At 41.1% G+C, this 72,089-nt stretch overlaps 1 protein-coding gene across 4 annotated transcripts; it reads right to left on the reverse strand.

Annotated features, from left to right (window-relative positions):
• Window positions 1–25,061: 25,061 nt before the first annotated feature.
• lyrm9 (LYR motif containing 9) lies at window positions 25,062–39,847 on the reverse strand. Of its 4 annotated transcripts, none has more exons than XM_060847975.1 (4): window positions 39,784–39,847; window positions 35,901–36,059; window positions 28,719–28,811; window positions 25,062–27,350 (listed from the first exon to the last, which is right to left on the reverse strand). In XM_060847975.1, the coding sequence occupies exons 2-4, from the start codon at window positions 36,024–36,026 to the stop codon at window positions 27,336–27,338; spliced, it is 234 nt and encodes a 77-aa protein (XP_060703958.1). In that variant the 5' UTR covers window positions 36,027–36,059; window positions 39,784–39,847; the 3' UTR covers window positions 25,062–27,335. The 4 variants fall into 4 exon arrangements, with proteins under 4 accessions (XP_060703958.1, XP_060703957.1, XP_060703959.1 ...); XM_060847974.1 differs by lacking the exon at window positions 39,784–39,847 and adding an exon at window positions 39,454–39,584; XM_060847976.1 differs by lacking the exon at window positions 39,784–39,847 and adding an exon at window positions 39,350–39,422.
• Between the last annotated feature and the right edge of the window lie 32,242 nt (window positions 39,848–72,089).

Here is a 72,089-nt window from a genome sequence, read left to right on the forward strand (position 1 = left end):
TTACTTAACTCCTGCACTTGTGCATAGTATGCATGAAGGATTCCGAGCAGTAATACCACGCCACTGAAATCATTACATAAAAGCAGACAATATGAGAGAAAGGGCAGGCAGCAGCTGGAGCAAACCAGTCAAAGACAGTTTCGGTTCAATGTTCTTTTGTTGGAACTGGATTAGCAGAAATTAACAGGAAAAACTTAAACCCAAAAATATTCTTTTCCCAGAAATGTTATTTTCACCTTGATGAACATTGTCCTAGAGGCACGCAATAATATTCTGCTTACTCACTGTTTGCTTTTATTGCCCAATATTAATAAGTAAAAATATTTGTTATGGTGTACAGAATTCAGTTGTTTTCACAGTTTCTTACATAAAAGTCCCTGAATCACACAGTGACAAGAAGCAAAATCATCTTTGTTAGGGTTTCTGGTTGAATAGCGTTGAATTATGTATATGACGTGTTTTTTCTAATTGCCATCCAATTATTAAGTATGACACCAAGTCACAATAAGAAGTATTGAGGCAGGAGCCCAAGTGTTTAAAGAAGTATCTCAAAGGAGGCAATTAAGTAAGAGGGGTGGAGAGGTGTAGGGGGGAGATTCCAGATTGGATATCAATAATGTAGCAATTATAATTGGGAATGCACCAATAGGACACAGTTAGAGATGCAGAGGTACAGTGGTGTTGGAGCAGGTTATAGAGACAAGGAGGCGCAAGGCCAAGATGATTGATCTGGTAGGTCAACAAACACAGTGGTGATGGGAAACAAGCTTTGGGGCAAGGTAAACCTGAAGCCGCAGGGCTTTGGATGGCCCCAGGTTGATGGAGGGTAGAATCTGGGAGACCAATCAGGAGTATGTTGGGATAGTTGAATTTAGATGCGACAAAAACATAGATGAGGGCTTCAGCAGTATATGAGCTGAGATGGCAACAAAGATGAGCCATATTAGAGAGCTGGAGTCTGAGAATGGCATGACTATGAGGTCAGAAGCATTCCAGAAAGAAGTTCTGGTACTGATGTTATGAAGGAAAATATAGCAGCCAATTTGCACAAAGCAAACTTCAACAAAAAGAAATGTGATAATGACCAGATACATAATGGCCAGAGCCCAATGGATAACTCCCTGCTCTTCCTTGCAGACGGCAGTGGGATCTTTTATATCTACCAAATCAAGCAGATACACCTTTAGCCACCTCTCCCTAGAAAGATGGCACTTCTGCATATTGCAGTACTCCCTATTTCTTAAAGTCTGTGTGCTTGCTTATGTTTTAAGACAACTTTTGCTTTGGGACCATGTAGAGGAGTATAAGCAAAGATCTTGAGACAGCGATCCCTTTTGATAAGACCACTTGAAAGTCAAGAATGTGCGGTAAGATATTGACGTATGAGCCTGTGTGTAGATATTGACCTTTATGTGTGAAGTAACAGAAATGTATTGTGAAATTCACTAAAAAACAGGTAAGTCTCAGACAGCCACAACTATTTAGAATCATAGAGTCGTAGAGGTGTACAGCATGGAACAGACCCTTCAGTCCAACTTGTCTACGCTGACCAGATATCTTAAATTAATCTAGTCCCATTTGCAAGCACTTGGCCCATATCTCTCCAAACCCTTCTACTCCTATACCTATCCAGATGCCTTTTAAATGTTGTAATTGTACTAGCTTCCACCACTCCCTCTGGCTGCTCATTCCATTATTGCACCACCTTCTGCATGAAAATGTTGCCCCTGAGGTCCCTTTTAAATCTTTCCCCTCTCACCCTAAACCTATGCCCTCTAGTTCTGGACTCCCCTGCCTCAGGGAAAATACGTTGTCTACTTATCCTATCCATACCCCTTATGATTTTATAAATCTCTATAAAGTCGGCCCTCAGTCTCTGATTCTCCAGGGAAAACAGCCCCAGCCTATTCAGCCTCTACCTATAGCTCAAACCCTCCAATCCCAGCAACATCCTTGTAAATCTTTTCTGAACCCTCTCAAATTTTACAAAATACTTCCTGTAGGAGGGAGACCAGAATTGCACACAATATTCCAAAAATGGCTGAACCAATGTCCTGTACAGCTGCGACATGACTTCCCAACTCCTCTATTCAATGCACTGTCCAATAAAGGCAACCATACCAAATGCCTTCTTCATTATCCAATCCACCTGAGAGTCCACTTACAAGGAACCATGAACTTGCCAAACAGCATGACAGGAAATTGTTAATATGGCTCACTAAGATGAGACATTTTTAAGTTATCAAGACATGGATGCGAACTCCACAGCGAAACTGATTTTAGTTCAATGAGGATATAATTAAACATGAATATATATTGAATGATAATGAAGAGAAGTGAAACTTTACCACAACACTCCTGTTTTATGTCCATAATTTCCATGTACTTGTATCTTTTAAAGAGATACAGATCCTTCTTAAATTCAATAAATTAAAATTCCACAAGAGTGCAGACTTTGTTATGAAAATTGACTTTAGTAGATCACATATTTAATGTTTGCAGGAAGTTATTGTTACAATGACTATTAGTTAATCATGGACATATATTCACATGAGGTTGCTAGTGATGCCCATATCCCATGAGAAAGAAAGTCTCAGTTCCCTCGTTTTTAACTTCATCTTTTGCCTAATCATCATCTGAGGATAAAGCGAATTGTTGGTAACCTCAGTATCCAATTTGACAATGAGTTGAGCTTCTGACCAAAATTCTACTCCTTTATCAAAGCTTCCGACGTCACCTGTCCCACCCTTGCCTCAGTTCATCTACTGCTGAAGCCATCATTCATGTTAACTCTATACTTAACTCCTGGCATACCTTCCCCCCTCCCCTCCCCTTATAAACTTGAACTCATCCAAGATTTTACCTGTTTTCTAACTCCTATCTTGGACGTATTCACCTATTGTCCCTGTGCTCATTGATTTAGATTGACTGATCGAGATCTCAGGTTCTGTTTCTCCAGTTTGACTGATCTTGGGCTAGAAATTCCCCCAAGACAGTGACAATAACACAGTAATGGTAGTCCAGTCCTTATCATGCACCAATCTAAATTTAGAAAACCACAAACAATAATGGCTTGGAATTTTGTTTTGATGTGTCATTTTCATGCCTCTTCTGATGCCATTAGAATTTTGTGCCAATTGTTGCAAAATTCTGGATAGCTGATATAATGTCTCACAAAACTCCTTAGATTTGCAACATCCAAATAAGGAAGAAACTCTAGACAAGGAAATGTGGCTGTTTTCAGCACATTGGGTGCTGTTTTGCCTCTGAAATGCTATCTATAAAACTGTATATATTTCTGGTGCTAACATCACTGGAATCCACCTTGGTGAAGACATTAGAATGCACATAGAGAATCTGCAGTAGTATATAGAGTGGATAGATCATACCAACAAGTCAACGCATGGCATGTTTTGAAGCCAGTGCTGTCATTTTCAATCCCGCCTGTTCAGCTTACTCTTAAATATGCAATCAGCAACTGTCAGTGCTCCTTTCAAACTAACTGCTACTTGATTTCTATTGACTCTTGCTATGATTAAACTGAAGTTTGTGGTTTCCAGAACTGCTGAGATCTGTTGAAATCTACAGTGAGTGGCAGCACACCGTGTGGGTGGGATGGTGGCACAGTGGTTAGCACTGCTGCCTCACAGCGCCTGAGACCCGGGTTCAATCCCTGACTCAGGCGACAGACTGTGTGGAGTTTGCACGTTCTCCCCGTGTCTGTGTGGGTTTCCTCCAGGTGCTCCGATTTCCTCTCACAGTCCAAAGATGTGCAGGTCAGGTGAATTGGCCATGCTAAATTGCCCATAGTGTTAGGTAAAGGGTAAATGTAGGGGTATGGGTGGGTTGCGCTTTGGCGGGTCGGTGTGGACTTGTTGGGCCGAAGGGCCTGTTTCCACACTGTAAGTAATCTAATTTATATTTGATTCATACAGTCATGGAGTCCTACAGCATGAAGACATCAGTGTTAGTATCACTATTAAAACAGTGTGGGAGTTCAGATTCCCTTTGTCATAGTGAATTGGCCTTGTTGCATATTCTAGAGTCATAGAGACCATAGAGTCCTGCAGCACGGAGACAGGCCCTTTGGCCCAAACTGGTACATGCCAATCAAAATGTCCATACATGGTAACTCCATTTCCATGCACTTGGCCCATATCCTTCTAAGTAAAAAATGAGGTCTGCAGATGCTGGAGATCACAGCTGAAAATGTGTTGCTGGTCAAAGCACAGCAGGCCAGGCAGCATCTCAGGAATAGAGAATTCGACGTTTCGAGCATGAGCCCTTCATTCCTGATGAAGGGCTCATGCTCGAAATGTCGAATTCTCTATTCCTGAGATGCTGCCTGGCCTGCTGTGCTTTGACCAGCAACACATTTTCAGCCATATCCTTCTAAACCTTTCATATCCATGTGTTTATCCAAATGCCTTTTAAGTGTTGTTAATATACCCACTTCAACTACTTCCACTGGTAGTTCATTCTATATGCGTACGACTCTCAGTGTAAAAAAAGTTGCCAGGCAAAAGTGAGGACTGCAGATGCTGGAAACCAGAGTTTAGATCAGAGTGGTGCTGGAAAAGCTCAGCAGGTCAGGCAGCATCCGAGGAGCAGGAAAATTGACGTTTCGGGCAAAAGCTCTTCATCAGGAAAAAGGTTGACCCTCAGGTTCCCTTTTATTGTTTCCCCTTTCACCTTAAACTGATGCTCTTCAGCCCTCGATTCCCCAACCCTGAGAAAAAGACTGAGTGCATTCACCCTATCCATGCCTCTCATGATCTTATACACTTCTATAAGATCCCTCCTCAGTCTCCTATGCTCTAAAAAAAAAGTCCTAGCTTGTATCCTCAAACCAGAAGGTTGCAACTAAATGGCCCAAACTGCTCAGTGTGCCTACACCTGCTGTTCAAACCACCATCTTGTCTACTGCTATTTGCCTGCCTTTTCCATGTAACTCTGTGAAATCTTCCTTTCGAAATCGCCATCACCCTCCAGCGGTACGTTCTAAACACTAATCACTCAGTGTATGAAAAAGCTTTTCCTCACATCACTATTGCTTCTTTTATTAATTATGCTAGAATGGCCACCATACGCAGCCGATCCCTGATTGCACATGAGAGCAATTAAGAATCAGCCACATTGCAAAGGAGCCATATGTAGGCTACAATAAGGTAAGGATGGTCAATTTAGAGCCCATAAAAGCATCAGTGAATCAGATAGGTTTTGTTCTGATCGTTTCATGGTTGTTCCTTATTTGGGACTCACTTTCAATTCCCAGATTTCGACAAAGCTAATACAGTAGAACCCCCGTATTCACGGATTCCATTTCCATGATTTCAGTTATCTGTGGCGCAGCCTGAAAATATTACATGGAACATTCCAGAAATAGTTCCAGGGGGCTGCCAGGGAGGGAAGTTTCCCATTTAAATGTTAGGGTTCACTACTATCCACGGTAAGTCTTGAAATGTCTCACCCTTGGATACAGGGGGACATCTGTACTTGCAGTGGTGGGCTTTGATCCCTGGTCATCAAAGCCTCCAAATTATTGATTTGGTGATGTTAACACTACACCATCACCTATCCCTAGAACTGTGGCTACATAATGGCTAGCACTAGGGAGAACAATATTACACTCCATCTTTGGATGTTCATGTGGAACACATTCATGTGCAGCGATATTGTGGCATCAAAAGCGAGACTGACCTATGTGTAAAAAAAAACCAAAAAAAATAACCTTCTCAAGTCGAACCAGAATTCAGACAACTGACCCAGTGATAAACGCTCAGTGAGTCACAGCATTCAAAAGGAAATCAATAATTTCATTTGCAGTGGATTTTTCTTTGAAAATGCCATTTTGATCATTAGCTTGATCAGGAAATGTTTCCAAATGTCCTAAGTGTGCCACCAGACAGCTTGTAAGGAAGCCAGATTGTACGATTGTTTATTTGATCAGATAGAGATACGGTTTTGGAAATTTCCTGGTCACTTGCATTGAGAAACATGTGAAATGTGGAAAGCAAATACAAAACCTAAAAGGGGATATTGACAGCAGGTGATTTGCATATCTTTTAATCCACTCCATTTCTTTGATTTCAAATGATAAATTTATCAAACTCTCCATCCTTTTATACTTGTTCCAAATAATGGCCCTGCCCCTGAGTTAAAGACCTAAGTATCCGTCTGTGTAAAACCTCTACAACAGGATCATTCCCAATGTAGCCCGATGAGTTCATGGTTATGGTTCTCCAAAACAACCTTTTGAAGGAGTCTGGAAAATATGATTAGTCAGTTATTATGCTGGCACTGGATGGACAGGCCTCCTCCTGTTTTGTAATCTTTTATGACACCGGTATCAACTTATGCATTCTCATCAGTTTAATAATGAAGGAAGACTACATTTCTGTAGTGCCTTTCCAATCTCAGAAGCTCCCAAATCACTCTTACTTTGAAGGTATGGATCACTGTTGTAGTTTAGGAAAAGAAAGTCAGTTTTCTCAAATAAGGATCCCACCAACAGCATTGAGAACGTGATCCAATTTTAGTGATGTTTGATCAGAGATAAATATTGAATAGTAAACCGGGAACTCTCCTAACCATTTTTTGAAATATTGGAATTGCATATTTGCTCTTCATCCAGGAGGGCAGACTGGGCCTAGCTAATGTTTAATAAAATAATCGGAGTTTCCCGACACTGCTCCACACCCTCAGTAATGGTGGGACTTAAACCAATAACTTTTTGAATTGAATGGGACCTTGACAGAACTGAGTCACAGTTGACACCTATTGTATTGTAGCAAATTAACTTATGGATCTTTTGGTATAACTTTACTCTCTACAATGAACTTGATTTTCAGCTTTTAGTCTTAACACTGAATTCTGTTTTCATGGCATTTTTTCTTGCTAATTTGGACAGATCAGTATCTTGCTCTGTATCTAATCCATATGTCAGTGCTTTTAATGGTTCATTGTTCCTCCCGGTTTCTTTGCACATAAAATGCAAGTGTAAACTCTTCCGTAGCTACTAACTTTCATAGGCAATTTGAAAACAAAATCCCCAGCTTGAGCTGCATTCTTTTCTGAATCCTTTACTTAGAGGAAGTGGAAAAGCATGAAGGGATTTGAAAACAAGGGTAAGAAGTTTAAAATCTGGACTTTGTTCAGCCGGGAGCCAATGTAGATTGTTGGGTCAATGTGGAATAGGGGTGATAGGTGTGAGTTATGACATGGGAGGCAAGATTTTGGATTGCCTCCAATATATAGAGGGTAGGAGGACTGCCAGAAGTGCATTGGTGCAGTCGAGCCAAGAGGTAATGAAAACATGAATATGGTTTTCAGTAACAGATAAGCTAAGGTGACAGCAAAGTCAGTTGCTCTTAGGGTCAAATATGATCAAATGTTGCGAACACTCTGGATTAAATTTTGGTAGTTGTCAGGGAAAGAGATGGAGTTATTCAAATGCTTTGAATGACATAAAATGTCTGTTGTGATATTGTGATATAAATTTGCCACAAAAGCTTGACATTATTCCAGTCCCAATGTCATTTTAACAACATGGTTAAGTCTTAATGACTGTCCAATAACCTCTCTGATACTGAAGGTAGTTTTAACCAGCATGGAATCTCTTTTCTTCAGATTTTAAATTATTGCTGGAGATTTGCAAAAAAAAAGGTCCTCCTTCATTTCTCCTTGTTTTCTGTACCCAATGACACATTAAATTCATTATTCCAATTCCGTTTTCTTAATTCAGACTCTATCCACTTCACTAAAATTACAGTCTGTGCTGCTATAATGTGTTTCTTCCATGCGAATTGGCTATAATGCAATTGAAAAATTTAGACTGTTAATTGTAGAACAGCCTTACCTGCATTGGCTATAATGTAATTCTGGCTCCATTGGGTTAACTGGCCCATCTATTGCGTGATTTTCTTATAACGCGAGATTGCATAAGAACAGAACTATCATGTTATATCAGAACTGGCTGTATTCATTATACTGGTTTAGTAGATACACAGTTCCTTGCCACATGCACACAGATCACTTGTAAAGGGTACCTGCTGTTTAGATGTTTCACTGAGAAAAGGCTGCCTTCTAAAACTCCTAATGAACATAAATGTCTAACAATGGTTGGTGCTGCTTACCACTCACCCAGAAAAAGTCTGACTCACCATGTCTTGTGAAATTCAACATTTAAAAATAACCTTTTTAAAGCTCTTATCCTGCCTGTGAAAAAAATGGTCATCAAATACTGGAACATGGCATCCTGCATTACATAAGTGTTGTCAGAAATGCAGGCGACGCAAATTCAAAAAAATAAATGTATACACTCATAGAATCTGGCATGAATTATTTGCATATGAAAACAGGTGCAAAGTGATCAAGCAACTTCTTACTCCAGCCCACAGCACTGCATACTTGTGGAAAGGATGTTTGGTTTTGAGTTGACATCAGCCATACAGTGCTCACATCTATATTACTTAAAGTAAAATAACATTCCCTTCACTTTGCCCCATAAAGACTGGTGAAGGAATTTTGAAGATTTCACCTGACAGATTTTATGGGTGCAAAATGATTTTAGGAATATATTGTTTCCAGTATTTTGTGAAGTAACTCTGATTTAATTGATTCATGAGCCTTCAAGAAAATGTTGTGCATATTTGTGCAAATGTTTACTGACAACCAATCAAAACGAATGATTGTTCAATGTACTATATATATATATGTTATCAATGATTGTTTCGCTTTGTCATTTGGGTTGAACATTTATGATACAAATATACTGATGTTGCTGATTATTTGCTTTTGTAAGAATAAGCAGCAAATAGTTATTAACATTTCAGCTGCTTGGGATATTATTCTGTATTATACTTTGGAACTTACGTAGAATGAGATTTCTATTAATGTCAGAAGAAAATCATGACTAGTGATTTTTAATCAACTCTTATGACCAGAGCCCACATATGGTTTTCCAGTTTGTTACAGTTCCAGACTGGATTCTTGATCCTGTAATGCACTTTGAAAATGTTGCAGAATATATTTCTATATGATTCAATGCTGACATCAATACACCGATTTCTTTTTGTGCAAGTATTTTATTTTCTTTTATTTTAAGCAAATCACTTCGCATCATACCATTTCGAACATTCTCATATATTTGATCAGTTAACTAACCATTGCAATGGAATATTGTCCTTCATCTTGTGATTTGAGAAGATTACACATGTGATCAATCATTAACGTAGTCTTAGAGTGCTGATACTTTAGTATATGGATAGCACATTTGAAGAAGTGATCACACCACAGCTGAAGGGACTGGAGGAAACAGTGGAATGGATGACCACCAGGCAGTCAAAGAGAATCAGGCAGGTAGTGCAGGATCCCTGGGGTGCTGCTCACAAATCAGTTTTCCACATTTGGAAACTGATGAGGACATTGATTCCTCAAGGAAGTGCAGAGAGAACCAATCTTCTGATATCACAAGTGGCCTGACTGTACAGGAGGGAAGGAAGAAGAAAGTAGAAGTGATGCTGATTGGAGATTCATTTGTTAGGAATCAGACATGCATTTTTGTGGCTGCAGATGTGACTGCAGAATGGTGTGTTGCCTCCCTGATGCCAGGGTCAGGGTCACTGAGCAGCTGCAAGGCATCCTAAAGGGGGAAGAGTGTCAACATCAATACTTTAGTCAACTTCTTTTATTCTCTGACTTTTACTTCTGGTGCTTCTTAGTTAATTCCTTAATAATTTTCCAGCTCTACTAATGGCATGCAAATGCATGTAAATAGGCTTCCTGGCACTCATTAATGCGATTCTTGTCTTACTGTTCAGAATGTGGCTGCAGAATCAGACCTTGTTTCTTCGACATTGAGAATCTAATTTCTGCTGATCCAATCATATTTTCTCAACTGACTCATCGTTGTCCACATCACTGTGTGGATGAGAAAATTCTGCCCTATGGATCACAAAAAATTTTCGGAGTGTAATGGAAACATATCAGATGATGCATTCTTATCTTTTATATTCATATATAATTGCATCCATTCAAATCGGGACATTGTTCCTAGATCCTAGAATTGAAACATCCTCTGGAAGGAACAAAAGGCATTGATGGCTTTGTGCAAGTTATCGAATAAAGACAATTTTATTCTGTATCAGAAATAGTCATAAATATAAGGATCAAAACTATCAATATCAACCTCTAATATGTTGCCATTAACTAGCCATTACCTTCTATACCAATAATCATGATGATTGTAAGATTTCTTGTGGCTGAGGATAACTAATATAGACATTCTTTCCTTTAAAAGTCAAAATAGAAATGTGTGGGTGGATTCCTGATAATCATGAGTTCTTGAATTCATAGGCTTTTTATTTTGATATGGACCACGTGAAATCTTCCAATCAATTTCCTCTTTCTCTGAATTTGCAGGCTCTGCCACTGTAAATGGAGAAGTTGTGCAATTAAAGCATTATTATAATTTTCTGCATTTTTGTGTAGTGTACTAACTGACATTAAATCTGCCCATTAAAAATCAATATACCTCTAGCCAGGAAGGACATTTTAGCATTCTTTTAAAATATCTTTGCAAACTGTAAGGACTGTGAAGTAACTTCACAGGGGCTGGTATCTCATCACCAAGTCACTCTTTATTTACATGTGGAGAGTCCTTGACACTGATCCAGCTCCCTCAGAGCCAGCTCTCAGAGTGAGCAGAATATCTGGCATGCCTATTTATATCTGCCAGCCAAGGCTCCCTGATTGGGGCTGTTAATCTGGTCCATTCAGGGAACTCAGATTCTATCATGCCTACCTTGTTGCAATCACTACAGATTTGTTTTTGAGTGTTTCATTGTAGATTTTTGTACAAGAGAAAACAGATCAAAGGAGACTAAACACCAATACATGCTTTTCTGCCATTTCTATAATTGCTTGTGTGAGTTCTGTATCACTAGCCCTGGAGTGGCAAACCACCATTGTTTGTTGCAATGAGGTTTGCAATTAGTACTAGTGACAGAGGGCTCTTGTGGAGCAGTGGTAGTGTCCCTAAATCTGAGCTGAAAGGCCCGAGTTCAAGTCCTACCTGCTCCAAAGATGCGTTATTCCATCCACAGACCAGTCAATTAAATATGCAATAGTACTAGTGGCAGTCAAAGTGATCTAACCTTTCAGGCTACTCATACAGATATGAATCCCTGTATTATCCTCATCTAATTTTCATTTTAAGTCAATGGAGACAGTGAGGACTGCAGATGCTAGAGAAGTCAGAGTCGATGAAGTGTGGTGCTAGAAAAAGCACAGCAGGTCAGGCAGCATCTAAACTATGAGTGTACTAGGTCCCTATCCTTTAAGTCAATGAGAAATTTGTAGAATTTCTGCTAAGAAGATGAATGATTACATTTAGTGTCTGTAATGGAGGGGATTTTTTGGAAGACCAGGCTTAGAGCTTGTCTCATCCTTGCTTTTGTTGTGTTCTTTTTCCAAATTTTCACCATCATCCTTTGAATTCAATTGGTAAAGAATCCATAGCTGGAGCCATACCTTGGTAATTCTTGATCACCTACCAAACAATATTACTGCATTTTTAAGTCAATTTGTTTGTGATTGATTTTGAAATATTTCAAAGGTATATGAGATCAAGTGCTATTGACACGGCAGTCTGTCTTTTCAACTGATTTCACTGTTGCCCTTGCCATCGTGTTGTAAGAGAGGTATAATGGAATGGTTTGCTATGAGCCATAACTCCTAATCAATGGTTTCTTAACTATGAGTGTACTAGGTCCCTAACCTTTAGGAGTATCTTCACTGAGCAGTGTTTGGTAGCACTTGCTAGGCCAGAGGAGCTATATTCCAACAAGAGAACATGTCCACCAAATATTTTAGCAGATTATTTCCAATGTGGTCAGTTAGGGAGAGCAGAAGATGGAAGTAGAAGGATATAAACAAAAAGGAAATACACAGACTCAGGTGTTTTCTGGTATTTTTACTTAGTGAGATCGAAACACATTCAAAGAACAGCCAAGGATATTTGAAGTCATCTGTGTCACCGAATAATATGTTAGTCATTCAACATAAGGTTAAACATGTGAAGAACATTTTAACTTCCATCACTTGCCTTTATGATTCTAAAACTTGAATCTTAATGTTTAAAACAAATGTCAGTATAACAACATGATTCACTCCCACAATAGTGTACTGAAAATGACAGAATACCTGTAGGACTCATGGAGGTTTTGATTGGCATTTTAAAACCCTTTCATGATCTACACTGATATCAGATTATTTCTTGAGGCATTGCACAGGAGGAGTCAAAACTTGTTTTTGAAACATTTATCTCTTGCATACTAGTCAACACACTCCCATTATGCCAGTGAAAAAACTATTGGTGAAAAGTAATTAGAAGTAAATGTCTATGTATAGGTGTTCTTATTTTTTTTAAAAAAGCCAGCTGTCAGGTTATGCAGCAATGAATTTCCACAGTTAAAAATCACACAACACCAGGTCATAGTCCAACAGGTTTAATTGGAAGCACACTAGCTTTCGGAGCGACGCTCCTTCATCAGGTGATGAAGGAGCGTCGCTCCGAAAGCTAGTGTGCTTCCAATTAAACCTGTTGGACTATAACCTGGTGTCGTGTGATTTTTAACTGTGGACACCCCAGTCCAACACCGGCATCTCCAAATTATGAATTTCCACGACTTTCATACTTCATTACTCAACTTGAGTTTGCCAATGGCAAAAATTTCCATTGGCAAATATTTTCCTCATCCATCACAAAGCAGTGTAAGTCATGGTGTTTAGGTAGTGTACTTTCAGAAAACATGGTGGGCATGGGAGATAATTATTAAGGAGTCTTGGATTAAAGAAAACAGCAAATAAATTTGCATGAAGTTAATGTTTGTAATTGTGATTTGCTTTTGATATTGATGAAGAAATGTGACTCGTTTTACCAGGTGCCCTTATTTTGTCGGCCTTCAGGCACTATAGCCCACAGTGGAAGTTAATTGAAAGAGGTTTAATTCTTGAACCAGCTGTGTCAAATTTCTCTCTATCAAACAATATTGCTTTAATCAGTGAAAAACATTTAGAGATAGTTATATAAAATATGAACATTTTGTTTTAGACTGAGCCAGACTAATCTTCCCCCAATTCACCCTTTACACAGACGCAGACACCCTTTACGCATTAGACTTTTCTTTCAATAAATATGTTCTGACATCAAAGTAACATACGTAATTTCTATACATTACTTCCGTGATTTTTTATTTAATTATGACTCTTAATTTCCCTTGCCCAAATTAACAACTGCTCATGACTTTGGTCCTGTATCTAATCATGTTTATATATGGCTTTTAAAAGAAAAATTTAAAGGTGCTTGAGGCACTGTTGTAGTGTCCCTACTTCTGAGCTCAGAGGTTTGGGTTCAAGTCTCGCCCATTGTAGAGGAATGCAATAACATTTCAAAACAGGTTGATAAAAGAATCTCTAATGTGACATTACGAGCTCTTGAGGTGCAATGGTTAAGTCCCACCTGCTCCCGCAGTGTGTCTGAAAGGGGGTCTTGTGGCACAGTGGTAATGTCCCTCCCTCTGAGCAAGAGACCCGGATTCAAGCCACATCTGCTCCAGAAGTGCGTTAAATGATTATGATTTTTCAACAATGTAAAAGTAAGGCTTTTTAAGCCAAACTTTGCTGGACAAAATAATGCTCTATAAACAACATACACCATTGTGAATGCCCAAATTGGTCAGCAAATTTAAGTAATTAGATACGTTGTTGTGAATTTTGGAGTCTGGTTATGCCATTTTGTTACTTGCTTAATATAAATAGCATACCCCTTAGCTTGACATTATTTTAAGGAAATGGCTTGTGCATATTAATTGCCTATTAAGTTCACAACGGAAAGCCAATTCTCATACTAACAGTGCTTATTCCTTTTTAATGACGTGATAACTGTTAAAGCAATGCCAATCAACTTAAAACTAATAACAGGAACAATGAAGTTTAATTTATTCGACTGGAAAAATACAAGATTTTTTAAAAAATTAAAATGTTTTATTGTTTTTCTTTTCATTCTGTCTCTTTTTCTCCCCCTTAATTCAATATTTCCTTCCCTTCTTAATTTCTCTCTGTGCATAATCTGATTACAACTTATTTTCCTTTTCAGTTGTCCTGTTTCTTTTCCCAGTCATAAATTCCATTGAGTAGTTGGTTCACTAATTACTGAGGTTTCAATTGCCCTCCCAATGTGTTGTCAACTTATACTTTCAGCAAGTTGCACCACAATAACATTTGTGTTGCAGGTACTAAACAAGTACTAACTGATGTCATATATCATGAGATGATTTGACCTCACACATGGGTCAATTAACTACTTTTGCTGCAGCTTTATTTCACAAAGTCCCATAATTTGTAAGAGAAAAAACCTCTAAGGCGCTTTCATCATTATTGCTTTGATTTAGATCCATTGTTTTCGAAAGCATTCACTCAACATAAAAATAAAATGAATAACTGTAGATACTGGAAATCTGAAACAAAAACAAACCCTGGCTGTGTCTGTGGAGCATCTCCATAGATCTTCCATACCGCTAAGTTTCTCCAGCAATTTTGAGTTTTGATTCACTAAACAAAGATAACATGGCTTCGATACAGTGAACACTCACCTTCACTGACCCATGATCTGCTGATTTCATATGGAGTTAGTTCCAGGCTTCCATTTGGATACATATTTAAATTTGCACAGGTGCAGCATAGTAGCAATAGTGGCCATTGGTCTTAGTGTATGGAACTGTTACTGGGTGGACGGGGCAACCTACACACACGTGCCTATTAACTTCAGATAGATCTAGAGGAGAACAGTAGCAAATTTAAAATAATACTTGGAGGAGGTTTGATTAGCATCACTTCCCCTGAAATCCTCAATGCAAATAAATATTTTCAAAAGTAGAATCCTTAAGACATGTTAATTTTATATTTGTACCTTCTAATTCTGCACATGTAAATGTAGTGTAAAAGTTTAGCATTGGCTACATTATTTATAACTCTGCATTTCCTTAACCTAAAGCAGATGGTTTCTTAATTCCTTTTTGTCAGAGAAAAAAATGTGTTGTGAAACAAAGGATACAGGGACAGTACAGGAATTAATAAATATGGCAGTAAGGCAGGAAAGTGGATTTAAGATTAAAGATCAGAAAATCTTAATGAGTTCATTTCATGTATTTTGTTGTGAGCTTGCTGTCCATTCTGCTGTTTCTTTCCAACTTTGCATGCTATATATATTATTCATGAATATTTCAACATTGACCTTTTAATAATCCAGATATATTCTATCTATTGCATTATTCTTGTCTAATGTTTCTGTTACTTCTTCACAGTATTCAACACGAATGATCAAGCACAACTTTCTCTTTGGAAATCTGGTAACTCCTATTATCTGTTTAGTTTCTAGATGTTTCTGAATTACAATTTTTTAAGTCGAGGTTTCATTATCTTTACTGCCACCATCAATATTCAGTTAATTAGTCGACAGTTCCATAGATTTGTTCCAATTCTCTTTCCAAATATAGGAATCACATTAACTGTCCATCTCATTTGCTCTGTGGCACTATTTATCTTCCTGATATATTTTGTGTCGAATGCAAAAATACTGCTGCTACTTTGTCACTCACTGCTTTTCTTATGAATAGATGCATATCAATAGAATTGCCCCAAACCAATGTTCCCACTAAGATGTGCGAACCACTCACCAGCTTGCAAGGCACTGTAGAAGTGCTGCACTCTTCTCCCCTAGCAAAGGTCAGTCAGATTCTGTTGACAGAAAGTACATGCAGATATATGATTTACAATATACATAAAGAATATAGATTTTTGAAAGGTTAATCCCAAATTGTAACCTTTAATGATGGGGGGAAATGTGAGGATCCCGAATACCTACCATTCAAAAGCCAATTCAAGGAAATCAATGTATTTAGAGAAAACAAAAATGAAACCAAATAGGAGTGTAGGTTACAACCTAAGATTGTTCAATTTAATATTGATACCAGAGGCCAGCTGGGAAGTGCTGTTTCTCCAGGAGACCATATTGTGAGCTGCAAACACAGTATACTAAACTTCAATAAAGTTAAAAATCAAACAACATCAGGCTTTAGCCCAACAGATTTATTTGGAAGCGCTAGCTTTCGGAGCACTGCTCTTTCATCAGGTGATTGTCCTCAGGTGGATGAAAGAGCAGCACTCTTCAAGGCAGAGATTGATAAATTCTTGATGTCACAAGGAATTAAGGGCTACAGGGAGAATGCTGGTAAGTGGAGTTGAAATGCCCATCAGCCATGATTGAATGGCAGAGTGGATTCGATGGGCTGAATGGCCTTACTTCCACTCCAATGTGTTATGGTCTTAAATAAACCTGTTGGACTATTACCAGGGGTCATGTGATTTTCAACTTTGTCCACCCATTCCAACACTGGCACCTCCAAGTCAAAACTTAAACAAATTCAAGTAAATAATTTTCAACTGGAACAAGTGTTTTGAATGCTGTGAAGGGCAGCACTGAAAGCATAGTTGTTATTTTTACTGTGATTTTATTGATAAGTACTGTGGGTTGGGTAGCCAGTGCTTGACATCCTTGAGGAATTGGCCAGGCTATTCTGAATAATTATGTAAGTAACAGACATGCTATGGACTAACAGTGTTTTCCTTGTAGCTTACGGGATAACTTGGTTTGTGTATGGAATGAGCTGCCAGAGGAAGTGGAGGAGACTAGTACAATTGCAACATTTAAGAGGCATTTGGATGGGTATATGAATAGGAAGGGTTTGGAAGGATATGGGTGGGGTGCTGGCAGGTGGGACTAGATTGGGTTGGGATGTCTGGTCGGCATGGACCGGTTAGACCGAAGGGTCTGTTTCCATGCTGTACATCTCTATGACTCTATAACTTCAAGTCTGACACACTATCTAGCAATCTAATTTGGTGTGTTTGAAGAGTTAGGTATCTCATGTCCAAGTCTCATGTGAGTCAACTACTTGAGGTAATCATTAAGTTTTTGTTTTTCTGCTCCTGTGTGTCTCTGAGTCGTAATTTAATAATACTTCTCTTTGTTTTTCTCTGACTACTGTTGGAGAGTTTGCTGGCAAACAAAGAAAAGTGAAAAAGTCAGTAGGTATTTAAATAGTTAAGTCCAGCATAGATCGGTGCTCCCACTGACTAGCCCATCAGTGAATACATTAACATATGTGGAAACAGTAGGTTTTCTCAACTTTTTCTTTTACTTATACTGTTGGACATTATTTTGGAGAAATGCTATCTTTGACAAAACAATTGTAGACAATAAATGACCCCGATCTTTCTTTCTTACCTCAGCTTGGAATTCTCCTCCAACACCTTGCCTTTGCTTAGAATGCTTCGAAACATCTTGAAGTTATGAAAGGAACTTTATAAATGCAAATCCTTTTAGCTTTAACTTACACATTTGTTCCATTTTTAGAGGTAATGTGCCCCCATTTAAGAAGATACAAAAATTAATTATCCAGATCGTGCTTCAACATGAAGCTCAAAGTTTACTATAATAAAATCTTCTCATTGGTTCTGCTACCTTTCTCAGCTACATGGATCTCTTAGCAGAGCAGAAACATTTCAGGTACATGATAAAGGCTGACATTTTGAAGAGGGCAAAATACATTCTGGAATTCTGTTTTTAAAAAATTAATTTAATCTAAATACTTTAATGAGACAATACATCTGGAAACTCCTATTTTGTGCATTAAAACATCCAACTGCTGAAAGTCCACTATGACTAGTCTACTGGGGACAAAAGATCACCATTTAGAAATTATTTTATTGACTGCTGTGGAATGTTTTCAGCAATACAAATAGAGTGTTTTACACTTCACCTGGACCTTCAGGTGGTGTTGTTAATCCATCTGAGCACATCACAAAAATCAACATGACAATAATTCAGCAAATCAGGTTACCATTCCACATTAGGAACACAGGAGTTACAAGACAAAGACAAATAAGATCTAACCAGTTCACCTTCTGTCATCCCAGTTATTACATGATACAGTACCACAGAGAGCTACTAATTATTGGAATCAATCTGCGTCAGTCACTCTATAGCACATCCAGACATGACTTGAGGAAAGCCCTGTGGCAGACAGGTTTAAGAACCATGGAGTGATTTTCATGTTTTTCAGCAAAGAAAACCAAATAAATTGAGTTGGAGGTTAGAATCTAAAAGTGTTGAAACTCTGCATTGAACTCTGTCTTGAGTCATAACTTAGGACAGTGACAAGATTTAAGAGAGTAGAAGGATTGAGGTCCTTATATTTTAAAAATCTGAAAATATTAAGGCAGGTAAAAGACTTCTGCTTCAGGTGATGGGAAAGTATAGGTTAAGTGGAAGTCCAAATACAGTTTGTTAGAATTGCAACTCATTACTATATGATGAACCTTGATTTCAGCAGGGAGTTTACAGGAAGAGGAATCATATAGGATTATTTATTTGCATCTTAGATACCTATTCAACATTGAAATAATGTGTCACAAATACTTTTCTTCAACTTGATTCTTTTTGTATCCCATTAAAATCTGACTTTAACATTATGAAGAGCATACTCCCTGACAATTATTATGATGACTAATGCAAATATTTCATTATGCAACTGCACCTTTCTGACAATCTTATCCTTGTAAAAGGATAAGATACTCAGTAATATCATTGATAATTATATATGTTCCTGTATTTCAGGATTGTGACTGCAAAGGAACAAGATCTGAAAAAGACTGGGAAAGTCCAAGAAAGAACGTAATGTGCAGCTAAAACTTAAAATTATTTATTACTCACAAGAACCTCCTTGTCTCCTTAATAGGTAAAGATACACAAAATATATTTAATGATATACAATCTCTTCTTAAGCAGAAATAAAACTCTATCACATTACTTAGAATCCCTACAGCATGGAAATAGGCCACTTGGCCCAAGGCTACACTGACTCTCCAAAAAACATTCCATCCAGACCCATCTTGCTCATCCTAAAATCCTGTATTTCCTATGGCTAAACTACCTAACCTGCACATCTGTGGGAGGAAATCAGAGCACCCGGAGGAAAACTACAGGGAGAATATGCAAACTTCACACCTGAGGCTGGTGTCCCTGGCACCGAGAGGCAGCAGTGCTAACAATTGTCCCGCCTCACATAGCTTTGCATTCACTTTTTTTAAGAGCTATATTTGTGAATCTCCTACAACATCACTACAGATGGAGGAAGTCCAATGGACAGACTGGCCGATTAGACATCATCACGAAGTGTGTAGTTCTGAGAACGACAAGAAATCCCTAAATGTACTTAGTCAAAACCCTTAATTGTTTGACAACCTCTTCAAACTGAAAAGTTCCAATTTGTCTACATTTTTTCACTTCAGTTCAGTCCTTGGTGTATAGGGACCAATCCTCTAGCTCTGTGCATCTTTTCTGCTGCTTGTCTATTTCTCCCAAAACAGATACAATTCATAATGCAGTCTGATCAGGTTCCTGTAAGAGTGGGTAGCAATACTTTATGACATGGATGCCAGCAACAAATATATCTTCCTCTCTGTTGTGAGGCATGATTTGTCACACACAAAGCCATATTGACCATCCCGAATCAGTCCTTTTCTTTCCAAATACATGTAAATCCTGTCCCTCAGGATTCCATCCAACAACCTGCCCACCACCACAGGCTTACTGGTATATAATTCCCTGGCTTTTCCTTTCCACCTTTCTTATATAGTGGTACCATGTTAGCCAACCTCCAGTCTTCTGGTACCTCATCTGTGACTATTGATGGTACAAATATCTTAGCAAGGGGCTCAGCAATCACCTCTCTAGCTTCCCACAGAGTTCTAGGATACACCTGATCAGGTCCTGGGGATTTATCCACCTTTATGCATTTTAAGACATCCACCACTTCCTCCTCTGTAATATGGACAATTTTCAAGATGTCACCATCATTTCCCAACATTCTATATCCTTCTCCACAGTAAACACTGATGCAAAATATTCATTTAGAATCTCCCCCATCTCCTGCGGTTCCATACATAGTCTGCATTACTGATCTTTGAGGGGTCCTATTCTCTCCCTAGTTATCCTTCTATCCTTAATGTATTTATAAAATCCCTTTGGATTCTCTGTAACCCTATTTACTAAAGCTAAGTCTTGTCCCCTTTTTGCCCTCCTGATTTCCCTCTTAAGTATACTCCTATTGCCTTTATACTCTTCTAAGGATTCACTTGATCATTGCTATTGATACCTGAGATATGCTTTCTTCTTTCTCTTAACCAAAACCTCAAATTTCTTTCATCATCTAGCATTCCCTACACCTACCAGCCTTGCCTTTCACATACTGTCGCTGGAATCTCATTATATCATTTTTGAAGGCTTCCCATTTTCCAGTTGTCACTTTTCCTGCGAATATCCGCATCCAATCAACTTTTGAAAGTTCTTGTCTAATACCATCAAAATTGGCCTTCCTTCAATTTGGTACTTTAATTTTTACATTCTGTTATCCTTTTCCATCACTATTTTAAAGCTAATAGAATTATGGTCGCTGGTCCCAAAATGCTCCCCCACTGACTCCTCAGTCACTTGCCCAGTGTTATTTCCCAAAACTAGGTCAAGTTTTACACATTTTCTAGTAGCACATCCACATACTGAATCAGAAAACTTTCTTGTACAACTTAACAAATTCCTCTCCACCTAAACCCTTAACGCTATGGAAGTCCCAGTCTATGTTTGAAAAGTTAAAAATCCCCTACTATTACCACGCTATTATTCTTAAATACAACTGAAATCTCCTTACAAATTTGTTTCTCAATTGCCCTCTTACTATGGGGGGGGGGGTGTCTGTAGTTCAATCCCAAGAAGGTAATTATCCTCTCTTGTTTCTCAGTTCCACCCTAAAAACTTCCCGGGATGTATTTCCGAGAATACCTTCCCTAAGTCCATCAGTAATGTTATCTCTTATCAAAACGCCACTCCCTGGCAAGACAAAACATGAGCAACAAGAGGTCTATTTATGTGAATTGCATACTATTATTATTTAATCTTGCCTCATTTGCATACTGCTTCCTCTCCTTACATGTGACAGCAAGAATTCCTGACATGGAGTGTGTATTTGGTGGCTGCAGCTCGCTACTTGCACCACTGAGTGTCCACCTTGGATAGCAGGCACTAATATCCATTGGCAGCAACTGCCTACAGCCCTCCACTTTGTCCATGAAGGTTGGCATCATATATATTGGACTTTTACCATATCATCAATGACACATCTCCAAGTAACTAAAAATAGTTTTCAACTTCAATTAGTTAAGGGGGTGGACATATTGCTGTATGGCACTGTGTTATTGCGCTTTTCCAGCAACACATTTTCAGCTCTGATCTTCAGCATCTGCAGACCTCACTTTCTCCTAATGCAGACAGAAAGTCAGGGAACTTGCCATGGTTGTCATGAGTGATTAGTTAAGGGGGTGGACATATTGCTGTATGGCACTGTGTTATTTCAATATCACACCTATAGCATGTGCCAGCGCCTTACACTGCAAACACACCAATGTTTCAACTAAATGGCTGTGTCTCCAAAACTGACAGATGTTGTTCTCAGAAATTTCAAGGGCGCCTCTCATCAGTCTAGGGATCAACCACAATCATTCAAGGCCAGCTTTCAGGTGCTTGGACACAGTCAGTTGGCCACTTTATGCAGTCAGACCAGGGGCTCTTACCACTGCAGTGCATAGAATGGGTCACAGTCAGTCCTGCAGGTCCAACGCAACCAGTTGGGAGATTTGCAGTAAGTCATTCAGGAGGTTGTACAGAAATCAGTCACTTATAGTTAAGACAATGATGTAGTGATATTATTATCGAATCATAGAGCTGTACAGCATGGAAACAGACCATTTGGTCCAACTGGTCTATGCCGACCAGATATCCTAAATAAATCTAGTCCCATTTGCCAACATTTGACCCATATCTCTTTAAACTTTTCCTATTCGAGTACCTATCCAAATGCCTTTTAAAAGCTGCAATTGTACCAGCCTCCACCATTTCCTTTGGCAGCTCATTCCATACACTCATCATCCTCTGCATGCTTATAAACCACCGCCAAACCCTAAATAGACCATTGTTTGCAGCAAACCACCCAGTCTTCAGGATAAATGGACCTCAACAATGTACAACTCTGTCATGGTAACCACTGCAAGATGTGTAAAGTGTTGACATGGATACCATATACACATGGGAACTTGACTCAGCCAAACGTCATCTACCTCATAATCTGCAGGCAAGGATGCCCCGAGGCGTGGTACATTGGTGAGACCAAGTAGATGCTATGACAACCGATGAATGGACACCACACAACTATCATCAGGCAAGGGTGTTCCCTCCCAGTCAGGGAATACTTCAGTGGTCAGGGGCATTCGGTCTCAGATCTTCAGGTGACCATCCTTCTAGGCCAACTTTGGGATATTCAACAACACAGAACAGTCAAGAAGAGGCTGACAGCCAAGTTCGGTGCCCATGGACTTGGCCTCAACTAAATATCCATTGTTGATTGTCAAAAAAACACATCTCCTTCATAATACCTTGAAGGAAAAATTGCCACCCTTACCTGTTCTGACTTGCATGTGACTCCAGACCCATAGCAATGTGGCTGACTCTTAAACTGCCCTGTGGGTAATTAGGGATGGGCAATAAATACTGGTCTAACTCATGGTAGCTTCATCCTGTGAATGAATAAAAAGAAAAAAAAATGGAAAAATGAAAGTCAACTGGTCAGGGTTGGGCCAAGATCAATTCTGGGGTGTCTGTCCAATGAATGCTGTAGTAGGTATTCTGGGAAAGACAACTGTGGGGATTTGATCCAGCATTCTGGGGTACAAGGAGGCAATAATTGTAAAGGGTAAAAATTCAACAGATAAGTGTTAGAAACAATAGTTTATTGGAGGATGTGGCTTACAGTGGAGGAAATAGGTGGTTCATTGACAATCACTTTCACCCTGACTTCAGCAGGGGACATGACTAAACTAGAAGGCAGGGACACATTATACAATGTTGGAAGATGAATATGCAAACAGTTGGATGAGAACATGAGTGGGCGGCACGGTGGCACAGTGGTTAGCACTGCTGCCTCACAGCACCTGAGACCTGGGTTCAATTCCCGACTCAGGTGACTGACTGTGTGGAGTTTGCACGTTCTCCCCGTGTCTGCGTGGGTTTCCTCCGGGTGCTCCGGTTTCCTCCCACAGTCCAAAGATGTGCAGGTCAGGTGAATTGGCTATGCTAAATTGCCTGTAGTGTTAGGTAAGGGGTAAATGTAGGGGTATGGGTGGGTTTCGCTTCGGCGGGTCGGTGTGGACTTGTTGGGCCGAAGGGCCTGTTTCCACACTGTAAGTCTAATCTAATCTGGGAGTCAACATTGTATGCAAGGAGGAAAGGGACATGGAGATTAGGACTCTATCGATTACCAGGCTAAGCCTGTGGTTCACTATATTAAGCGCGATCTGCATTGCCTGCCAACCAACCTTATTGGAATCATAAATGCACAATAGAAATGGAAAATTATTGCAAACAGTCCCAAGATTGGAAAGTAAGCTTTTTTCTTGTCTAGACATGCAGACATTAAGTGATGTAAAGCCTTCCAAAAGGCAACTGTATTAATCAGTAATTTAGAACAGTACAGGCTATAATGGACATGTATAATGATAGTAACCAGTGTGTGAAGTGTATGTTGTGTTGAATTGCGTGGGACTATATTATTGGTCATTACAGATTGACAGAGCAAGAGAGCAATTGCCATTTGCTTCAAATAGAATTTGCCATGTAATCCTAGCACTGAACATTCAAAAAGGGAACACATTCTTCCAAGAAGGGGAGATTCTTGAGCAGAGGGCATGTCATCTTCTGTATGGCAAGAGCACTGCAGCATCAGATACAACAACATTTAATTAAGACCTGGTTCCAATAGAAGGGTACTGTGTACAATGATCATTCATTGATTCTAAATTTGTTGCTGCTCAAAAGACAAGTAGTCCCTCTTTACTCCCAGATGCAAATACACCCTTTTCTTGTACTTTTCCCACATTTTAGTGTTGTTGAATAAAATTGAACATTTCCAGTCATTTGAAGATATCCAGTATGCAGTGCACCCACACTGAACAATGGGGTGATGTAATACTTCACTGGGTGCTACTGAAAGAGGACAGTACCCTTTGACAGCATTCTAGAAGGTATGACGATAAGGATGGTCAACCTTCGCAGAGCAATACTCTTATGCATATGAGTTTGTATTAGTGACATGTCACCCAAATCACATTGCACTCTTAGAAGAATTTTTTTTTGCCAATTCCTCTCATTATGTGTAGTGTAGCAGCTCCTAGCTGGCAGAGATTAACTTGGTGCACAGCTTAGCTTTAAAATGGCCCAGTTGCCAGGAACCCAATGAAATGTCGGAAGAGATGAGCACTTTTGCCATTGCTGAATGCATGATAACACAAGTGGAATGATACAGAGGCATGGTGCATGAACAATGAGTTGTATGGAATTGTATGAGAAAATGCCCTAAAGTGCTTGGAGAGAAACCCTCCACCAAACTCCCCAAAATAGACACTTAGTTGATTTATGGTAAAATTTAGCCCTACCTTTTTAAAAAGGACGCTGCTTAGAATAAATTACAACAGGTGTACAATGCATCGGCTTTAAACACTTGTGTGTACTCCAACATGCAGCTCAAAATCCAAGTTGGAAGTTCTGATGGTCCCCATCCCAGAAACTAAATAATTCTTTCTTGCAGACAGTCATCAATAAAGCCTTTCTAATGTTACAATGCAACCTGAGAGATTTACGATTTATTGTGTGGTGGGAAGGTAAGTTATGGAAGGTGGGAAATTGTTACCATTCTCTTCTTATCTTAGAGTTTTCAGCAACTTTGCAATGTTATGCTGTGTCACTGTGACACAATGAGATGAATGGCTGATCACACACACACACACAAAAAACATACATGAACACTTAAGTACCAGATAAACAATTTTATTTGGCAATAGATTGAACAATAAGTCTCATGACGTGTGGTACAAGCCGATCTAGTATATTTCAATATTTACTTTGGAACCTTCAATAAGATTTATTATACAGTTTCCAGCTAGTGCTCCAGAACCAAAATCATTTTACTGCTATTCAGCCAAGATCAATCGCCATTCAGCAATTAAGTTGGTGCTTAAAGACCTTGCTGTACACAAATCAGTTCTGATGAAAAGGCCATAGACTTAAAACAAAACTTTTTCTCTTTCTCCACAGATGATGTGAGACCTTGAGTATTTATTGAAAAAAAAACGACCACGTTGAAGTTTTGTTGTGTGTACTGGCAGAACTGCTCCACTGATAAAAGTGCATGGGACCATTTACATACACGAGGACTGGATCACAGTTAAATAATTTGTCCAAGTAACAACTCGTCATTCAAGATTGTACCCATTGATTGGAGCAGTCCTTGAACTCAAATCTTTAAGTTTCAGTGCTGAGAATATTATCAAACCAGCTAAAATAAACAAGACTGAAATATTAACATCTGACATGTATTCTGACGAGAAGTGTTAGATTCCAGTTAATAAACACAACCTTTCTCACAACACCATTTCTATAATGTCCCTCTTCTCCTTGATAATGGCTTCATACAAAATGGCACAAACATTAGCTTTTCCCCCCATTATCCCAACAAGGGGTAGAAGTGCTCTGAATTGCTTCTCCTTTAAACAAGGGCACTGCGACTCCCTATAATACATTTTCAACCAGGGAGAAAAAGAGGACTGCAGATGCTGGGGATATGTCATAAAGTGTGGTGCCGGGAAAAAAGCACAGGCAGCATCATACTGAGGAAGAACTAATGCTTGAAACATCGACCCTCCTGCTCCTCTGATGCTGCCTGACCGGCGGTGCTTTGCCAGCAGCACACTTTTTGACTCTGCGTTTTCAACCAGACTGATAGTACTCAGCATGGGCAACTGATGAGCTTGGCCCATTTACAATTCAACCATGCTGTGGAAAATCTACCACAGAGAATCCAGAAATCAAAAATTCACAATCTTGCATGACATTTTATTGCACTACTGAATGGTTGATTGGTTGGTTGGTTGTTATCTGGAATGTTGTCATTTGGACAAATAATTTAACGGTGATCCAGTCCTAATGTAAATGATCCCATTACATTTTTATCAGTGGAGCAGTTCTGCTAGTGCTGTATTCAGTCACACATCAAAATTCATCACAGCCATTCATTTAAGGGATTTACAGGAATTAGTAACAAAAGACTTAAATTGATTTACAATTTTGTTATCCTGTTTTGCAATCTACAATGTTATCGGAATTCATGCATGAGAAAAAAAGTCTATTGTAACCTAAACTGAAAACTCAATAAATAGATCCCCATCGTCATGTTCATACAGACTGGTCATTTTGCAGTTTTGCTTTACTTCTAAAGGAAGTCATATTAGGAATTATGGGATCGACTGCATTACTTCCAAGTGGAGATTACCAGACAAGGTTTCTTGAAAATGTGAGGTCTCAGGAACCTTGATAATATTTTCCCTAAGTCAGGAAACTTTTAAAAAAGATAAAATAAATAACTTTTATAAGTGCGATTATAATTAGGTTTGAAATGATACATAAATGCAGGCCTCTCACCACACTCTGGGAAAAAAAAATCAATGGAACAGAACTAACACACACATGACATGACATACCTATGCTCTGACCAACTCCAAAGATGGCTGCAAAACAATACTTAATATAAAACAAACGTTTACATTTATGGAACATTCAGGAGAATATACACATGGTCCAGTTATAATTGGACCATCAAGAATACTTTTAAAAAAAGTCAGTTGCTTAATCTGTGCTTGAAGGCAGCAAGATCTGAATGTGAATTGCATTATAGAGTGACAGTTCTCAAAACTCTGGCACGATAGCTTGTTAAGTGATCCATGACAAAACGTCTTAGAAACAGCTGAAAGTTCAAAGTCTCTAATGTCAATTAAAATTTATAAAACATGGTATTATCCACCTTCAGAAATAGATTACAACCCTGAACTGAAAGTATCTTTGTCTATTTCTATAATTTAAGTTTGCTCCCTGTGTAAACCTTCTTAATATATCTACAATGACCGTGTTCCTATTAATCTTTAGTATTCAGTGTTAAGTAAATGGCTGTCTATTTAGTCACGACTTACGAGTGACCCTGCATCTTTATAACAAAAATCTTGTATCTTTTGTTATTTTGTTTGCTTGGACTCTGGATCTTTTTCTAATTTCTTCAGCTTCATTTTTTTTTATACTGCAAAACAAAATTAAAAACAAACAAAACAGGTTAAATAGCAGATGTGAATAAAAAACGGACATGTAGCTGACTCAACCCCATTCCTTACAGGAAATGGTCAAAAATCATATAACACCGGGTTATAGTCCAACCTGAAGTACGAATCAAGCTCTGAAAGCTTGTGTTTTCAAATAAACCTGTTAAATTATAACCCAGTGTCCTGTAATTTTTGACTTTGTCCACCCCAGTCCAATACCAGCACCTTCACAATATAGGAAGTGAACACCGCAGTTTTGAGTTTGTGCTCATCTCTGATGTATCTAACAGCAGACCAAAAATCAGGAACGCTGTGCAGAGAAACTCATTCAACACACGACTATAAACTATTTGAAGAAAAGGAAACATGCGGATGTCAGCTCAGATTCTGCTGTCCTGTTCCTGAAATAATGTTGACCAACTTGTGTATTTTGCAACACTTTCTGTTTTTATTTCTGTCTCTCTCATGGTGCAACTTAAGCACCATGAATTCATTTGTAGCATGTAGAACCCCCAGCTGTTGGTCGCATATATGGAAGCTTTCATGCTTTTGACAGAGGCCACTTTTGGTTGTTCAGTCATATTCTTGTTAGTCCTAGTTGGCAAGTTCTTGATGAACTCGGACCTACACAGAGATGCCATGCACGTTTTTTTAAAATTAATTCATGGGATGTGGGTGTCACTGGCCAGATCAGCCATCACTGCCCAACCTTATTGCCCAGAAAGCAGGTAAGAGTCAACCACACTGCTGTACGTCTGGAGTCATATTTAGGCCAGACCAGGTAAGGACAACAGATTTCATTTCCTAAAGGGCATTAGTGAATCAGATGGGTTTTAATGACAACAAAAAACATTTTCATAGTCATCATTATATACTAATTTCTACATTATTGAACCCAAATTTCACCATCCACAATGCTAGTATTCAAACTCAGATCCCCAGATCATTAGCAGTATTACCATTAGGCCGTCCATTCTCCAACCTCCCAGGATATAACATTTGGAATTAAAAAGGTACCATTGAAATTGATAACAGTGAATCGGAGTCATGATTCTAATGCTCCCTTTATATTGACAATTAAAACGTTTAATCATAAATGTAGACAAAGTGTGACAACAAGAAGTGCATGTCCAATGTGACACAACAACTGAGGATAATAATTTGTTAAATGAGAAGAGTACACTGTGAGATAGAGGTAGATCTTTTCCCAACAATTCATTCTTTGTTATACAGTATGTCTTTGCTGGGTGCAGTACTGATCCTTGCTCTGGATGGCACATTATCAGTGCAAGAACACTTTGATACATTATCTAGAAATTCAATGGCAAAAATGGAGAAAGCATACTTACTTTAGACAAGATCCAGTCAGCATCTTCAATTGCTCTTTTGATAATCTGTTTGATTCTTTCTGGATCATCTTCATCTGCATGAACCTTAAAATTCTGCAAAGTGTAATGTTACTGAATTTACCTTTCATTAGGTTTTATTCATTGATTTCTCAAAAAAAATAGAAATGCAGCTGTTGGGTAACAAAACTAACATAATTATGACACTGGTGACATCATTGTATTTATGGAGTTGGACTATCCCTGATATTAGTTGTCTCCTTAGCTGTAAAAGGGGTTCAATGTCTTTCAAAACAACAGTGTTTTCCGTTATAAATAAAATCTCAGCAAATGTAATACTTAAAAGAAAAAAAAATGATTAGTGCATGTTTTAAAAACATAGTTTAAACTAAGGCATGCCAGATAATATGAAGCCAAACTATAAATTCACCCCATCACCTCTAGGCTTAAGTACAAGTGAGAAAAAAAGACAAAGAAGGCAAGATCATAAGAAACAGAAGTAGGGGAATGCCATTTGACCCATCAATCCCCCATTCAATAAGAACATGCTGATCTGGTTGTGACCTTAACTCCACTTCTTGCCTCCTGTACATGGTCTTTGATTCTTGGCAACTAAAAATCCTTCTGACTCAGCCTTGAATATATTCATTGACCCATCCTCCACTGCTCTCTTGGACAGAGACTACCGAACATTAACAACTCTCAGAAAAGTTCGCTCTCTTGAACTGTGTTCCTTGCTCTAGATTTTCCCCACTGCAGGGAACATCCTCCCAGCATTCACATTGTCAAAATAATAAGGAATCGTATTCAAATGTAGGTGATTGCCATGCAGTACTCTAAACTTCAATGGGTCTTGGCTCAATATTTTGTAGGTCACAATTGTTTCATTGCAGGGCACTATTTAGCTCATCATATTGGCACCAGCTTTTTAAATGAGTAGTGCCCTTAGTGCCATCCTCTTGCCTTCTCCCTAACAGTCTTCTTTTTCTGTTAACCCCCGATTCCATTTCGAATCCTTCAAAATGAATCTGCCCCAGCCACACTGTCAGACAGTTTATTCTAGACTTAATAATTTGCTGTGTGGTTGTTTTTTAAGTCATATTATTTAAGCTTTTTTGAGAAAAGTCTTAAATCTGGGCCCTCTCGCCCTTTCGCAAACCTTTCACAAATAAGAACAGTTTTTACTTACAGACTCATGAGAGAGGCCAAACATCTCTTAGTACTTAATTTCACCTAGTTTCTATGAAATTTCCTACCTTCCCACATTGAGGAGTAAAACTTGCCTGATAAATCCCGAAATGAAAGTAAGGACAGGTACCTAGCAGCTGCAGCTCAAAACTTGCTGCTGTGGGCATCTATTTGGACCGTAGTCCCAAACATCTCCAGGTAATCAAGGCCCACATTGAGCAGAAAACACATTTCCAGCAGATCGCACTGATTGTGCACCAACCTCACCACATGATCAATCCATTTTAAAATACAATTCTTTCCTTCAAAGAGGTATTGTGTAGTGCACCGGTACTGCTCATTGCAATGCTGATGCCAGGCCACTGTGTGCAAGGACAAGTACCTATCTCACACGATGGAACACAGTGAACCTCAATGCTCCTCACTCACTCTCTTAGCACCCACTTGGATGGTTACAGCCTTGTGTTGCCTTTTTTGTGCTTTACTCATTTAGAACTTACAGGTTCACAGTATTTATGTCGTGCACTGGCTTTTAGTTCAAACAAAGATTTAGGCAGTTTTGTCATTGTTGTCTGCATTGATCAGTCATGGAGGAAGACATGTTCTTGACCAGATCACACTGCATCAATGCCATGCCTATAGCACATGGCAGCAGCCTGCGAAACAAGCACACATTGTTTCAGAACAATGGCATCCTCTCCAAGTCTAAGGGGGTGCAGTCTTCTGTCAAAGGGAAAAATTCAGCCAGGAAGTAGATCAAGAGCAGCAATCAATTTCAGTTCAGGAATTTAGACACGGTTAGTTGGTCACTTGTAGCAGTCAGGGCCAGAGTTTCTGCATCACTGCAATCCAGGGAATGGGACACGCTCAATCCCCAGTCCAAACCAGTTGCTGAGCTGCACAGTGGTCATTCAGGGGTGTCAGTCAGGGAAGGGGATAGGGCCGCACACAATCCTACAGGTCTGCTCACTAAAAGTCGAGTTTTTAAAAAAACAAAAATCAGGGTCAGTGCTATGGTAGGCAAGTTGGAATTATCAATTTAGGGATTGCAGGCAGCATGCCGGGATTTAAAGAGGAACAATAATTGTGAAGGGAGGCAAATCAACATATGAAATTGTGGGAGATGCAGTGGTAGCGTCCCTACTAATTAGCTAGAAGTCCCTGTCCAAGTTCCACCTATTCTGGAAGTAGGTAATAACAACATCTAACAGGTTGATTTAATTTAAAAAAACTATAATTCATGAAGGACATGTTTTACTGTGGGTGGGGGTGTCATTAACAGTCACTACCAACCTGATTTTGGACTGGGGTAGGGAAGGATTAAAACAGTGCAGTGCATGGTTGGCATGGTCGAGCTGTAGGGCTGGACTCAGGGGATACATGTTTGGAGCTGCAAATATAAAAGAAAGGATAAGAATAACTCAACTGATGGGGTCAATGGAGATTGCAAGAAAGAAAGGAACAAGAAGGTCTTGGGGTAAGGGGGAAATCCCGCAACTCACTCTGCCAAAGATCACCTGTGCTGTCTTCCGTTCTCATCTGGGTCACATGTGAAATGGCAATGCAAAGTGGCTGCCAAAGTCAAAGTGGGTGACGTAAGCTTCTTTCCCTCTGCGCACACAGGCTCCAATTGTGAACAATACATAGTCCTTCATGTGGCAATTAAGGCACTTACACAGTATATATAGGTTAGAGACATTTGTAAATCATAGTGACCTATACACAGTGCCTACTTGTGAGGGCACAAATCCTAGTCACAAGCAATCTTGACTATGTCATGGCAGATTAATCATAGCCATTTCTGAAGCAGAAATAATCAGAATTGTGACTTTTAAAGATCACATATGAAAGACAATCAAGGTTCAAAAGGATGAACAAAAGCTTGGATCTGACTTCTGTTCTCTTGAGCTACAAGCATTGGAAATATGCTCTCTTTAATGCAATACTGTCTTCCATGGCTGATGTGGGAGATGAAAGGAGAAAACAAGGTTTCAGTAATTCTATTGCACCTACAATCTCCTATGGTTTTGGTGCAACATGGCTTGTTACATACCTAGGATTTTAAAAAAAAGGGTCCATTCTGTCAAAATCCCACATACATGCAGCACACTTTGTGGCAGACTTTGCTAAATCTTCACTTGAAGAGCTGACTGCTCACAGTGCCTGTCCTGTTTCAGATTTTCCCAAATCAAATTTATTGAAACCATGGCCAAAGGTTCAAACCAAACCAGGGATCATTAGTGCTGCGGTCACAATTCTGTAAGAATAGTTGTGTCAGCACATTGGGATCAGCAGCAGTTAGACAGGAAACACTTCCATCTTTCTCTCCTGTCACACTAAGCTATTTACTGCACAGATTTTTTTGAAGTCTCATTTAAATGCATTTCAAACTGTATGACACCTGTTACCACTTTCAGGACTCAAATGAAAGAAAAACTATAACTTCCCTTCTACACACACACACACACACACACACAATATAGAAATACAAATTAATGTTAAGCTATATAGATTCTAAAGTGGACAACTTTCCAAATGATGGCCTATCCTGAACTTTCATAAGATAACCTAAATAACGAGCATCAGCTGCCTTTTTAAACATGGGTGGTGCAGCAGTGATTTTAATCCTACTGTTATGCATGGACTTTCATATAGAGAAAGGTCTGTAACTGGATATGTCTAACCAGAAGATGCCATTGGTGATATTCATTTGAGCTCAGGAAGGTTCACAAATCATACTTGTTTCACAGTGTTTACTTTGTTTCCGATTTTACACAAGGAAGCAAATATCTAGGCTGAAGCTTTCCCAGACATCGCGAAGATCAAAAGGTATCAATTTCTGTATCGTGAGACTGTTCACAGACTTCCTCTTCTCAGAAAATGATTTCCCATCCATGATGTGTGCAAAAGATGTGACATAAGGTTAGTCATAACTAGGGTTTCATCATAAACTCTGGGTTGGGAGACTGTGAGCATTACTAAAAAAGGTTGAGCAGTCTCAACCAAACAATTTAAATTTTGTTCATAAATATTTGAAGCTTAAAGAATTAATCTCAATTTAAAAACCCAAATGAACAAGCTGTGATCTTACTGCCACAATTAGAAAGATTACTCATGCCATTACTCAATGGTGAATGTGTCACAGACTGAATGAATGCAGTGAAGCAATTTTAGGTAAACAACCCAATTCACAGAATTTATTCAGCTGGCCTGGGGTGCCCAGATGCTATGAACAGTGGTGTTATCCTTATTCGTTGCTTTACCCCATTTAAAACTAGGGTTCTGAGGGATTGGTAAAAGCAATTCTTCCTAATGTTGCCTCAGTGGTAATTAACATAGAACACAGAACATACCAAGGCAGTACAGGTCCTTCGGCCCTCCATGTGTGGACCTGCGAACCCATCTAACCTACAGCACATCATTTTCATATATATCTATCCAACAACCATTTAAATGTCCTTAAAGTTGGCAAGTCTACAACTGTTGCAGGCAGGTAATTCCACGTCCTTACTACTCCACGTAAAGAAACTACCTCTGACATCTGTCCTGTATCTATCACCCCCCAATTTAAAGTTATGCCCCCTCATGCTAGCCATCACCATGAAGAAAAAAGGCACTCACTATCCACCTTATCTAACCCTCTGATTATCTTATATGTCTCAATTAAGTCACCTCTCAACCTTCTCCTCCCTAATGAAAACAGCCTAAAGTCCCTCAGTCTTTCCTTGTAAGACCTTCCCTCCGTACACGACAACATTCTAGTAAATCTCTTCTGAACCATTTCTGAAGCTTCCACACCCTTCCTATAATGCAGTGACCAGAACATTATGCAATACTCTAAGTGCTTAGTCAAATAAAATTGAGTACTCACAGCTTAAGACCAGTAAAGTAACAGGAACATTGATTTAAAAACTTCATAAGTGGGCAATGAGGTTTCCTGATGTGATCTGAAACTTCCTCATTTTAACAATGTTTTACTGGTGCTCTTAACTCAATGCTGCTTCCTGCCCAATGTTCCTAATCTGCTGAAGTCTTCCACTGAGCAGCTGGCTTCATCTCCTAATTCCTCCTAATCTATTGTTGCCTTGGAACAATGGGCTAGCATCTGCACTAACAGCTTAAACTAAATGCAAAACTCAGTGCTGATAGGAATCAAAAGTCATGGAAGTGCACATGCTGTTTTGGGTCATTACAGTCTTACCAGATCATAGGGGCTGCTCTCTCATGAGAGAGAGAGAGAGAGAGAGGGATGAGAAGAGATTGAGAAGGAAAGCCCTTCATGTAACCCTCAAACAGGCGATGGGAATTGAACCCACACTGTTGACATCACACTGCTCTGTAAACCAACAATTCAGCCAACTGAGCTAAACTGAAATAGAGCGCGCGTCAACGAGAGAGAGATAGAGCTCTCGCGCGCGAGAGATAGCGAGCGCAAGAGAGTGATAGAGCGGGCGGGTGCGTGCGCGCGAGAGAAATAGAGCGCGCGTGCGCGAGAGAGCGTGCGCGAGAGAGAGAGCGATAGAGTTCGCGCGTGCGAGAGAGATAGAGCACGCGCGAGAGCGATTAAGAGCGTGCGCGTGAGAGAGGCAAAACATGCGAGCGAGCAAGACCGAGCGCGCGCGCGAACGAGCGAAACAGAGCACGAGCGCGAGCAAACGAGACCTTGCGCGCGCGTTCTGTCTCGCTCTCTCTCCCGTGCGCGCGCCCTTCCCTCCAAACCCGCGCGCCCTCTCCCTCCCGCGCACAGGTGCTCACCCTCCCATGTGCGCTGTCTCTCCCTCCCGCGCCTGCGCGCGCGCGCACTGTCTTTCTCCCGCTCGCGGAGGGGGAGAGAGACAGAGCGCGCGCGCGCGGGAGGGAGGAAGACAGAGCGAGCGCACGCGAGACAGTGCGAGTGACAAAAAGAACAGCTTTTTAAATTAATTGTCTTGTAAAGCAGTGAGGATTGAGGTGCAAACATCAGGAAATCTAATGAATATTTCAGATTACCCAAAAGCATTTTGTTTTAATTGTGCAATACAAATAGCACACAGACTGAGTGCAGTCTGGATTTGTCCCTCTATTGTATTCTATTACCCTTCTCTCTGCCATTAACTGCAAGAAATTTTTGCTTTACAGTTGCATCCAGAACAAAAAGATTTTTTTTCCCCACAATCTGCTAGGTCACTCTAAACTGCTCAATATTAAGGAGCAGATTTCTATTTTACTCTCATAGCATGAAATGTTGCTTAATTTCTGTATATGCATACACAGTACTCCTCCTATTGTGGCACTGGACACAAATACAGCTATTGTATTCCCTAGATTGTAAAAGGATAATCTAATTTGTCTTAGGTTTTTACGACTCATAAATTAATTCATAAAGGGAGATGGGGAGAGTGTATTTAACAGGTGTGGATAAGCCTGGGGCAAGGGTATATAACCTTAATCTCAGAACCAGATTCCTTGGAAGTTTGAAAAAGCTTTTCATGCAAAGGTCAGTAGAAATGGGAGACAGTTCTGCAAAAAGCCATTTCTAATTCAATCAATCACTTTGAGATCAATCGATTTTTTTGCTAGATCAGGGTATCAAAAGTAGCTCAGATAGAGACCAGCAATATCGATTAGTTGAACAAACTCAAAGTGCTGAATGGGTTAGACTTATTGTATTCCTTCATTATAACTGGAGGACTACAGATTCAAATTACTGTATTTGGAAGAAAGATCCAAGTAACATTAAAATTATACGAAAAAAAAAAGACTGATGTCCGTATTTCCTAATTTTTCATTCCAAATCATGTGTATAAGCTAGAAATGAAAGTTCAGAATCATAAAACCTTGTAAGTTGGAGGAATTGGTTCATTTTTAAAATGCTCTTCTGTGCTGTTATATCCCATTATCCAACTGTCCTTCTTTCTACAGACACCAACATTTTCAGAATTGATAATTGAGAATCAAAAAAAGTTTTTTTTAAACAAACCATTACACAAAAAAATGGATCTTCAACAGTTTACAAACCTGCCGTACTGCATGTTTGTAATGTTGCTGTATGTTTTTTGCAGGAAGTTGCTTGCAGCATCGAAGGAGATACCGATATAACTGGACAGGTGTCTGCACAAGTTCTGCACCTGGCAAAGGGGGCATTCTATGCTTTCTTTGATCATTCAATGCTCCAACCTAAAATGCACAAGTTGTAGTGTGTGTCAGCTTACTGGATCCAACAAGGAATTGGAAAACACTTGACGAATACCTCACCCATAAAGCATACTTATTTAGGTCAATTTATGGATCTTGTGCAAGTCTATTTTTATGCATTTTCTAACAGACGTTGGACTAACAGAAAGTAGAAACATTTGTTAAATGGTTCCGTTCTTTCAACACAGCAAAAAAGTTTTGATATCATATCTGTAAATCACTGATTTTCTTTTCAAAATTCAGCATAATTTGTGTTACCTTAACTGAATGTAATGATATATTAAGATCATGTATTAAACGACCATTATGTACTTTCACAAACATCATTTTTGTAAACTTCTTTTAACTTTCAGTAAAAAAAGGGGAAAATATCTTCAAGCCCTCAAAACAGAACTTTGAATTCATTCATGGGACATGACCTCTAATGGCAAGTTTGGACTTATTTTTCACTATTAATTGACCATGTGAAAGGAGTGATCTGATCTGCATCGTCCAGTTGTAAATGGATGGATGATAATTAAACAACTAACTGGAGGAGGAGAAGGCTTGCCCCCCGCAACCCCACAAATCCTCAATGACAGAGGAGCTCTGCACATCAGTGCTGAAGGCAAAGCTGAAGCACTTGCAACCATCCTCAGCCTGTGGAAGATTGTGTGTAGACAGAACATACCGATCCAAAAAAAAGGATAATATAATCTCACCAATTATTTTCCCAACATCTACTCTAGATCAAGAGATGGAAGATATTATTGGCAGTGGCCATTAAGCAGCATTTACATAGCAATAATTGCCTCACAGATGCTTAGTTTGGGTTTTGCCAAGGTCATTTGGCTCTTGACCTCATTACAGCTGGGGTCAAAAGATGGAACGAAAAAGAAAAAAAATCATCTATGATTCTATATGAACTCATGAAGGTCATTGACAATGACTGTTCTACTCATAAGGGGAGGAAAGGAAGGGGAGTTGGGGGTAGTTTGGTTGAAACTCATGGAATCATACATAGCACCAAAAGATGGTCATGGGTGTTGGAGATTAGATTAGATTAGACTTACAGTGTGGAAACAGGCCCTTCGGCCCAACAAGTCCACACCGACCCGCCGAAGCGAAACCCACCCATACCCCTACATTTACCCCTTACCTAACACTACGGGCAATTTAGCATGGCCAATTCACCTGACCTGCACATCTTTGGACTGTGGTAGGAAACCAGAGCACCCGGAGGAAACCCACGCAGACACGGGGAGAACGTGCAAACTCCACACAGTCAGTCGCCTGAGTCGGCAATTGAACCCGGGTCTCAGGCGCTGTGAGGCAGCAGTGCTAACCACTGTGCCACCGTGCTGCCCAATCATCTCAGCCAGCAGTGCCTCAGGACAACAACTTTCAGTTGCTTCAGTCATGTTCCATCAATCAGAAGTGGGGATGTTCACCAATGGTTACAGTATATAGTACCATTTGCAACTCAAGTACACGTCCATATGCAACAAAACTAGAACAAGAGTCAGGCTCGGACTGATTAATACTCAATCCTACTTGCCATCTCCAGAGAGAAACTAACTATCCACACTTGACATTCAAACATTGCAATCACCAAAATTTCCATCATCAACATTGAGGGCTATCATTTTTCAGAATCTTTGGCTTGAACTAAGCTATACAAACACTCTGGTCACAAGAACAAATCAAGGACTAGTAATTTTGCAGTAGTAAACTGTCCTTGGCTTATCAAATATCATCCACTATCTACAAGCCACAAAATCAGACACATGGAAGAATATTTTTCACTTGCCTGGATATGCACAGGAAGCTAAACCCCATTCAGAACAAACCAGCTTACTGATCAGTGCCCAATTCATCGACTTTAGGCCGTCAACCACCTACGAACAATGGCAGCAGTATTTGCCTTATACAAGATTCGTTGCAACAGTTTACTAAGGCTCTTTCAACAACATTTTCCAAACTTATAACCTCTAACACAAAAAAAGACAAAGGGAGCCGATACATAGGAACACCAAGCTCAAGTTCCCTTCCAAGCTACATGTCAAGCTGACTTTTGATCTCACAAAATGTCAGAATCCTGGAAACCTCTTCTTATGGCACTGTAAGCTTATCTTGCCAGATGACTGGCAGGGAGTTCAAGAAGCTGAAATGGCAACTGAAAAAATGTTGGAAGTGGAATGTTCACAGGAGATCTGCAGCATTCTTTTAAAAAGATAAAATTAACATTTTAGGGATATACTAAGGGATAAACATCAAACTTTTTTCTCTGGATCTGAGAATTGTTGTCCATATGCAGAGAAAATATACAACATCTTGTTATCTTACTTCAGATTTCTAATATTTTTAAAGTCTGAGGAAGCAGAGGAGATGCAAACTTAGTACAATAAATACATTTTTACCTGACACCAAAAATTGGGGATACAATGCTGAGACACAAGTACAGAACCCCCAAATGACACACTCAGGGAAATAACACAAAAGTAACAGGTTGTTTGAGGTACTGAGTTTTGGAAGGGGTGTTACACTGAAGCCACAACAATCTTCCAAATGCGAACTCTTGCATCCATCTGAGAAAAGAAATAGGCCGTTTAACCCAATCAGTCCTTGCCAGCATTTCTAACACACCGGAGGGTCTCCACTGTTCAAGATTTAAACTGAGTATTCACATTTCCCTCACATGCTTGTCAAATGTTTCCTTCATGATACACCTATACTTTTAGCTTTCAACCGCTCCTGTGGTAGCCAGTTACACATCACATTACTGGATTTCTTCATGACACATTTATTGACTACCTCTAGTTAAGCTCTTCCCACAACAGGCATCAACTGGAAGTGCCAAATGAATGACCCATTTGGACCTCATCATGCAGTTCTCAGTCAATTTGACTCAGTTTGCATGAAATCAAGAAATGGTTGAGTGCACTGGATGCACCAAACGCAATGGGCACTGACAACAGGCCAGCAGTAACACTGAAGACCTGTGATCCAGAACTAGCAATGACCCTCGCGGACTTGTTCAAGTACAGCTATGATACTGGAATTTCAACCTCATCCATCTCCCCCAGCATCCCAAAAACACAGGGAGGGAAAAAATCTATGAACCTGGAAAAGAACAGGAGCCATCCCCAGAATCCGTTCAAACATCTATTTCGAAATCGACATCACTGAAAAGCAGACTGCTTGGTCGTTGACAAATGGCTACTTGTGAGATCTTGCTGTGCACAGATAAAAAAAAGCCAACACATCTCCCAAACCAAAACAAACGGCCGCACTTTAAAAACACTTTACTGGTTCCTAGACACTTTGGGACGTCCTGAAGGTTCGGAAAGGCGTAATGGAAATGCACGTTCGTTTTCAGTCAAGTCGTACAAGGTACCATAAGGACATCAGGGAAGGCACCTATAAAAGGTGACGAGTTCGCGTCGAGGGGCTGGGATCTTGTCGAGCCGCATGAAGAGGGCTTCCATCATCCTTCCCGACTAATCCCAGCACCAATCCAAACCAGGCCTTCACAAAAGGAAGGGACCCTGCCCGTCAAAATACAGCGCAGGCCCCAGTAACCAAGAGCAACCAGAGCAGGCCTCGGGCTCGGCAACCAGGGGCAACCGCCCGAGCTCGCGCTCCGCGTAGTGACCGTTAGCGATCCTCAATGGAGCGGGACAGTTCGTCCGAACCTGCCGCTCAGGTAAACACCGACCTCACTTACCTCCAGCCACCGGCCTATGAGAACCCCGACCCAGAGCAGCAATAGCGCCGCCTCCCTTAGAGTCCACGGTCAGCGGCCTATTTAAAGGGACCGCGTACGCCAGGGGCCTGGAACAAGTTCTAGAAAAGGAAGACATAGTAGCGCTATTCCTGGCCTCCCCAAAACCCCCCGTTAAATATACAATCCTTGTTGTGTTTTGTGGGGTAAAAAAAAGTAGCATCTATTTTGCGATAAGCAAGTTTCCATAAACCGTGTGGGATGAGGGAGAAAATTGCCTTTCCTCAATGAAATCATAGTGGGACATTGGTGAGGTCAGTCAAGTAGACATCACAGAGGGAACACTCCAGGACCCAGCTCTGGGCTAACTGGGTCAGTGTCATGTATTACGAATGTGTCAATAAATTGGGCATTGATAATGGGATACGGGCCTTCGTGGAGTTATTTCACCACCCATAAAGCATTACTTCAGTTTAAGGTCAAAAGAACAGCAGACTCAATGGGGCAATTTTTGTGTGTGTGCTGTAGCATTCCTTGGTAGTTTTAAAAAATATTCACCTATTTTTGTCAACCTGGTCCAATGAGGGATTCCTGGCTAACAGATATTGAAAATAATTGCAGGGTTAGGCCTTTCAGCCCTTTTAAGCCTGCACTACTATTCAATACAATCATGGCTGATCATGCAATTTCAGTATGCCCTCCCACTTTCTCTCCTTTAGCCACAAGGGCCAAGTCCAACTCCCTCTTGAATATATCTAACAAACTGGCTCCAACAGCTTTCTGTGGTAGAGAATTCCACAGGTTCGGAACTCTCTGAGTGAAGAAATTCTTCCTCATCTCAGCCCTGAATGGCATACCCTTTACTTTTGCATAAAAACACGTCAGGATTTCTGCTTACTCCAGGACTCAACTCTGGCTATCTGGGTCAGTGTCATGCATTATGAATATGTAAGTAAAGGGTGCATTGATGATAGGATACTGACCTTCATGGAGTTATTTAATCAATTATAACACATTTATTTAGTTTGAGGTCAAAAGAACAGCACAGACTCAATAGGGCAAATTGATTTTTGTTTGAGTGCTATAGCATTGCTTGATACTTTTTCTTGATATTCACCTATTTTTAATCAGCCTGTTATTACACACCTCTGGAGCAGGTGGGACTTGAATCCAGGCCTCTCCAAAAGACAGCCACTAGTGTAATTTTGTTTTGTTTTGTTTTGTTTTAAATCTGGGCTCCTGTTTCAGAAGTGGAGACACTCCTTGATGCGTCTTTCATTCTTGAATTCAAAGTACTCATCCTTTTGTTCGAAATCCTCCTTGGCCTCTGGAACATTCTCCAGTGCCACAACCCTGTGAGATGTCTGAACTCAGTTTATTCTGAGCCTGATTTTAATCATTTTACCCGAGCAAGCATGTCTTCAGTTCCCTGAAGCTAGGATCTCGGATTTTTTTTTCTTTCAGTACTCTGCTTAAACTCATGTCCTTGACCAGGCTTTTGATAACTGCTGTGATATTGTCTTGCGTGAATTGACATTTAATTTTGCTTTATAGTGCTCCTGTGAGCTACTTTGGGATATTTTAAATTAAGGTAAAAAATTATATTTATAATTTGTTATTTATAAGTTTATTTTGCAGGAGAGAAAGCACACCAACACAAATTAAATCAGTCAAGTGGACTATTTCTAGGCTAAAGTATCTACTTATTCTCTTTTCCTCTCTTTGCCTATAGCTCTTACCCTAGAACCTCCATCACTTTACAGCAACATAGGATTCCCATTTGCCCCAATTCAGGAACCTCCTGCCTTCTGTAGCATGGCACTCATTGATTTACATGAAATGACTCATTGCCATAAATATTATGGTGATAGGTTGGTGACAGGATTGAGATTTTCCAATTGTATACAGCATTACTGAACAAAGAGACTTGCTGTTGAATCTTTTCATTTTGCATTTATCAGGGTAGATACAATTATACTAAATCTCAAAGGGAATATTAATTTACACTGCTTGAGAAAATTGTCCTGATCTGTTGGTGAGTAGACTCAGACTGGTTGAGTTGTGCCATGGACAGTGCATCAGGGAACATCCACAAAGCTTTTGTTTAAATTCATTAGTGAATTCCATTGTGAAGCTGGCTGATAATCAGAAGTTGATTGTTAGTGTTGTTCTTTCGACATTTTAAGATTATTAAGTAAGTGCTGTCCAATTGCAGAATCATAACTAATGGTGGACTCATTCTTTAAGTGTGCAAGCACAGCCTGGTTCAATGATGTTTATATTCTGTTTCAAACAATTGATGGATCATACTACTTTGATATATCAACCGGCCATAGAGTTATACAGCATGGAAACAGACCCTGCAGTCCCACTCATCCACACCAATCAGATATCCTAAACTAATATAGCTCAATTGGCCAGCATTTGTCCCATATTCACCTAAACCTTTCCTATTCATGTATCCATCGAGATGCGTTTTAAATGTTGTAACTGTACCCACTCCACCACTTCCTCTGGTAGTTTGTTTCATGCATGCACCACCTTCTACGCTAGAAAGTTACCCTTCAGGTCCCTTGTAAATCTTTTCCCTCTCACTTTAAACCTATGCTCTCTAGTTTTGGATTCCCCTCTCTGGAACTTAAATCCCACATATCTGGCAAACATGGGCAGGAAAACCTCATACAACATTACTTATCTGCGTGGTAGACAGAATGTCAGTTTACTTCTACAGCAGCATCCCATTGGTGGAAATTACTATTCCTGTTGCTATGGCATGGTAACAATGTGAAATGGCTTGCTTAACTGTTGCTGAAATACCTTTCCAAGGTAATTTAAAGTATTTTGTGTATTTATAGAGTCATAGCAATCACGGAGTCACGCAACATGGAAACATACTTTTTGGTCCAACCAATCCATGTCGATCAAAGTCCCAGATGAAACTAGTCCCACCTATGCTTGGCCCATATGTTTCCAAACATTTCTTATTCATGTACTCATCCAAATGTCATTTAAACATTGTCACTGTACCTGCATCCACTACTTCCTCTGGAATTCATTTCACATACAGTCCAACTTGGGAAGGAGCCATACTGGACCTGGTGTGAGAATGACCCCAGCCAGGTGGTTGAAGTTTCAGTAGGGGATTACTTTGGGAATAGTGATCACAATTCCATAAGTTTTAAAATACTCATGGACAAAGACAAGAGTGGTCCTAAAGGAAGAATGCTAAATTGGGGGAAGGCCAACTATAACAAAATCCGGCAGGAGTTGGGGACTGTGGATTGGGAGCAGATGTTTGAGGGTAAATCCACATTTGATATGTGGGAGGCTTTTAAAGAGAGGTTGATTAGAGTGCAGGATAGACATGCCCCTGTGAAAATGAGGGATAGAAATGGCAAAATTACGGAACCATGGATGACAGGTGAAAATGTGAGACTTGCTAAGAGGAAAAGGAAGCATACATAAGGTTTAGGTGACTGAAAATAGGTGAAGCTTTGGAAGAATATCAAGAAAGTAGGACCATACTGATATGAGGAATTAAGAGGGCCAAAAGGGTCAGAAAATACCTTTAGCAGACAGAATTTATAAGGAGCAAGAGGGTACAAATTCAAAAACACTGGCAACAGTTCTCCTTCAAGATCCCCTGCTCCATGCTTGTGGCAATGCGCCGGCACCTAACCTATCTACAGTCAACCCTGCCTCAGCTGAGGGCCACACTCTCTGAGAATTGCAAAGGACCCACTCTGTACTACATCCTCAGGAGAATTCATACTCTCAAAAAACAGTATTTCAATTCCATCTCAAACATCAAAAACTGTAAGTACAACAAACTTTTATCTACCCGCCTCCATAACCAGTGCTCCTCAAACATTCCAGAAGATTCCCCTAGCCTCGGAAACTACTCAGATGCCATTAACCATGCGGCTGATGCAGCTGCCACCCCCACACTGATTGATGAAGTCACTTCCGCCACTCCCACAACCACTTCCACCCCTCACAATTCCTCATGCATCACACGTGACACCATTTCCGCCCCTCACATCATCACTGATGCCACACGCTCAGTGACTTCCACCACCCATACTGCCATGGTCACCACCACTTCTGCCCCCACCAGTGCCACTCACCTGCATTCTGCTGACATGCCCCCCACAGACCCCCTGTCATGATCCCCACCCTCCAGAACCCCGAGGGGAACACCACCCCTGCTCATGACTCCACCCCCATTCCCCCCACCAACACACCAACTCCAGTTACAGGTTCCGCCCCCACTCCCAGCTCCATGCCCACACCAGATCCCAGCTCCCAACCCTGCCAAGTTTTCACCATCCCCCTAGACCTCCCCCTCACTGAGGACGAACGATCAGTCCTCAGCAAAGGACTCGCCTTCATCCCCCCGTTTCATCAATGAATTTAATACATGCTGTGACGTCGAACAATTCTTCCGTTGCCTCCGCCTCTGAGCTTACTTTCACAATCAGGATTCCTGCCCACCTTCCGAGGACCCCTTCGCCCACCTCCAAAACACTGCATCCACCTGGACGCTCCACGCTGGCCTATTACCTGCCCTCGACCTCTTCATTTCCAACTGCCGCCGGGACATTAACCGCCTCAATCTGTCTACCCCCTTCCCCCACTCCAACCTCTCACCCTCACAACGCACAGCCCTCCAATCCCTCTGCTCCAATCCCAACCTCACCATCAAGCCAGCAGATAAAGGGGGCGCAGTGGTAGTCTGGCGCACTGACCTCTACACCGCTGAAGCCATACGCCAACTCGAGGACACCTCTTCCTACTGCCCCCTCGACCATGACCCCACCCCCCATCACCAAACCATCATCTCCCAGACCATACAGAACCTCATCACCTCAGGAGATCTCCCACCCACAGCTTCCAACCTCATTGTCCGGGAACCCGGCACTGCCCAGTTCTACCTCCTTTCCAAGATCCACAAGCCTGACCTCCCTGGCCGACCCATTGTCTCAGCATGCTCCTGCCCCACTGAACTCATCGCTACCTACCTCGACACTGTCCTATGCCCCCTAGTCCAGGAACTCCCCACATGCGTTCGAGACACCACCCACGCACTCCACCTCCTCCAAGACTTCCATTTCTCCGACCCCCAATGCCTCATCTTCACCATGGATATCCAATCCCTCTATACCTCCATCTGCCATGACCAGGGCCTCCAAGCCCTCCGTTTTTTCCTCTCCATACATCCCCAACAGTACACTTCCACCGACACTCTCATTCGTTTGGCTGAACTGGTCCTCACCCTTAACAATTTCTCCTTTGAATCCTCCCACTTCCTCCAGACCAAAGGGGTAGCCATGGGCACACGTATGGGCCCCAGCTATGCCTGTCTCTTTGTTGGCTACGTAGAACAGTTGATCTTCTGTAATTACACCGGCACCACTCCCTACCTCTTCCTCCGCTACATTGATGACTGCATTGGCGCCACCTCGTGCTCCCGTGAGGAGGTTGAGCAATTCATCAACTTCACCAACACATTCCACCCTGACCTTAAATTTACCTGAACCATCTCTGACACCTCCCTCCACTTCCTAGACCTCTCCATCTCCATTAATGACGACCGACTTGACACTGACATTTTTTACAAACCCATCGACTCTTCCAGCTCCCTGGATTACACCTCTTCCTACCCTACCTCTTGCAAATATGCCATCCCCTTTTCGTAATTCCTCCGCCTCCACTGTATCTGCTCCCAGGAGGATCAGTTCCACTACAAAACACACCCAATGGCCTCCTTCTTTAGAGACCGCAATTTCCCTTCCCACGTGGTTAAAGATGCCCTCCAACGCATCTCGTCCACATCCCGCACCTCCGTCCTCAGACCCCACCTCTCCAACTGTAACAAGGACAGAACGCCCCTGGTGCTCACCTTCCACCCTACAAACCTTCGCATAAACCAAATCATCCGCCGACATTTCCGTCACCTCCAAAAAGACCCCACCACCAGGGATATATTTCCCTCCCCACCCCTTTCCGCCTTCCGCAAAGACCGTTCCCTCCGTGACTACCTGGTCAGGTCCACGCCCCCCCTACAACCCACCCTTCCATCCTGGCACTTTCCCCTGCCACCGCAGGAACTGTAAAACCTGCGCCCACACCTCCTCCCTCACCTCTATCCAAGGCCCTTAAGGAGCCTTCTACATCCATCAAAGTTTTACCTGCACATCCACTAATATCATTTATTGTATCCGTTGCTCCCGATGCGGTCTCCTCTACATTGGGGAGACTGGGCGCCTCCTAGCAGAGCACTTTAAGGAACATCTCTGGGACACCCACACCAATCAACCACACCGCCCCGTGGCCCAACATTTCAACTCCCCCTCCCACTCTGGAGGTCCTGGGCCTCCTTCACTTCCGCTCCCCCACCACCAGACGCCTGGAGGAAGAACTGCCTCATCTTCTGCCTCGGAACACTTCAACCCCAGGGCATCAATGTGGACTTCAACAGTTTCCTCATTTCCCTTTTTCCCCCACCTCACCCTAGTTCCAAACTTCCAGCTCAGCACTGTCCTCATGACTTCTCCGGAATTGTTCTACCTGCCTATCTCCTTTTCCACCTATCCAGTCTACCCTCTCCTCCCTGACCTATCACCTTCATCCCCTCCCCCACTCACCCATTGTATTCTATGCTACTTTCTCCCCACTCCCACCCTCTTCTAGCTTATCTCTCCATGCTTCAGGCTCACTGCCTTTATTCCTGATGAAGGGCTTTTGCCTGAAATGTCAATTTCGCTGCACCTTGGATGCTGCCTAAACTAATGTGCTCTTCCAGCACCACTAATCCAGAATCTGGTTTCCACATCTGCAGTCATTGTTTTACCTAACTAGAGAAATAGTTGGCCCACTTAAGGACAAAGGAAAATTATGTGTGGAGTCAGAGAAAATGGGTGAGAATCTTAATAAGTACTTTGCATCGATATTCACTGTGGAGAGGGATAGGACAAATGTTGAGGTTAGGGATAGATGTTTAATTACTCAAGGTCAAGTCAGTATAAGGAGGGAGGAAGTGTTAAGTATTCTAAAAGGCATTAAGGTGGACAAGTCCCCAGGTCCAGATGGGATCTATTGCACATTTTTGAGGGATGTGAGAGAGGAAGTAGCTGGGGCCTTAACAGATGCCTTTGCAGCATCCTTGAACACAGGTGAGGTCCTGGAGGACTGGAAAGTTGCAAATGTCCCCTTGTTTAAGAAGGGTAGCAAGGATAATCCAGGTAATTATAGACCAGTGAGCCTGTTGTCAGTGGTAGGGAAGCTACTGGAGAAGATACTGAGGGATAGGATCTATTTACATTTGGAAGAAAATGAGCTTATCACTGATAGGCAGCATGGTTTTGTGCAGGGAAGGTCATGTCTTACCAGCTTAATAGACTTTTTTGAGGAAGTGACAACGTTGATTGATGAGGGAAGGGCTGTAGATGTCATATACATGGACTTCAGTAAGGCATTAGATAGGCTGATGGAGAAAGTGAAGTCGCATGGAGTCCAGGGTGTACTGGCTAGATGGATAGAGAACTGGCTGGGCAACAGGAGATAGAGAGTATTAGTGGAAGGGAGTTTCTTAAAATGGAGAACTGTGACCAGTGTTGTTTGTTATCTACATAAATGATCTGTAGGAAGGCATAGGTGGTCTGACTAGCACGTTTGCAGATGACACTAAGATTGGAGTAGGAGATAGTGAAGAAGACTGTCCGAGAATACAATAGAATATAGATAGATTGGAGAATTAGGCAGAGGAATGGCACATGGAGTTCAATCCATGCAAATGTGATGTTATACATTTTGGAAGGTTCAATTCTAGAACGAACTATGTGGTAAATGGAAAAGCTCTGGGAAAAATTGATATACAGCAAGAACTGGGTTTTCAGGTCTCTTGTACCCTGAAGGTGGTAAAGAAGGCATACAACATGTTTTCCTTTATCAGACAGGGTATTAAGTACAAGAGTTGGCAGGATGTTACAAATGTATAGGACTTTGGTTCAGCCACATTTGGAATACTGCGTGGATGTAGATACTTTAGAGAGGGTGCAGAGGAGATTCACCAGGATGTTGTCTGGTATGGAGGATGCTAGCTATGAAGAGAGGTTGAGTAGATTAGGATTATTTTCATTAGAAAGATGGAGGTTGAGGGGGGACCTGATTGAGATCTGAAAAATTATGCGAGGTATTGACAGGGTGGATAGCAGAGTGGGGAACTGAATTACTAGGGGTCATGAGTTCAAGGTGAGAGAGGAAAAGATTAAGGGAGATACACATGGAAAGTTCTTTACGCAGAGGGTGGTGGGTGCCTGGAATGTGTTGCAAGCGGAGGTGGTAGAGGCAGGCACGACAGCGCTTTTTAAGCTATATCTAGACAGATACAAGAATGGGTAAGGAGCAGAGGAATACAGATCCTTGGAAAATAGGCAACAGGTTTAGATAGAGGATCTGGATTGGTGCAGGCTTGGAGGGCTGAAGGGCCTGTTCCTGTGCTGTAAGGTTCTTTGTTCTTTATTCATACGAACCACTCTCTGTGTAAAAAAGTTGGCCTTCAAGTCTTTTTTAAATCTTTCTCTTCTCACCTTAAAAAGATGCTCCCGGCCTTAAAAACTCTAACTTTAGGGAAAAGACACCTGCCATCCATCTTATCTGTACCCCTCATGATTTTATAAACCTTTAGAAGTTCACCCCTCAACCGCCTACGCTCCAGTGAAAAATGTCCCAGCCTACCCAACCTCTCCTTGTAACTTGAACCATTCATTCCCAGCAATATCCTTTCTGAACCCTCTCTAACTTAATAATATTCCTCCAAGAAACAGGTCAGAACTCCAGAAGAGGCCTCACCAATATTCTGTACAACCTCAATGTGACATCCCAACCCCTATGTTCAAAGGTCTGAGCAATGAAGGCAAGCATGCCAAACAGCTTCTTAACCACCCTTTCTACAAGTGACACAAACCTCAAAGAATTGTGTACATGAACCCCTAGGTCTGTTTTACAACACTATCCAAGGCCCTACTTTTAATTGAATGTCCTGCCCTTGTTTGTTTCACCAAAATCCAATATTTTCCATTTATCCAAATTAAACTCTATCTGCCACTCCTCAGCCTATTGACCCAATTGATCAAGATCTCTTTGTAATCTTAGATATTCTTCTTCACTGTTCTCTACACTCCCAATTTTGGTGTCATCTGCAAACTTACTAACCATGCCTTCTCTATTCTCATTTAACTCATTTATGTAAAATGTTTTCAGTATCAAAATTAACAGCCTCAGGCCTATTCGTGACTTTGCTCAGTATACAGTGGGCAATGATCTGAGAGGTGTAGCTGCAATGCAAGAGTTACATTTGGAGAGGAGTTCAAATATCTGTTGAACAAATTGGGTGTGTTGGTTTCCTGAACACTTAAATGCAATTATCAAATTAGAAGAAAAAGTAATGGATACAGTATTCAATAATTGGGTTATTGCTCGCTTTGCATCTTTGAAGAGAAGTATTTGCATATGTCTCATATTACCTGCCAGCTATTTCTGGGACGCAAGGTTCTGTTAAGCCCAAGCAAAATTTGATATCTTGATGGAAATACGAGAAATCAACTTTCTGATTTTCTTTCTCCTGGTCAAAAAGATCATTAAGAATGGTTGGAGATTATTCAATCCCTAAAACCATTCAATTAGAACATGGCTAAACTTACCCTTCAAAACATGCTGAAAATTCTATTTCTCAGAATGTAGTTTCACCTAAGGCCATCAGGAAGATGGCCTGAGGACTCAATAAAGCTTTTGTTGATGACATTTTAACTACGATGTTAATTTGAATTTTAGTGTTCTGTACATTTCAGTTAACCACTGTTAGTTTTTGCAACAGCTTACAATCAACTTACTGTTTACAAATGGATTCTGTGACTTATAGCCCAGACATTGACTATTTTGGTATTAACTCTACAGTTTTATAAAACCTAGAAATAGGCCTATGATATGTCCAATATACTGACAACAACAAAACGAACATCTGATCTGCGTCTGGGTACTTTCATATACTTGTCTAGACAGGTGGGGTAGAAATTTTGAAGATTTTCCATCATGTGCCCAGAGAATTATTTCAAAACACAGGATCTCCAATCACTGCTTTCCCTCCCTACAACCCTGTTTTCACGAAATTGCCTTTTTACAGAACAAATTCAAAACTTTGAGTTTTCCAAAGTTTTGCAGTAGGTAGTAGATGCTTTCTAAAATCTATGTATATGTTTCCTGATGGTTCAATAATCAGTGAAGCAGATTGGTAGGGCTGTGTTTTGGTGCAATGCTAACAGGAAGATAATCTTGAATAATATACTTTGGTTCTCATCTGATCAGGTGAAGGGAATGAAGAAGAAAATATAATATGGACAGGTAACTAATAACAAATAATTTGGGGATCTGAAGCAAATATAAGCGGAGAGTGGAAAATGAAACTTATCGCTTCAGTTTTCCAAATGTAGTACCGGAGGCAATTTGTTATGGATAAATCACCGCAAATTACCTTTAATTTGACTAAGTATTAAGAAATCTCACAGACAATCAACTACTGAAACAATGATTTAAACTTTATCGCATGTAGCAACCAAAATAAGATCCTTCAAGTAAGCAAGTTAAGCCTCACAACTTAACTTGGCTTTTATCCAAATAATGGTAGAACTTGGCGATGATTCCACCTTCAGTATCTGTTTCTGGAAGTGGGGAGGGTTGAATCCTTATGCAGTGTTGTTCTTCAAAATTCTGCTAAAGAGGGAGTTCTGAAGTCAGCTTCTTACGTAGATCTTCATCCTTCAAGTCTATATACGATATTATTTATGACTTTTTTTTAATGTTGTTTCATCCAAATTACTGCAAGTCTACAGCTGGCCTTCTTATCAGAAGTAGCTTCTTCATTCCTTGTTGCATTTGGCCATAACTGTTTGTTTGAAAACATAGATTTCTTGCAGTTAACTCTTTAAATTATTCTATAGGGCAATCAGTTTTCCTTGTGGCATAAAGCAGCCAGTTATCATGCGGATGTCAAACCAGCTTTTTTCAAGTCACATCCACTCCCTCTTTTCCCAGACATGGTAATTGCTTTCAATTCCAATATACATTTGCCCTTGTCCCTTAATAGTTTATTCCAGACAAGAGTTATTGCTTCTTCTTTCCATGTATGACAGTTCATCTTTGTTGATTCATTCAATCCATTAACAGTTATTAAAGTTCTGAAGTCTATAATATCACAAATTTAAAAGGTAGAACATAGAATAATACAGCGCAGTATTTGGCCCTGGATATTGCGTTGACCTGTAAAACTGATTTAAAGCCCATCTATTCCATTATCATCTATATATTTATCCAATGACCATTTAAATGCCCTTAAAGTTGGCGAGTTCTACTATCGTTGCAGGCAGGGCATTCCACACCCTTACTGCTCTCTGAGTAAAGAATCTGCCTTTGACATCTGTCCTATATCTATCATTCCTCAGTTTAAAGCCATGTCCGCTTGTGCTAGCCATCACCATCTGAGGAAAAAGGCTCTCACTGTCCACCATCTCATCCTTTGATCATCTTGTATGTCTCTATTAAGTCACCTCTTAACCTTTTTCTAGTGAAAATAGCCTCAAGTCCCTCAGCTTTTCCTCATAAGACCGTCCCTTCATACTAGTAATGTCCTGGTAAATTTCTTCTGCACCCATTCCAATGCTTTCACCTCCTTATAATGTGGCGAACCGCAAGTCTACACAATACTCCAATGCAGCCACACCTGAGTTTTGTACAGCTGCAACAGGACTTCATGGCTCCGAAACTCAATCCCTCTACCAATAAAAGCTAACACACCGTACGCTTTCTTAGCAACCCTATCAACCTGGGTGGCAACTTTCAGGCATCTTTGCACATGGACACTGAGATCTCCCTGCTCATCCACACTACCAAGAATCTTACAATTAGCTCAGTGCTCTGTATTCCTGTTAATCCTTCCTAAGTGAATCACCTCGCACCTTTTTGAATTAAACTCCATTTGCCACCTCTTAGAGTCATAGAGATGTACAGTATAGAAACAGACCTTTGGTCCAACCCGTCCATGCCAACCAGATATCCCAACCCAATCTAGTCCCACCTGCCAGCACCTGGTCCATATCCCTCCAAACCCTTCCTATTCAAATACCCATCCAGATGTCTTTTAAATGTTGCATTGGTACCAGCCTCCACCACTTCTTCTGGCAGCTCATTCCATACACGTACCAACCTCTGTGTGAAAAAGTTGCCCCGTGGGTCTCTTTTATATCTTTCCCCTCTCACCCTAAACCAATGCCCTCTAGTTCTGGACTGCCCGACTCCAGGGAAAGGACTTTGCCTATTTACCCTATCCATTCCCTTATAATTTTGTAAACCTCAATGAGGTCACCCCTCAGCCTCTGACGCTCCAGGGAAAACAGCCCCAGACTGTTCAGCCTCTCCCTATAGCTCAACAGCCTTGTAAATCTTTTCTGACCTTCAAGTTTCATGACACATTTCCAATAGGAAGGAGACCAGAATTGCATGCAATATTCCAACAGTGGCCTAATCAATGTCCTATACAGCCGCAACATGATCTCCCAATTCCTGTATTCAATACTGTGACCAATAAAGGAAAGCATACCAAACGCCTTCTTCACTATCCTATCTACCTGCCACTCCACTTTCAAGGAGCTGTGAACCTGCACTCCAAGGTCTCTTTGTTCAGCAACACTCCCCAGGACCTTACCATTAAGTGTATAAGTCCTGCTAAGATTTGCTTTCCCAAAATGCAGCACCTCACATTTATCTGAATTAAACTCCATCTGCCATTTCTCAGCCTATTGGCCCATCTGGTCAAGATCCTGTTGTAATCTGAGGTAACCCTCTTCGCTGTCTACTACACCTCCAATTTTGGAATCATTTGCAAACTTACTAACTATACCTCTTATGATCGCATTCAAGTCATTTATGTAAATGACAAAAAATAGAGGACCCAGCACCGATCCTTGTGGCACTCCACTGGTCACAGGCCTCCAGTCTGAAAAACAACCCTCCACCTCCACCCTCTTACTTCTACATTGAGTCAGTTCGGTACCAAATGGCTAGTTCTCCCCGTATTCAGTGAGATCTAACCTTGTTAATCAGTCTCCGATGGGGAACCTTGTCGAACACCTTACTGAAGTCCATATAGATCAATCCTCTTTGTTACTTCTTCAAAAAACTCAATCAAGTTTGTGAGACATGATTTCCCATGCACCAAGCCACGTTGATTATCCCTAATCATTCCTTGCCTTTTCAAATTCATGGAGAAAGTGAGGACTGCAGATGCTGGAGATCAGAGCTGAAAATGTGTTGCTGGAAAAGCGCAGCAGGTCAGGCAGCATCCAAGGAACAGGAGATTCGACATTTCGGGCATAAGCCCTTCTTCAGGAAAGGCCAAATTCATGTACATCCTGTCCCTCCAATAACTTGCCCACCACCGGCGTCAGGCTCACTGGTCTGTAGTTCTCTGGCTTGTCCTTACCACCTTTCTTAAACAGTGGCACCACATTAGCCAACCCTAGTCTTCCGGCACCTCAACTGTGACTATTGATGATACAAATATCTCAGCAAGAGGCCCAGCAATCACTTCTCTAGCTTCCCACAGAGTTCTAAGGAAAACCTGATCAGGTCCTGGGGATTTATCCACCTTTGCCCGTTTCAAGACATCCAGCACTTCCTCCTCTATAATATGGACATTTTGCAAGATGTCACCATTCCCCTACAGTCTATATCTTCCATATCCTTTTCCACAGTAAATACTGATGCAAAATACTCTTTTAGTATCTCCCCCATTTTCTGTGGCTCCACACAAAGGTCACCTTGCTGATCTTTTAGGGGCCCTATTTTCTCCCTAGCTACCCTTTTGTCCTTAATGTATTTATAAAAACCCTTTGGATTCTCCTTAATTCTATTCGCCAAAGCTATCTCATGTCCCCTTTTTGCCCTCCTGATTTCCCTCCTAAGTATACTCCTACTTTCTTTATACTCTAAGGATTCACTCGATCTATCCTGTCTATACCTGACATATGCTTCCTTCATTTTCTTAACCAAACCCTCAATTTCTTTAGTCATCCAACATTCCCTATACTCCCAGCCTTTCCTTTCACCCAAACAGATTTTAGATTTTTTAAAATTACTTACAGTGTGGAAACAAGCCCTTCAGCCCAACAAGTCCACACCGACCCGCCAAAGCGCAACCCACCCATACATTTACCCCTTCACCTTTACAGTACGGGAAATTTAGCATGGCCAATTCCCCTGACCTGCACATCTTGTGGGAGGAAACCGGAGCACCCGGAGGAAACCCATGCAGACATGGGGGGAAACAGGATTATACTTTCTCTGGATTCTCGTTATCTCATTTCTGAAAGCTTCCCATTTTCCAGCCGTCTAACAGTTGAAGTTCTAAATTGGAGAAAAGCCAATTTTGATAGTATTAGGCAAGAACCTTTGAAAGCTGATTGGGGGCAGATGTTTACAGGTAAAGGGAAGGCTAGAAAATGGGAAGCTTCCAAAAATGAGAGAACAAGAGTCAAGAGACAATATGTTCCTGTTAGAGAGAAAGGCAAGGCTGATAGATGTACAGAATGCTGGATGACTAGAGAAATTGAGGTTTTGGTCAAGAATAAGAAGGAAGCATGGTCAGGTATAGACAGCAGAGATCGAGTGAATCCTAGAAGAGTATAAAGGCAGTAGGAGTATACTCAAGAGGGAAATCTGGAGGGCACAAAGGGGACAGAAGATAGTTTTGTCAAAGAGGGTTAAGGAGAATCCAAAGGGATTCCACAAATACATTAGGGATTAAAGAGCAATGAGGGAGAGAATAGGACCTCTTAAAGATTTGTGTGGAGAGGGATAAGGAAGATAGAGAACATGGGAATTTTAAAAAATCACCAATGAATTGACCATAGTCTCCAATTGCTCCTCATTTCTACTCTGCTTTCAAATGAAAAGTGCTATTGAGATTGTGGATAATTTGTGCATCAATTCCATTTAGTCACCTTTATTCCATTATCCCTCCTATCCTTACATTGCAACATTTTATTTATGACTGTGTTGTTACTGTATTTATCTGAGGTTTAATGAGAGAGAAAGCCAAAATTCCAAAAATAATGCCTCTGATAGACACACCAAAATCAGTACATTCTCCAAAACTAAAAGATACCGGGTTAAAGATGGTGCTGCAGCCAAATCTGTTTCTCCCAGAATAAAGTTCTCAACTGTTGGCTTATATGGATCCAGACAGGTGTCAGATTATGCTTACTGTTGATTTATGGTAACCTTCCTTAAATATCTGCAGGAAACAAAATAACTTGTGTCAGGCTTTCACATTTGTCTCTCTCCCCCACAGGAACCATGTCCCGTATGGTGCTGAATCATGCTGATTTACTGGCGTGGGCTCCTGCTCTTTGAAACCTCAGTCAAATGCCTATTGTTTAACATCAAGCCTAACCAGGCTTATCAGTTGTGGAGGGCAATGCACTACAGATAGATCCTACCTTATATCTGACTCCTCTCCTCCCACAGCCAGAGGTCATTGAGAACCAGTTATGACTTTCTACCTGTGGCTCCATGCAGAGCTGGTATTGAATTTGTGTGTGGCTCAGTGGACATTGAAAGATGTTTTTGTAAGTGTAATCAGTGACTCAATGTAGGAAAATTGGCAGCCAATTGGGGCATTTCAAAATTGCTCAGCTAGATAATCTGTTTTACTTATTTCGATTGAAGAATAAATATTAACAAGGACACTTGATAGTGCAGTGCCTTCACTTCTCCACTGAACAGTAGCCAAGAAATTCAACCTTCTCACTCAGAGCTAGAAGTGGTACCAACCATATCATAGCTCATACATTGTTACAACATCAAGGAAGTCTGACACTTGGGCATTATGAAAAAGAATATGTGACCAAAGAAATGGATAATTAACATGCTCTGTTTTACCATTCAATTTGATCATCTAACCTGATTCTCAACACTATTTATCTGCATTTGCTTCATGTCCTTTAATATTCATGCCTAAGTGATCTGTTTTAAAATGTCTAACTAACCCCCATCTTCAGTATCTTTTTGTAGGAGGAAGTTCCAGATTTTCACAGCTCTTTCACTGAAGTTTTTTCCTGATGTCACCTTTAAACAGACTATGTTAGGCCCCTTTCAGTCATGGCTGGCCATGGGTTGCATCCTTGTTGATTCTAGCTTTCTGTTTCCCTGAAGCAATGTTGCTTGTGACTGAAGAGACCGATACTGGAGTTACAGTCCTGGTCATAGAGGTCGCATCTGTATGGGTCGTTGATCTGCTAGAGCTGCTGCACTCCTGCCTGTGTGCCCGCTTGTCTGCTGCAGCCCTCATCACCTTCTTTTCCCCTGTTTTGAGGTGTTGGTTCAGGGTGCTTTCCCATCTTGTGCGGTCAGCTGCAAGCCTTTCCCAGGACTCCATAACAATAACAAGCGTCTTCATGTCCTCATGCACATGTCTTTGTAGCGCAACTGGGGATGCCCTGTGGGTCTCTTCCAGGATGTGACCTCTCTGCAGATGATATCCATTGGGATGTGGCCATCCTCCATGCGGTAGATGTGGCCCAGCCAGTGCAGTCTCTGCTGCCTGAGCAGTGTGTTCATGCTGGGAAGGCTAGTGCGAGAGAGGACTGCTGCATTGGTCACTCTGTCTTGCCAGGATATGGCAGATACTCCTTAAGTGGAAAGTGTTCAGTCTTCTCTCCTATCTGGCAAATGTGGTCCACATTTCACTGATGACACAGGTGTTGTAGACTGACATTTTTGTCTTCATTGTCAGCTTAGGATTTGTCCATACTTGAGTTGTGAGACAAGCAAGAGGTGAGGCTATTTTTCTGATCCTCTTGTCGATCTCTGTGTCAAAGGAGAGGTTTTCAGTGATGGTAGAGCCAATGTAAACAAACTGATGGATGACATTGAGTTTATAGTCATCAATGGTGATAACTGGTGATCCCTCTGTGTCTGGTCCCAGAATGCTCATCAGCCTGAAATCCTTGCAAACATGGGACAGGCGATCTATCAGTGACTGGAGTTCCTGCTGGGTGTGTGTTGCAACTGCACTGTCCTCTTCATGTTACTGTGGAAGGATTCTATCAGAAGTTTCAGTGGGCAGCTAGCTTCAGGAAAACCTTGAAAAGGCCATTTCTGCTGACCAGGTCGAACGCCTTGGTGAGGTCAATAAAAGCGAAATACAGGGGCATTTTCTGTTCTCTGCACTTGCCCTGCAGTTGGCAAAGAGAGAAGGTCATGTCTACTGTTGATCATTTAACTTGGGAGCTGCACTATGACTCTAGGTATACACATTCTGCCAGTTTCTGCAGGCGGGTCAAGATGACTCGAGCAAAGGCTTTTTTGAGGAGAGAGATGCCTTTGTAGTTGTTGCAGCTGCTTCTTTCACCCTTGCTGTAGAGACATAGAGTCATAGAAACGTAAAGCATGGAAACAAACCCTTCGGTCCAACCCATCCATGCCGATCAGATATACCAATCCAATCTAGTCCCACTTGCCAGCACCCGGCCCATATCCCTCCAAACCCTTCCTATTCATATACCCATCCAAATGCCTTTTAGATGTTGCAATTGTACCAGCCTCCACCACTTCCTCTTGCAGCTCATTCCATACATGTACCACTCTCTGTGTGAAAAAGTTGCCACTTAGGTCTTTTTTATATCTTTCCCCTCTCACCCTAAACCTATTCCCTCTTGTTCTAGATTCCCAACCCCAGGGAAAAGACTTGTTTATTTATCCTATCCATGCCCTTCATGATTTTGTAAACCTCTAAAAGGTCACCCCTCAACCTCCGACGCTCCAATGAAAACAGCCCCAGCCTGTTCAGCCTCTCCCTATAGTTCAAATCCTCCAACCCTGGCAACATCCTTGTAAATCTTTGTTAAACCCTTTCAAGTTTCACAATATCTATCCGATAGGAAGGAGACCAGAATTGCACGCAATATTCCAACAGTGCCTAACCTATGTCCTGTACAGCCGCAACATGACCTCCCAACTTCTGTACTCAATACCCTGACCAATAAAGGAAAGCATACCTAACACCTTCTGCACTATCCTATCTACTTGCGACTCCACTTTCAAGGAGCTATGAACCTGCACTCCAAGCAACACTCCCTAGGATCTTAACATTAAGTGGATAAGTCCTGCTAAGATTTCCTTTCCCAAAAAGCAGCACCTTGCATTTATCTGAATTAAACTCCATCTTCCATTTCTCAGCCCATCGGCCCATCTGGTCAAGATTCTATTATAATCTGAGGGTGTCATCTGCAAACTTACTAACTGTACCTCTTATGCTCGCATCCAAATCATTTATGTCAATGACAAAAAGTAGTGGACTCAGCACCGATCCTTAAGGCACACCACTGGTCACAGGCCTCCAGTCTGAAAAACAACCTCCACCACCACCCTCTGTCTTCTACCTTTGAGCCAGTTTTGTATCCAGATGGCTAGTTCCCCCTGTATTCCATGAGATCTAACCTTGCTAACTAGTCTCCCATGGGGAACCGTGTCGTACACATTACTGAAGTCCATATAGATCACATCTGCCGCTCTGCCCTCATCAATCCTCTTTGTTATTTATTTAAAAAACTCAATCAAGTTTGTGAGACATGATTTCCCACTCACAAAGCTATGTTGATTATCCCTAATCAGTCCTTGTCTTTCCAAATTCATGTACATCCTGTCCCTCAGGATCCCTTCCAACAACTTGCCCACCACCGAAGTCAGGCTCACTGGTCTGTAGTTCCCTGGCTTGTCCTTACCACACTTCTTAAAGAGTGGCACCATGTTAACCAACCTCCAGTCTTCCGGCACCTCACCTGTGACTACTGATGATACAAATATCTCAGCAAGGGGCCCAGCAATTACTTCTCTAGCTTCCCACAGAGTTCTCCCGTACAACTGATCAGATCCTGGGGATTTATCCAACTTTATGTGTTTCAAGACATCCAGCACTTCTTCCTTGGTAATATGGACATTTTGCAAGATATCACCATCTATTTCCCTCCATTCCATATCTTCCATATCCTTTTCCACTGTAAATACTGATGCAAAATACTTGTTTAGTGTCTCCCCCATTTTCTGCTGCTCACACAAAGGCTGCCTTGCTGATCTTTGAGGGGCCCTATTCTCTCCCTAGTTACCCTTTTGTACTTAGTGTATTTATAAAAACCCTTTGAATTCTCCTTAATTCTATTTGCCAAAGCTATCTCATGTCCCCTTTTTGCCCTCCTGATTTCCCTCTTAAGTATACTCCTATTGCTTTTATACACTTCTAAGAATTCTCTCGATCTATCCTGGTTGTACCTTAGATATGCTTCCTTCTTTTTCTTAACCAAACCCTCGATGTCTTTAGTCATCCAGCATTCCCTATACCTACCTGCCTTTCCTTTCACCGTAACAGGAATATACTTTCTCTGGATTCTCGTTCTCTCATTCCTGAAGGCTTCCCATTTTCCAGCCGTGCCTTGACCTGTGAACATCTGCCCTCAATCAGCTTTTGAAAGTTCTTGCCTAATACCGTCAAAATTAGCCTTTCTCCAATTTAGAACTTCAACTTTTAGATCTGGTCTATCCTTTTCCATCACTATTTTAAGTCTAATGGAATTATGGTCGTTGGCCCCAAGTGTAGGTCAAGATTTGCACCTTCTTGAGTAGGTACATCCACATACTGAATCAGAAAATGTTCTCGTACACACTTAATAAGTTCCTCTCCATCTAAACCCTTAACACTATGGCAGTCCCAGTCTATGTTTGGAAATTTAAAATCCCCTACTATAACCACCCTATTATTCTTCCAGATAGCTAAGATCTCCTTACAAGTTTGTTTCTCAATTTCCCTCTGACTATTAGGTTGTCTATAATGCAATCCCAATAAGGTAAGCATCCCTTTCTTATTTCTTAGTTCCACCCAAATAACGTTCCTGGATGTATTTCTAGGAATATCCTCCCTCAGCACAGCTGTAATGCTAACTCTTATCAAAAATGTCACCCCCCCCCCATCTCTCTTGCCTCCCTTTCTAACCTTCCTGTAGCATTTGTATCCTAGAACATTAAGCTGCCAGTCTTGCCCATCCCTGAGCCATATTTCTGTAATTGCTATGATATCCCAGTCCCATGTTCTTGTAGAGGGCAATGATCTTAGCATCCCTCATGGGCTCCGGTACAGCTCCTTCTTGCCAGCGCTAGCAGAGGACTTTATGCAATGGCAGCAGTAAGCTAGTCTTGCAGCACCTGATCAGATCAGGAGGAATCCCATCTATACTTGGAGCCTTACCTGAGACCAGGCTGCCAAAGGCCTTGTTGAGCTCTTCTACTGATGGCTCTGTATCTAGCTCGTCCATAGTCAGCAAGCATGTGATAGCATCAAGTGCTGAAGCGGACACAGTATACTCTCTGGAGTAGAGATTAGGGTGGTGTTCAGCCCACCTGTCCATCTGCTGGCCTTTATCTGTGACTACTTCCCCAGTAGAGGAGTTGAGGGCAGCGGCAGGGTGGGGGCTGTCTTGCTCTGAACTGGTCATAGTGCCTGCTTGATGCCTTTGTACATTGGCTGCTGAAAATGTGTTGATGGAAAAGCGCAGCAGGTCAGGCAGCATCCAAGGAACAGGAAATTCGACGTTTCGGGCATAAGCCCTTCATCAGGAAAACGTCGAATTTCTTGTTCCTTGGGTGCTGCCTGACCTGCTGCGCTTTTCCAGCAACATATTTTCAGCTCTGATCTCCAGCATCTGCAGACCTCACTTTCTCCTCGAAGCCTTTGTACATTCCCCTATTGTTTCCTGTTATAGTGGCCGTCTGAATTTCCTTGCTTAGCCGTGTCCAGTACTTGTTGGCGCAACGCATGGTAGTCTGCTGAATCTTGTTCCTGGTAGCCCTGAGAATCTGCAGGTTCTTCCTGCTAGCTGACCGCTTGTACTCAGCTAGGGCAACACCCTTGGCTTCAACAACAGGGGTCATCTCGGTTACCTTAGCCCCAAACCAGTCATGTGTCTTCCAGGTCTTCTTCCCAAAGATTGTCAGGAATATGTGGTGTATGGTATCCTGCAAGGTTTCCCACTTCTCTGTGGTGGAGTCTCTGTGTCACGTGGCACTGAGTTCTCTCTAGGAAGCCTCTAAAAACTGTTGCATAAGGTCTGGCTGAGACATCTTGCTGACATTGATGCGAGGGTTCCCCTGTTGCTTAGTGCGATGGAATCTCTTATGTTGCAGCCTGATCTTGCAACAGATGAAGGAGTGGTGTGTGTCCCAGTACGCATTGTGGTAAGAGCATGTGTGGAGAACATGTTTGATGGTGGCATATCTAACTAGGATCAGATTGAGTTGTAGAGTCATAGAGATGTACAGTATGGAAACAGACCCTTTGGTCCAACCCGTCCATGCCGACCAGATATCCCAACCCAATCTAGTCCTACCTGCCAGCGCCCGGCCCATATTCCTCCAAACCCTTCCTATTCATATACCCATCCAAATGCCTCTTAAATGTTGCAATTGTACCAGTCTCCACCACATCCTCTGGCAGCTTATTCCATACATGTACCACCCTCTGCGTGAAAGAGTTGCCCCTTAGGTCTCTTTTATAGCTTTCCCCTCTCACCCTAAACCTATGCCCTCTAGTTCTGGACTCCCTGACCCCAGGGAAAAGACTTTATCTATTTATTCTCTCCATGCCCCTCATGATTTTGTAAACCTCAATGAGGTCACCCCTCAGCCTCCGACGCTCCAGGGAAAACAGCCCCAGCCTGTTCAGCCTCTCCCTGTAGCTCAGATCCTCCAACCCTGGCAACATCCTTGTAAATCTTTTCTGAATCCTTTCAAGTTTCACAACATCTTTCCGATAGGAAGGAGACCAGAATTGCATGCAATATTCCAACAGTGGCATAACCAATGCCCTGTACAGCGGCAACATGACCTCCCAACTCCTGTACTCAATACTCTGACCAATAAAGGAAATGACTTGTTCACTATCCTATCTACCTGCGACTCCACTTTCAAGGAGTTATGAACCTGCACTCCAAGGTCTCTTTGTTCAGCAACACTCCCTAGGACCTTACCATTAAGTATATAAATCCTGCTAAGATTTGCTTTCCCAAAATGCAGCACCTCGCATTTATCTGAATTAAACTCCATCTGCCACTTCTCAGCCCATTGGCCCATCTGATCTAGATCCTGTTGTAATCTGAGGTAACCCTCTTTGCTGTCCACTACACCTCCAATTTTGGTGTCATCTGCAAACTTACTAATATACCTCTTATGCTCGCATCCAAATCATTTATGTAAATGACAAAAGGTAGAGGGCCCAGCACTGATCCTTGTGGCACTCCACTGGTCACAGGCCTCCAGTCTGAAAAACAACCCTCCACCACCAGCCTCTGTCTTCTACCTTTGAGCCAGTTCTGTATCCAAATGGCTAGTTCTCCCTGTATTGCATGAGGTCTAACCTTGCTAATCAGTCTCCCATGGGGAACCTTATCGAATGCCTTACTGAAGTCCATATAGATCACATCTACTGCTCTTCCCTCATCAATTTTCTTTGTTACTTCTTCAAAATACTCAATCAAGTTTGTGAGACATGATTTCACAGGCACAAAGCCATGTTGACTACCCCGAATCAGTCCTTGCCTTTCCAAATACATGTACATCCTGTCCCTCAGGATTCCCTCCAACAACTTGCCCACCACCGAGGTCAGGCTCACCGGTCTGTAGTTCCCTGACTTGTCTTTACCGACCTTCTTAAACAGAGTCACCACGTTTGCCAACCTCCAGTCTTCCGGCACCTCACCTGTGACTATCGATGATACAAATATCTCAGCAAGGAGCCCAGCAATCACTTCTCTAGCTTCCCACAGAGTTCTCAGTAACACCTGATCAGGTCCTGGGGATTTATCCACCTTTAACCGTTTCAAGACATCCAGCACTTCCTCCTCTGTACTCTGGACATTTTGCAAGATGTCACCATCTATTTCCCTACAGTCTATATCTTCCATATCCTTTTCCACAGTAAATGCTGGATTCTTGTTATCTCATTTCTGAAGGCTTCCCATTTTCCAGTCGTCCCTTTACCTACAAACATCTGCCTCCAATCAGCTTTTGAAAGTTCTTGCCTAATACCATCAAAATTTGCCTTTCTCCAATTTAGAACTTCAACTTTTAGATCTGGTATATCCATTTCCATCACTATTTTAAAACAAATAGAGTTATGGTCGCTGGCCCCAAAGTGCTCCCCCACTGACACCTCAGCCACCTGCCCTGCCTTATTTCCCAAGTGTAGGTCAAGTTTTGCGCCTTCTTTAGTAGGTACATCCACATACTGAATCAGAAAATTGTCTTGTACACACTTAAGAAATTCCTCTCCATCTAAACCTTTAACATTATGGCAGTCCCAGGCGATGTTTGGAAAGTTAAAATCCCCTACCATAACTACCCTATTATCTTTACAGATAGCTGAGATCTCCTTACAAGTTTGTTTCTCAATTTCCCTCTGACTATTGGGGGGTCTATAATACAATCCCAATAAGGTGAGCATCCCTTTCGTATTTCTCAGTTCCATCCAAATGACTTCCCTGGATGTATTTCTGGGAGTATCCTCCCTCAGCACAGCTGTAATGCTATCCCTTATCAAAAATGCTACTCCCCCTCCTCTTTTGCCTCCCTTTCTATCTTTCCTGTAGCATTTTCCAATGCTTTGAGCGCAGATATCTCCAGGAAGTCTTGCGCTGAGCCTTTGCCTGAAAGTAGGAGTTGATGATGCACAATTTGTAGTAAGTGCAGAGCTCGAGCAGTCCATGTCCGTTCTCATTCATTTTGCCTACATCAAAATGCCCAAGGCGGGAGGGTCATGATTCATGGTCTGCACTCTGTGTTGAAGTTGCCCAGAAGAAGTAGTTGCTCTTTCCTAGGGATGCTACTCATGAGGGGTGCAAGATTGTCTAGAACTTGTCTTTTGTGTCTGGTGTGGAGGACAGTGTCGGGGCATACATGCTGACAAAGGTGACTGGGCCTGCAATGGTGTTGAGGCGAAGAGTCATGAGTCGCTCTGAGTCATTGCTGCATGGTTCTACCGTGTTCATCAGGTTGTTCTTTACTGCAAAGCTGATGCTGTGCTCTCTCGGCTTATCAGAACCCTTTGCCAGCCAGTAAAATGTGTAGTCCTTCTCTTTCAGTGAGCCTGCCTCTGCCAGCCTTGTTTCTTGGAGGGCAGCTATGTCCACATTGAGTCTCTTGAGCTCATTATTGAGGGGTGATACAGAAAGAGAACCAGAGGGATGGGGATGTGAGGTTGGGTTCTGGGGATAACAGGAGGGGAGATGGGGAGGGGTCGGTTTGGCGGAAAAAGAATGGGGTCTGGGGTAAAGAAACCTGGGCAGGAAAAAGAGACAGTGGAGGGAGGAGGGAGTGAGATAGGAGTGGGAGAGAGACCTGGGGTTGGGTGGAGTGGGAGGTGTGGAATCTTAGGATGATGTAAGCTATGGAGAGTTGGAGAGTGGGAATGGAGGGGAGTTGGGGATATAAAAGATGGCAGAGTTGGATTAGGCAAGAGAGAGGCAACCAGGTGAGAGGAGAAGGTGGGCAGAGAGTGGGCTAGGAGAGATTTGGATAAGGAGGGTTAGGAGACACCTGCCCCAACCCCTGGAGTGGGCTGCGTCCTGGCAATGAGAAGGAAAGCTCTGGTTTCAAACCTCTGCTGCCTTACGGTCAGACCCTCGTGTGGGAAAGGCTTCAGGAGTAATCCTCGAGGATGAACAGACTAGCTCTAACATTAAGGCTCTCGTTCTGGACTTTCTCATTAAAGGAAATAGTTTCTTTTTCTCTATCCTATCAAATTCATTAATCATCTTAAGTACTTCAATTAGTTCACCCCTTACCTTTGTATTCAAAAGAATGCAGTCTCTTGCAACTTGCCCATCCCAGTGTTGTTATGGGGAATGTGTACAACACCCTCTCCAAAGCTGATGCATCCTTCTTGATGGTGCCCAGAACTGTTTGCAATCTTTCCGCTGCTGTCTAAGCAGGACTTTGTATATGGTAAAAGGTCTTTCTCCTCCTTAGCTTTCATGTCAAGTGGGCTGAACTATATACCTCCACTAGTAAAGGCTACTAGACTAGATGGGATTAAGGTTCATAACAAGGAGGTGTTAGCAAATTTGGAAAGTGTAAAATAGATAAGTACCCTGGGCTGAATGGGATTTATCCTGGGATTCGCTGGGAAGCTAGGGAGGAGATTGCAGAGCCTTTGGTTTTGATCTTTATGCCATCATTGTCTACAGAAATAGTGCCAGAAGACTGCAGGATAGCAAATGTTGTTCCCTTATTCAAGAAGGGGAGTAGAGACAACTCTGGTAATTTATAGACCAGTGAGCCTTACTTCGGTTGTGGGTAAAGTGTTGGGAAGGGTGATAAGAGATAGCATTTATAATCATCTAGAAAGGATTAATTTGATTAGGGATAGTCAACACGGATTTGTGAAGGACAGTTCATGCCTGAGTTCTTTGAGAAGGTGACCAAACAGGTGGATGAAGGTACAGCGGTTGATGTGGTGTATACAGATTTCAGTAAGGTGGTTGATAAGGTTCCCCATGGTAGGCTATTGCACAAAATATGGATGCATGGGGTTGTGGGTGACTTAGTGGTTTGGATCAGAAATTGGCTAGCTGAAAGAAGACAAACAATGGTAGTTGATGGCAAATATTCAACCTGGAGTTCAGTTACTAGTGGGGTACTGCCAGGATCTGTTTTGGGTCCCCTGCTGTTTGTCATTTTTATAACTGAATTGGATGAGAGCATAGAAGGATGAGTTAGTAGATTTGTGACTGACTCTAAGTTCACTAGAATTGTGGATAATGACGAAGGATGTTGTAGGTGACAGAGGGACATAGATAAGCTGCAGAGCTGGGCTGAGAGATGGCAAATGGAGTTTAATGTGGAAAAGTGTGAGGTGATTCACTTTGGAAGGAGTAACAGGAATGCAGAGTGCTGGGGTAATGGTAAGAGTCTTGGTAGAGTAAATGAGCAGAGGGATCTCAGGTGTCCAGGTACATAGATCCTTAAAGGTTGCCACCCAGGTTGATAGGGTTGTTAAGAAGACATATGGTGTGTTAGCTTTTATTGGTAGAGGGATTGAATTTTAGAGCCATGAGGTCATGTTGCAGCTGCACAAAACTCGAGTGCAGCCGTGCTTGGAGTATTGCATACAGTTCTGGTCACCACATTAGAGAAAGGATGTGGAAGCTTTGGAAATAGTTCAGAGGAGATTTACTAGGATATTGCCTGGTAGGAAAAGAAGGTTTTACGAGGAAAGGCTGAGAGACTTGAAGCTGTTTTTGTTAGAGAGAAGAAAGTTGAGAGGTGACTTAATTGAGACATATAAGATAATCAAAGGGTTAGATAGGGTGGACAGTGAGAGCCCTTTTCCTCAGATGGTGATGGCTAGCATAAGGGTGATAGATATGGGACAGATGTCAGGGGTAGTTTCTTTACTTAGAGAGTAGTAGGAGCATGGAATATACTGTCTGCAACAGTAGTAGACTTGCCAATGTTAAGGGCATTTAAATGGTCATTGGATAGGCATATGGACAAGAATGGAATAGTGGAGGTTAGATGGGCTTCAGATTGGTTTCACAGGGCCGAAGAGCCTGTACTGCGCTGTAATGTTCTACGTTCCAAGTTCTAAATCTGTGTGCTGCTTCACAGTTCTTAACTTCTTACCATTTTGAAAATATATTGATGTCTCTTTCTTGGATTCAAAATAAATAACCTCACAATTCCTCACATTGAACTGGACCTGGATCTTCCTCTTAATCATCCATATCCCTTCCAAACATTCTACTCTCATCCATTCTGCTTACTGTGCTGCCTAACCTAGTGTCATCAACAAACTTGAATCTTTGGGTCTGGTATCAAGTCATATCTTATCATGACCCAATTTCACAAATATGGTATAATCGACATATGGCATAAAAATTGGTTAAACATATGCAATAATTGAGTAAATATTTAGAACAAATACCTTGGATTATACATTTTCCTTTCAACTGAAGCACTTAAAAAATACATGAGTATAACCGTTTCTGAAACTAACACCTTAATGCTATAAGTGCCAGGTAGTAAAAGCCTGTAGTACTTCCCTGAAACAGAGGTATTAAAAGGCCTTGGCATTTCACGGTTGTCTATTTACAGCAGGGCTCCAGAGAATGCACTTTTATCTAATCAACTACTTGTCCTTTTATACCTGTTCATAAAGAACAGGTCGATTCTGATCAGAGGAAATATTAAAGTAGTTTTGCTTGAAAAGTATGCTTTAAAAATATCTAACATGTTTTACAAAGTTCCTTAATTGTCCAACATGGCACACTCAGTATTTTTAAAGATTCATTTATTGCTCATTCCTAATTGCTCTTGAGAAGGTGGTAGTGAGCTGCCTTCTTGATCTACTGCAGTCCATTGCTGTAGGGAGACACAATGCCTTTAGGAGGGATTGAGTTTCAGGATTTTGACTCACTGACAGTGAAGGAAAAGGTGATATATTTCCAAGTCAGGATGGTGAGTGGCTTTGAGAGGAACTTACAGGCGATGCTTGTTTTCTTTCCCATAGAAGGAACATGAAAGTGAATCCTAATATGCTACATACCCATCTGTTCCATTATCAGTTTGGGGTTGTTGTAGAATTACTTTTTTTTTGCTTGCTTAAATTGACAATCTTAAAAACAAAAACATTCATTGCTTTGGTTTTCTTCCTTTACTTATCTTCATTATGGTTAGTCGATTATCCAATCTCATGGAGGGATATGTTTTCCAAAATATGTGAATAATCAAAATTGACAGATAGTTGAAAGTTGTATCAGTGCAGACTGAAGCTGGAATTCTGACCATATCATCATGGTCACACAACACTGAATTCATGACCCTTCACAAGTGAAACCTCAAATTAAACTGCATGTTGATTAACCACAGTGCTGTGCTGCATCTTGAAGCTATGTTTCAATCATCAAGATTTATGCCAGTTCCATTTCTGAAACACCACTCACCTGCCTCTATTCCACTGCAAAGAACTTTGTACCTTCAGACCCAACTTTTCTAATATCTGCTTAGATGGCTTTAGATGTCCACTTTGAGCCAATTCACAACCAGAGCTCTTGTTATCCACATTCAATCCCGGAACATGTCCTTGCACTCTCTACCATTTTCTAGTCTTCATCAATCTTTACTGGCTTCCCAGTTTCCTAATTTCAAAATCCTTCTTCTCATATCAGCTTTAAGACATTGTCACATTAGCTTCATTTCTCTGCACCTTGATCACCTTCTCTAACTCTGTTCATCTACTTCCAGCTTGGTATCTGTTGCTTGTTTCCCCTAAACTTTGCAAATTATGTTTAGATATTTCATTGCATAATGCTAAGTTGACAATGTCACAGTTTGTTTCACTTGACTTTGGGACAAGGTGCACCAAAAGCATGACTGGAAGTAGCAGCTTAAGAGTTAAACATCTAACTCCTGCTGTTCCGGTCTGTTAATAACTGCAAATACAGAAAAAAGGAAGAACACAAGTAAATGGTTCTTGGTGATCTTTTGATTTTGTTATTTGTCAACTTAATCTTTCTTTTCACTGCATAGACTTTTCTGAATAATCTGAAGTTGGGAACACCCATGGGGTTGAATGTGCCCAATTCTATCTAAATAACACTCTATTTTATCATGACTGAGTACATTCTAATCTGCAAATATTACACACTGACACAAACACTGCTATCACTCCTTAAGTGTCAAAACTAGTATTACACCCACTTCTAAATTTTAAATATATTTATTTAAATATCAAACCAGATCTACAATTTTTCTGCCTTTTTAGTTCACCTTCACAGTGCATATTTTGAGTGCAGATAGTGGTGTCTTTACAGACCTCTGATGAATGGCATAAGCAATCAGGGCTACCATATATACAAAAGTAATAGCTGATCTATATAAGTTGACTCTAGATTTTTGGCCAGTAAATCCAAGCTGTTTCTGTTTACCACTCGCTAGCTGTTGAAATCAAACTTGGCCTGTTATAAACCTGTTTATGTGAAGGCAGCTGTACATGTTCTTGTACTTAAGCAGAATAATGAAGATTTTTTTTGCTCCTTTGTTTTAGCTTTGAAGGTGGGTTGGCATGGGTTGGCTGACCTGGCATCTCTGCAGTAAACTAATGTACTGATGTAAAAGGTTAGGGAGCAAAACGATGGGAGAAGGTGGATTTCAACCCCATGATAATATTTCTCATTTGTAAGTTCCACTTTTAAGTTTTGGCTAAAAATTCATCTCAGAAACTCAACTTTTACATAAGTATGTATAGTATTACTTCTCAATCTTCCCTCACCTTCTGACAATGCTGATGTGCAGGATTATAGTGCAACCTTCCCACTATTCAGAAATTCTTCCCAGTGCGATACTTCTTATGCAAGTTTCTAGATCCTGGTGGCAGCATCAATAAATTCTGTCTTCTTACAATGCCCAAAGATCTGTATTTTCTATAAGCTTTGTGATTTAGTTTGGGAATTTTGGCTGTCACTTCCTTTGCCCTCAGAGATAATCATGGTACCTGTGCTTTTGGTTCTTTTGAGAGCAATGAACTCAACTCAGATTCAGAATCTAACATGCAAACTTGGCATGATTCAGTTTCACATTCTGGTCTAGATTATGTGATCAGTTTTATGTTAACTCCAGTAGTTACCAATTAGGGAAAATGAAACATCACTGTAAAAACTTTGTCTTTTTTGTGTGTATTTTATGACTGCATACTAAATTAGATTTAGAAAAACCAAGAATTGTTAAAGGATTGTTGCATCAAAGAAAGTAACCTGACACTTATTGTAATCACTGTTTACATAGCTGCTGCTTCCAATATTGTTTGCAGATGAACTGGAGATGAAGGGTTAGGTACAAATGGAACTTTGGTTGACAACAATGGCTGATTAGTCTTTGGACTTGTGATCAGTTGTTGATGACAAGTGCATACAACCTTCCAAAAACTATGTGATTGGATCTCAGGCAGCTGAACAGCTTAGAACTGTGAATACGATAGTGGGAAACCTTCAGGCCTCCATCCATCAGTTCTAAATGTTCTCGGTGGTAAAAGTCACTTTAAATCAGAAGAAAAGCAATTTATCTTGCCTTCAGCGGTTGCTGTAAGCTGTGATTTAACTAATAAGTTAGAGACTTTTTACAAATGTAAACCAGCCACATCTTTCAAATGAAAGCGTCTAGAGAGGAAGATCGTGAAGCACAAGAGCCATCTTAGCAGATCCTCTGAACAGAAACCACTGAACTGTTTTTCCAGTTTTCCACTTGCCCATGAGACCCTTTTTTTCTGTGTGTATGTGTCAGGAGGGGTTTATGAGGCGATTAGACATTTAACTGTTTAGCCCATAGCTGTAACTACTTACCTGGAGGAAATAGTAATTTTTGCTACGTGTAGAAACCTAGTCTGGGCTTTCTGCCCACCTAGGTCTCAAAATGAGATAAATTGGGTAACCTTTCATTCTTTGAAAAACCTTTAACATCTGTGACGACTCTGCGAAAAGCCTGATTTGATTTCCAGCGCACCAACCCAGTGAGGTGTGACACCATCAGGATAAAAAGAACGCAATTGATAAGATAGGACACAAGCTTACCAAATGAACTAACTATGTGGGGAGCTTAGGTAAATATAATGACAATAGGACTCATCAGGTTTGCTTGATGCAAGTAAGTAGTAAAGTCATAAAATCTAATGAATAATCTTTGCCACAAGTAAAGCCTGTATGTTAAAGGCAGTTAAATTAATTGATAGCAATGCATAAAGAAACATGGTCTGTAAACAAAATCTGAACTGCAAACTTAAGATTGAATTTCTTATGGATTGCAACATTTTTGATCTTGCTGACAAAATAGCAAATAAGCTGGTTTGCGTAATCCAGCGAACTGCTGTTGAATGTCCAAGATTGGTTAATAGCAAAGCCAATTTACTACATGGGGTCCTGCAAAACATCAGCTACGTGCAAACATGCACTTGCAGTCTTTAGGAAATGTTGTGATCTTTAGCAAGTATGATCTGAACAGAAACAAACCCTCCCCCAGTTTAGTGTGATTAATTGAGAAAGTGGTGTTGATTTAGCAGGATTATTGAATGCAGACTACCTTTTAGAACATTTTGTGCTTAAGATAGAATGATCAATCATTGATTAGTCTTATAACTCATTTCAGCATTCTCAGTCTGCAGCCAAGAAATATTTGTCTCAGAAGGGTCTATCCAGAAAACAAGACTTTTAAAAATATTCCTTCTTGTTACCCATCATGAGTTACCCTTTAATAGGTGTGGACAAACTTCCTATTACTAAGTAACTTACTAGATTATTTCGGAAGATAGTTCACAGTAAACTATATTGTGTGGACCTAGAGTCACAGCTGGACAGGGATGACAAGTTCTTCCCTGAAGGACATTAATGAACCAAATGGGTTTACAACAAAAATCTGATCGTCATCATTATTAGTAAGACTGGTATTTTATTCTAGAATTGTTAATTAAATGAATTTAAATTCCTTTTGCTACCAGGGTAGGATGTGAACTCTGTCTTTACAACAATAGTCCAATAATAATACCATTACTTGTATGAAGTGACAGCGAAAATCCAACTCTGTCTAATGAAGGCCATCATAATTATCATTGCATAGAATTAAAAGTAATAGTCCAAAAGACCCAAAGGGTTTTTGTTAGTTGATGGCCTCCTCCTATCTAAATTCATTTAACACTATCTGTACATCCTTCCTCCCTCATGCTATTTGATTTTACTAAACCATGTGGTTGGGAGTTCCACATTCACAAAACTTTCTGGGTAAAGAAGTTTCTCCTGAATTCCTTCTTGAATTTATTAACACCTATCTTATTTTTATGGCCCTCAGTGTTGGCCTTTTTCCAAAGTGGAAACATCTTTACTACATCTAACCCGTTGTCTCTCTTCATAATTTTAAAGACTTATGTCTGGTCAATAGTGTGCCAGATTTCCAAACTTCATTACTTCTTTAATAAATATTGTCCTCTATAATTCTTTCAACTGCAGGTAATTAATTTCTCAATTGGCACCAGTATTCAATAAAGACAAAATTCAACATTTTGTAAAATTGTTACCTAAAATGAATCAAGTCATCTCTGTTATCCTACTGGAAGTGCTGCTCCTCCTCTACCACTGAGTATTTACAAAAATACAGTATCAGCGTGATTTTTA

This window comes from Hemiscyllium ocellatum, chromosome 31, assembly GCF_020745735.1.
Source record: "Hemiscyllium ocellatum isolate sHemOce1 chromosome 31, sHemOce1.pat.X.cur, whole genome shotgun sequence".
Classification (NCBI taxonomy): Eukaryota; Metazoa; Chordata; class Chondrichthyes; order Orectolobiformes; family Hemiscylliidae; genus Hemiscyllium; species Hemiscyllium ocellatum.

What these genes read in the sequence shown, in the direction of transcription:
- lyrm9 (XM_060847973.1), bottom strand. Translation starts at nt 39,221, where the DNA reads ATGTTTGAACGGATTCTGGGGATGGCTCCTGTTCTTTTCCAG. An exon ending in TGGCTCCTGTTCTTTTCCAG is followed by an intron (nt 36,060 to 39,179) that starts GTTCATAGATTT and finishes TGTGCATTTTAG; the next exon opens with GTTGGAGCATTGAATGATCA. An exon ending in ACAAACATGCAGTACGGCAG is followed by an intron (nt 28,812 to 35,900) that starts GTTTGTAAACTG and finishes TACACTTTGCAG; the next exon opens with AATTTTAAGGTTCATGCAGA.